The following is a 72,089-nucleotide window of genomic DNA, read 5'->3' on the forward strand; positions in this document are numbered from 1 at the left end:
TTGATTCTTGTGTGCTAAGTTGGCTACTTGGGTTTCCCCGCTAAGACGGCTAATTGGATTTATGCAGCAAGATGGCTGGTTGGATTCAAGCACCAAGCATCTAATTGCTTCAGAGCTGGTTTAAGAGAAGCCAGGCTGCTTCCTATTTCTCTCATTTTATCAAAAACATGACTGCAAAGCACAAGAGGGCACCTGAAAGCGAGCCCTCTGTGAATGGTGGTGAACAGAGTAAAACGGCTAAAAACAAAACATTTGTTTCTGACCATTTGTCCAGGACCCTCCTTTGATTTTAGAAAGTCAGATATGGTCACTAAAAAAAAGAGCAAACTTAACTGTATATTTCCTTTTTCTACATGTGTTACAGTGTTTACTAAGTGCTAATAAGCTGCTAAATAAAAAAGCGCTAAATAAAAAGTGCTAAACAAACAGAACAGCAGTGTTTAATGTGTCATGTTCTGTGTTCAGGAAATGAATACAACTTCCTATGTATAAAATATAGGACAAACTGATTTTGCTCAAATGCTCCATATTAACCCATTCATTTTGAACTTGCTTGGGAGCGCCCTCTAGTGTTTGACAAACTCAGAGGACATTACAGAGTAGTGATTCTCCTCTCTACACATTCTCTGGTTGCATTTACATGCTAAGACACATAGGGTCTGAATGCCAAGATGGCTTGCTAGACTTGTGTGCTAAGACTGACAGTTGGATTTGCGAGCTAGGATGGCTTTTTACTAAGCGCTTGGCACTCAGACAGGTAGTTAGATTCTGGTACCAAGGAAGCTAGTTGCATTCATCTGCTCACAGATAGAAGTGTTTGTGTGTCCAGATGACTTGATGCACTCGTGTACTAAGACTGATAGCTGGATGCGTGAGCTAGGATGGATAGTAGGTTCCGTGTGCAGCTACCTGCATTTGTGTGCTAAGAAGCTACTGTCTTCATGAAGCTGTTGTGCAATAAAGCTATTCTACAGTGGGGAGCTGACTGTGACCAACATTGGAAGAACAAACAAAAACAAAAAAAAACAACACAAACATAATGCCGTAATCTTAAGTTAAAAATATACTTTATTTTGCCCTTAAATAACCAGGTTATTTTCTCCAGTGCTGCCCCAATTGTCAACAAGAAAAAGATGTTTGAGAAGGACCGGACGCTGGGGGGTCCACTTGGAGAGTTACAGTTTTTTCGGCACCTAACTGCAACTGGGGAGGAGACGAAACTGAGAGGAAGAACGGTAATGCCATCACATCAGGAACAGCAGAAGCACAACAGATGCTCCACAACTGCAGGTTTACCAAAAAGCACAGTAAAGGAACATGTGCTTCAGTTCAGTGCTGCACAATTGCTGTTGATGCTCCCTGAGGCAGACATTCCTGATGCAGCTTTGGTCCTCGAGGTTAAAGTGCCTCGAATACCTAATCTGGGCTTAAGGCCATCAGACGGGGCGATAGGGCAAAACCGGTGGAGCTCAGTGTAGTAAGATCAGGGCATCCTGCTTTATCTCCTCTTAAGCACAGGACAAACGTTCAGAAAAGGGATTTTGTGACGACAGGCAAACAAAGCAAAATGCCCGACGTGGCATTGTTCTTGGACACCTTTATTTCTTCTTCTTGTCCTGTGTGGTGGTGAACCAGGTGTCCAGCAGCTTCTTGCTGTAATAGATCTGCCAGCCGTGCACCTGTACAGCCACGACCATCAGCAGGTAGAGGACGGAGACTGCGGAGAAGCCAAAGATGAAGCGGTAAGCCTTGCCATGGCGGTAGAGCTGCTGAGCCACAGGGAACATTTCCATACCGCCGTAAATGATGGGCGCCACACAGAAGAGCCCTGCGCTGATCATGGAGATGACCAGGTAGCTGATGTTGTTCCGCGGCAGCGCCATGAAGCTGATCGCTGTGGGGATGATGCTGAGGAGATAAGGGTACTCCCACTGGTATGGACTGGCCACCACTCTGTGGGAGACCAGGTTCAGCTGGCTGACCAGCACCTGGGCCGCCACCAGCCCCCACACCACAGCATGGACCAGGTTCAGCTTCCTGATCTCTGACTTCAGGGCCACGCTGGAGGGCAGGAGAGGTAGCACAGCTGGGTTAGTACAGGGTTATATGTGAATACAGGTGTTCTCTTAGTCTAAACGTGTCAATCAGCCAAGACAAGTTTGCTGTCTGAAGTTCAGTCATTTAGTTGTGCACTGGAGCCACAAGGCTAATGAGTTAACAAGTCATGGAAGCCAGATTACATTTGCCTCAAACCACATGCCACAAGTTTTGAAGATGTATTTTCGTAAAAGATCTGGGCGACCAGTGACTTAGTGCTTGTTAGCACATAACCTCTAGATATACGGGCTAAAGAAGCTAAATTTGGACATCAAACATGTCTTGGCTGATCGAATGCATCTGTCGTAAGTGGAAAAAACATTCTTTTAGATTTGCTTGCGTGGTTTCTGACACTATATGAAATAAAAAGATATACTGCATAACTAAAACTGTAGCAGTAGCCATCTTGGAGCCTGTATTTTGCCCACATTTCTATTTATTTTTATAAATAACAGGTCATACAGTCTACTTAGGATTACTTAACATGGTTTGAAGCAAATGATGCAATGATTTAGGGATGCAGTTTGCACCATGCTGATTGCTGAGGATGAGCATCCATTACTCGTTAGCTCCAGTACAAAACTAAAGAAGTAAAGCTCAGGACACAACGATGTCTTGGCTGCTCAATCATGTTTGGTTTAAGGGAACACCATGTAAATTTGATTTCTGCCAAACCACATGAATACAAATAAGCATTTTGCTAATTCAGACATGTAGGTTCACAACACGTTTATCTCCATCACTATGCCCTAACGTCTTATCAGTTTTTTGAACCAAAAACATTAGGCTGTGTTACGGTCTTCCACTGAAGTAGTCAAACAATAGTCTATTGTGCCTTTTCCCTATAATTTCAAGTCCACTGTACAATACAAACCAAAAGGTCAATGTTACTTATGTGCCAGTGTTATCAGAAACATTTGCATTGCCATCTTGATTCATGTGATGTTTTGGTTAATAACCTGATTTCCATGCAAGTCACAAGTTGTTCTCCTAATAAGGACAACTAATGCCAAGCTTCATGAAGTAATTATTGTGTGCCACAAAAAGGTTCAGTTTAACTAACATTTATGGGACATGGAAAAATAATCCCAAATCTGTTTCACTAAAAGAATGACCACAATCTCTTTCACAATAACTGAATTATGATTCTTTTGGAAACAATTAGAACAATATGATTTGACTGTTTTAGCATGATTCTTAATTATTTTTGAACACTACAGTAAAGGCACCAATGTGATAGGAAGATTCAATTTTCTTGAATATTTTGGTGATTTTAATTGATAACGTTCTAAAATCAATGCAGTTCAATCACCACCTATAGACACATTATTGCTCCCCTAATACAAACACACCTCATCTGATAGTGTGAAGCGACACGTTCCCGGTGCTGAAAGTCACTCCCGTCTGTCCCAGCAGCTCTTGGTCCGGCTCGTGAAGCCATTGCAGCCCTTCAAAAACACAACAACAGAACATCATGTATTTGTTTACTGAGCTGTGTGTAGCTGCACTGGAGCAAAATTAGTTTTATCTAGTAAGGTACTATAATCCAAGTCATTACCCACACGCCTCAATTCATTTACAATCGTTAAGTATTTGGACAATGACTGTTTCTGTTGTTGCTCATTTGGCTATGTACTTAAGCTTTAAGGTTAAGTCAAAGTCAAGTCAAAGTTTATTTATGTAGCGCTTTTTACAACAGGTGCTGTCACAAAGCAGCTTTACAGAAAAATCCAGGTCCAAGCCCCCATGAGCATCACCAATGGCGACAGTGGCAAGGAAAAACTCCAAGAGCAAGAGGAAGAAACCTTGAGAGGAACCAAGACTCAAAAGGGGAACCCATCCTCCTCTGGTCGACACCGGATAGCAAACAGCATTAGTATAAAATATTACAATACAAAACGTGGAAAAACAGGTGGAGCACTGGTTAATTAGATAGTTTGAGTTATTCAGCAGCAGCAGCAGGAGGGACAGTTCATGCAGGTGAGGTCTGCACAGCTTTGTACAGCATGAAACTCCATGGTGGTCAAAGCTATGCAGATAAGCCAACAGAGATGGAGCATTGGTGACTCTAGCAGCTGTGGTGGCTCCCATGTGGCGACTCAGGCAGACGTCGCTCAGGGGCTCAAATAAAGGAAGGGAGAGCGAGATAGAGAGAGAGCGCGAGAGAGAAACTGATTAACAGGACAGGTCCATTTATGGAGAGATATTAATGAGTTAATAGTGCAACAACTAATATTAGCAAAATGCTTATGCAAACATAAGTTTTGAGTCTAGTTTTAAATTTTAGGTAAAATTGCAGATCGTTAGCTTTAATTTAATAAAGGTCGTTACATTTGTATTGGTTAAGCTTATACAAAATTCATCAGTTGCGTAAAAAAAAAAAAAAGCGCAGATTTAATGACGTCTGATTCATGAAACTTTCATATGACATGGTAACGATCAGATCTGAGCGCAAATGATGAATCAGTTTTGGTGCGCGAAATCAAGCACCAGCCTACCAGGCACCCCATTTACATATCATTTACACAAAGCACTCACTAATGCTTCCCTATTCTGGTAAGGAGCCAATAAAACAACAGCATTCAGCTGCTTGTGAGCCAATAGCTGTGCTCATAGGAGGAGTTTAAGGTCACACCGCTCACCCTACTGGCCAAACTTTATAGGGGTAAAATTACCACCATTACTGACAGTAATAATTATGCAGCGAGTTTAATCCAGTATGAATCTGCAGTTTGTGTTGTTTTCACAGTCTGACAATTATGGAGTGAATAGTCTTCTGTAGTTGGTCGATTCCACCTCACACTAACAGAGCAACAAAACCTGACTCAGCCAGTGTATTGTTGCTCCTATTGAGGCCATCATATGGCATAACGCTGATGTGAAGGTACAGGTTTTGACCTTTTCATCTGGGTTATATGTGAGAATTTGGGGAAATTACTCAGAGAATATTCCCACAGAGAGCATCTGACCAACACACAGATCTCTATGTCTCAAAGTCACATTGTCATTTTGCGAAATATGAGAAAAAGTTAATAGTTATAGATAATCCCCTCCTTCACAGCCTGGGGTAAACAAAAATGTTCCAAACCGGTACCCAGGTGTTGAGTTTGGAACATTTTGACTCATCACAGGACATAATGTAGATAACTTTATGAAGACAGCATTCGTTTTTTTTTCCATTGAGAAAATCTGCTCGGACCTGGAATACCTAAAATGAGCCTGACAAAGACTATGGAAGGTCAAATGCCTGTTACGTCACAGTCTCCAAACCCAATCCTCAGGACCCTCATGCCCCGTATTTTCCATTTCCCAGTACACCTGATGTTCTGCAGCAAGCTAAATCATGGGTTCTACAACAAAGGAAAGTGAGGTTAGGAACGATTACTCATTTCATGAGTCAATGAACTCATGAAATGTTCAGTAAACTCATGAAATGGAGTCGAGGAAGTCAGGATAAAGTCAGCGCTGGAGCGTAGGCCAATACCAGAGTTAGTGCTGCTGTGACGCACATGAAATACAGAAATACAAAAAAGTTATTAAGAACTGTAGAACGTCCCTGCTCGAAAAAACAGTACTGACCAGCATAGCTGGTCCCCAGCAAAACCAGCACGGGTTATGTTTTAGATGCTGGTGTGCTGGTCAGCAGCAATGGTAGCCGTTATGCTGGTCACCACAAAAACCAACATATGTTGTGTTTTTGATGCTGGTATGTTGGTCACCAGCTAAACCATCACCAGTCCAGCTTAAAGTGTTTATTTTCCATCAGGGACTACAACTACAAATTAGCATAATAGACCAGTTTCAAAAAGTAATGCAGCAGCTATCAAGCTGGCATGGACAGTGTTTCTTTTGAGCTTTTGACCACAATTACACCACAAATGTGGCATAACATGTTAGGTTAGTCTAGTTACCTGTAGGTGGACAATATGGTACATTGTACTAAGCTAGCCGGCTAGCTAATCAGTTACTCTGACTGGAAAACTAGTTGAAAAAGCAAAGATAACTGGAAAAACAAAACGTACCACGAATAAATAAACCTTAACCGGTCAAATAAAGAGTATAAAGACTACAATAAGCTGATATAAAGTATTCAAAAAGTCGTACAGACAGAACATCCTGAATGACGAGTACTCCAAATGTTTAACTTGAGCTAACGGAACGTTAACTGACGTTAGCTAGCTAGGTTAGCTTTGTCTTACCTCAGACTTTTCCGCTACAAACACTGGAGAAAAGAAATAATTTGGTTGCGTCTTTGTTGAAATTTTACTCAGAAAGTTAAAGAAGTAAAAGTTTATGCTGACGTTTTCAATGACGAATCAACCCCACGGCGCTCTAAAGTGGACTTCTTGTTTGAATTTTTCAGTTCCACCTTAAACAGCGCGACAGTCGCTATCCTGCGCATAGAGGCGCCAGTATGTAAGCGCCGTAGCATTGAAGCATTTAAGGTGGAACGGAAAATTCGAATATGATACCCGTCGCAGCTCCTCGGTACTTCTGCTTTGAGCGGAAAACAGTAGAAAAGTGTGTAAATAAGTGGATGAGTGAGTTAAACAGTACCAATACACTGCATTATATTATTATTTTTTAATTATTATTATAAGATGTTATGCTGACGTTTCAGCGACGAAAGTGAACTTCTCGCTCGGAAGTTTTTTGGCCACCACCACACGTTAAAAACAAACCGCGTAAAATGCAATGAGGGAGGATAAGCGACAATAAAATCCAGCAGCTGAGAGATTTTAGCCCTCACTGAGGAATTTAACGTTGATAATATTACCTTAAAACTTGGACGAAGCAGAGTGAAACGGTCGGCGGTGTGAAACAGCAAGTCTTCGTCTTGGGTTCACTTCTTCACCGTTTAAATTCATTACCGCCACCCTTGGCCTGGAAAGCACACTAATTCTCCTCTTCCTCTTCCCAGCTCTTTATAGAGAAGATAAATGTGTAGATGATGAAGGTGGGTCAATCCCACACACATTTCAAGCTCCAGAAACACCTACTAGTGCTTCACTGCTCAGGCAGTGCTTTGGAATTAGTGTTGCACATTTAGCCCACTAGACGCCTAAGTGAGATTAGGATTTGGATAAAGAAACTAAGTAGGGACTACACTAAGAGGGCCCGTGTAGGAAGAAGGTATACAAAAGAGTCATATACAGTCAGTCTTTACTTGTGGAATGTAAATCAATAGTCTGTGCCCTGACTCCGAGACTGTGGCCTGGTTGCTTGAACCCAGATTATTAAAGTTAGTAGTGACTAAGTAGACACAAATGTGGAACTGAACTAAGAATAAGGCAATTAGGCAAGCAGACTCAGGCTCAGTTTTCACCCCCAGACTTAATCCACGGACTATCATTAAAGGGCCCTACGTTTTATTGTACTTTATTTCTTCCCTGAGGTCATCTTATAACGTTGGTGTAAAATGAAAGCCTGTTTCTGTCAGGGGAACCAAAAAAAGCTGCTGTTTCTGACAGCATCCATCATCTAAACCGCTTATCCTTCTGGGTCGCAGTGGGGTGCTGGAGCCTATCCCAGCTGTCATTGGGCGGAAGGCAGGATACACCCTGGACAGGTCACCAGTCCATCGCAGGGCAGACAGACAGACATACACATTCACACACACACGGGGAGAACAGGCAAACTCCACACAGAAATGACCCTGGTCACCCGGCCGGGAATTGAACCCAGGCCATTCTTGCTGTGAGGCGACAGCGCTACCCACTGCGCCACCGTGCCGCCTGTTTCTGACAGCAGTATGACGACCAAAAAAAAAACAAACAAAAAAAAACAAAAAATTATCTGATTACCTTGAAATAAGGACTTATTATCTCAAAGATTACGATTTGGATAGAATATCTAGACTTACTATGTCAAAATAATGACTTTTCTCAAAATATTGACTTACTGTGTCAAAACAATGTATTTTCTGAAAATATTAACTTACAATGTCAAAACAATGACTTTTCTCAAAATATTGACTTACTATGTTGAAATAATGCCTAATTAGTGACATTTCTCAAAATAATGATTTACTATGTCTAAATAAGGACTTTTCTCAAAATATTGACTTACTATGTCGAAGTAATGACTTTTCTCAAAAAATTGACTTATTATTGACTATGTTGAAATAATGCCTAATTAATGACTTTTCTCAAAATATTGACTTATGTCGAAATAATGACTTTTCTCAAAATATTGACTTACTATGTTGAAATTGACTTTTATAATGATTTGTATCTCATAATGACTTGCTATGTTTAATTGTTGACATTTTTTCTAAATATTGACGTGTCAAAACATTGATTGTGTCTTGTAATAATTACTTTGAAATAATGTTATTGTTGACATTTAATAACATTATTTTTTACTTGGTATTTTGAAAAGTTGAGATTCTAAGTCAATATTTTATGAAAATGGTTCATTATTTAGAGATACTATGTCCAATTTCAGAGAAATTTAGTCAATATTTCAAAATGCTCAGTACTTTGAGAAGATAAGTCATTATTTTGATATACTCTACATCTGCTGATGACATAAAAGGTTTTGTTTCAACAGTAACAATATGTAGATTAATATTTTTGCTGCGCTGTATTGTGCCTCATTCAAAAAGCTGTCCAGGCTGAAACACTCCACTGTGAATGGATGGAGCTAAACTGCTGTAGGCTGAATAATCGAATATATTTAAATGGTTTTGTGATATCATGAACAAAAAAACAAACAGTGATTTCAAAAAGGGGCTGTTTTTGCAGCTTAGGTTTCATATATATGGACTGTATGGACTGGGGAGTGGACGGTACAGTTGGAAACGTTTATCAGTGCTTACATACTATATTAAGCTATTTTTTCCATTTGATGAGAGAAAGGGTCTCTATAATGAAAAAGCAATTTTTCATGATATGAAATATCCAAAATATGTAATGTGGTGTATAGTGCATTCAGTCTTGTTGAAAGCATTTCTGTACTACATCATACATACATACATCATCTAAACCGCTTATCCTACTGGGTCGCGGTGGGGTGCTGGAGCCTATCCCAGCTGGTATTGGGCGGAAGGCAGGATACACCCTGGACAGGTCGCCAGTCCATCGCAGGGCAGACAAACAGACATACACAGTCACACACACACTCACACCTAGGGGCAATTTAGCGTGTCCAATTGGCCTGACTGCATGTTTTTGGACTGTGGGAGGAAACCAGAGAACCCAGAGGAAACCCACGCAGACACGGGGAGAACAGGCAAACTCCACACAGAAATGACCCTGGTCACCCGGCCGGGAATCGAACCCAGGCCATTCTTGCTGTGAGGCGACAGCGCTACCCACTGCACCACCATGCTGCCCATTTCTGTACTATACACTGCCTAAATATTTAGTAATCAATAAAGTCTTTTTTGCATTGTCATCCTTACATTTACACTTATACTCGACACATTAAACTATTCATTTTATACATACAATGCAAAAATCACACAGATGCATAACTTTAGTCAATTGAATTTTATTTACAAAACAAAATTGACATTCAGAAATTTAATTGTTCATTGTTCAATCGAAGGTTTAGCACCATTGTGAAAATTGGAAAAAACAGAATAAATTCATTCTTTTTATGCCCCATCATCTTTTCTGCACATATACAAATTCAGGCACTCAGTAGTAAAAACTAAAAAACAAAATAAATTACAGAGAAGAAGAACCCCTCAGAAATCCTCTCGGCATCTAACTCTGCTTCGGTGGAACTGTGATTGACGGTGATGGAACAAAAACGATACTACGCTGGTATTTTATCATGTTTCACATCCTTTGCTTACATGTGTTTTTGAATATCTGAGGGACATTTAACAGCATAGCAACATATTATATACACATATACATATTTCAGATGTACCCCAGTTTATATCAGTAAACAACACTAACCTTATTTCCTCATTTTGGCTTCATTAAAAAAAGGAATTTCAGATATATTGAAGATAGTGCATCTACAGTTACGGTAAGGAGGTGTAATAACTGGAAAGGCAGATGTACCATAAACAAATAAACTGTACCATATTTTTTTAAGACTGACAGTATGATTATTTGGTGTATATGGTAATGACAGTCTAGAAATAGTGCATGAAGAAAAACTGAACATCCTTTATTATGAGGACATGAATGTCTAATATGTCTAATGTATTTAGTGAATATTACCCCAGTCATGTACACATATGCAGATAGAGGAAATATGCAAATAAGTGTGTGTCTGCCATTCAAATGCTTAAAGTATGAATTGTAAATGTAGCCTATATGTAACCCATATGTTAAAAGACAGCTTTGAATGAACTATATTCAAAGTTTATGGCTTTTCATTGTCTCTCTTTCATAAACCCACTTCCACCACTTGATTAGGTGCATTTCACTCCCTACTATGTATTTTCTAGTATTTCCTAAATACCACTAACAATGACATTTTTCAAATGCCACCATTGATCAGACATAGACCAGCTCATTTCAACAAATACCAGTGAACTATGCAATGAAGTCTACATCATCAAACTTCTTTCGATTTCTGAGTACTGATGGCACGCACATGCAGTTTATATATAAATATATATATGAAAGTTGCTGTTCTTTCCACCAATGACTTGTGACTCATGGGCAGTTTACATCGGATACAATAAATATCCAGAGAATGATGAGTGGACATATTGACCAGCATAAAGTCCTGCAGCTTGGTCTGATGGTAACTGAATGTGAACAGTGTCTCCAGACTTTAGGGGCAGTACTGCGCTCCCTGATGCTTGATCCAGGAAACCTTTTTTGTACTCATCATATGTGTACATTACTGGCTCGTTGTTCTTCTGCAGAGCCACCCACACGTTGGCTCCTTTGCAGTGGACATGGTATACAAAATAATAAATTCCAGGTATGCTGCAGGTGAAAATGCCTGTTTGAGGGTTGTAGTTCTGGTTGCCATTGTACAAGACCTTGTTGAAGACTACTGGACTGCCAACAGGAGGGAATGGTGTTGTTAGCTGAGCAGTAAATGCAGGCATCTCAAGACCATTCCTGCCAAAGATGTGTCCTCCAGGCTTGCTTTTTTTGTAGGCTGATTTTGCCCCATCCAGACCTGGACCCACCTCAGGAAGAATTTGACCAACACCAGGAGGCTGACCAGGTGGCCCAGGTGGACCAGGAGGGCCGGGTTGGCCAGGCATTCCAGGTTTACCAGGGAGTCCACCAAGCCCTGCTTTCCCTGGTGGGCCCATAGGGCCTGGGAGGCCTGGTTTTCCTTCACCAGGTGGTCCAGGTTTCCCTGGTGGTCCATATTCCCCTTTTGGTCCTGGAAGACCAGGAGGCCCAATTGGCCCACTGGGACCCATTAGTCCAGGAATTCCTATTGGCCCTTGATGACCTCCTTCCCCTGGCAGACCAATTTCACCCTTTTGTCCAGGCTTCCCTGGGGCCCCAGGGAGTCCAGGTAAACCTTTATGTCCATTCTCCCCCTGAGGCCCTAATGGCCCAGGAAAGCCTCTTGGTCCTGGTTGACCACTTTCTCCTAGGAGTCCTGGTTTTCCTGGAAGTCCTGGAGGTCCTGGTTCACCTTTTCTGCCTATAGGCCCTTGTGGCCCAACTGCACCACCTTCTCCTTTTGGTCCAGGAAAGCCAATACCTCCTGGGGGTCCCATTAGACCCGGTGGACCAGGGATACCACCAGGACCAGGTGGGCCAATAATTCCAGGAAGTCCGCCATGACCCTTCTCACCCTTTGGACCCGGAGGGCCAGGTAAACCACCATGTCCTTTGTCACCTTTCGGTCCAGGATATCCAGGCTTCCCAAATCCAGGTAAACCTGGACCCCCTGGAAAGCCAGGTGGACCTGGTTCTCCTTTTCCACCTGGAAGACCAGGTTTTCCTGGCAATCCATCTAAACCAGGTTTGCCAATACCTGGTAGTCCTGGTGGCCCAGGTTGTCCCTCGTCACCAGGAAGTCCTCCCAACCCTGGCTCTCCAGGTGGGCCTTGTTTACCAGGGGCCCCAGGGACCCCAGGAAGCCCATTTAGTCCTGGCTTCCCCACTCCTGGTAACCCTCCTGGACCTGGTGGTCCAGGGGGTCCAGGTGGTCCTTTTACACCTGGTAATCCTGGAAGGCCAATGCCTTTATCACCTTTAAGTCCTGGAATCCCAGAAAAACCTGGAGGCCCCTTTTGTCCAGGCTCTCCACGAATCCCAGGCTGTCCAGGTAGCCCTGGTCTGCCTGGTTTTACCAGACCTGGTAGTCCATGTGGTCCTGGAAGGCCTGGAGGTCCTGGCAGTCCTACTGGTCCTGCACCACCACTTGGTCCCAGCTCTCCTTTCGGCCCTGGCAATCCAATTGCTCCAGGTTTTCCTGGCTGTCCTGGCATGCCAGGTTTTCCAATCCCAGGATACCCTTGAGGGCCGGGTGGGCCAGGTTTCCCAGGCTGTCCTGGAATGCCCTGGCCTGGTAGACCAGGAGGGCCTTGAGGCCCTGGAGGTCCCATAGGGCCTACCTCTCCTGGGGGTCCTTTCTCACCTCTGGGAATAGTTTCACCTGGACAGACAAAGGCAGCATCTTAAAAACAAGTGCTATGCATAAGAATGTAAAAAAAGATAAATGAATGGGGGGATATATTCTGTGGATGGCCCAAATCTGTAGAAATTCTTTAATTCTACCATCAAAAAATCTTAAAAATGCTTATTTGGTCATTGAAAAAGACTAAAACCAATGGCTATAAAATAACAACTGAGCGTTCTCAGCATATCTTTGTTAATAGACATGTAATATGCAATGGTCTTAGCATGCATATATTTCATTTTTCCGTGGCCCCTGGTTCAGATTAATCGATAACCTGCTGCCCAGGTTTAAAGCACAAAGTTTTATTTAATCGTTGCGTGAAACATTTTACCTCTACATTTTGCATAATTGTGTGATTTGTCAGGAATGTAAATTGTTGTGTGGATATCCATGTACAGCTCACACTACTCAATGATTCCTAGATAACATTTGTTTTGGCAAAAGCATGCAAGTGTGTATAGCAGCTGCCTTTGAAATGTGAGTGGTAGTTATGAAGTGTTTTAAATGGCATTAGCTTGTCAGGGAGATGAGAGGTAATTGGCTCTTGTCATTCACACTGATGGAGATCTGGCCAACTCTGATATTTCTTCAGATAGAGTGTTAGCTTTGGCAGCTCTCCCTAATACAGTCTGTTAAATGTTGGAAAATGCTGGCCAAGAATGAAATCTAGGAATATGAGCAGACTCAGCCTTGTACTCCCAACCTTGTACTGCACTCCAGTTGCATATCTGCAATCATGCCATCTATGCAGTTCATGGCAAAGAGTCTGGTCAATTTTAAGTGATCTAGTTAGTGATGTAAATGTATTAACTGTGTTAATAAAGTAATGCCAATAAAACAACTTTTGTTCTCCACTTTTAAAAAATATGCAAGAAAAAGTTCTTAAGGAGATGCCGTAGAGGAACCACTTTGGGTTTTAAAGGTTTAAAGAACCTTCACACATATAAAGGTTCTATATCAATTCAAGGGATCGTCCTAGACTGTTTGCATTGTGTTCATCAATCCCACATATCTTATTTACAAAAATGAAAGGTTCTTAAGGGAACCAGAAGTGTCTCTTCTGTGGCACTGAGCAAAGAAGCATTTTTTGCTGCTTTTTTAAAGAGTGCTGTCCTAAAACAAAAGAGTCAAAACTCAAGGAGAACTTTATTCCGTTCATATGCAAATATAGAGTGAAGTGACACATACAGTTGTATGCAAACAGTTGGACATGTTTTGCACATTTTCTATGTAAAAAAGGTACACTTCTGTGCATTTAACGCACAATGACAGTTTATTTGCTGAATTTATTAAAACATAAAATGGGGTCTGTGCAAAAGTTATGGCACATTTTAGATTTTATGGTTTTGTTATTGTTTATTATGTTAAACTCAGCAAGTAAACAGAAATTGTGCATTAATCATTTGCAAGAAATGCAGTATTTAAGTTGTTCCCTGTAGAGGATGTTTCACCTTAGCTGGTAACATTAGTGAACTGCTTAATGCTGGAGTAAAGTGTTTGAAGATGGTAAACAAGGGATGTAGAGTATTCATACTGTAATGCATGCTAGAGAGGGAGTTTGGGGGGTGGGGTACTTATTTGTAATTGTATCTATGTTATAATTGTACATGTTTTCAGTTTGTTATTAAAATTAAACAAGTTGTTCACAAAAAAAGAAAATCAACAAACATGTAGTTTGACCAGGGGTTTTCAAACACTGATCAGTATATGGGGTGGATCATTCTCAGCACTGCAGTAACACTGACGTGGTGGTGGTGTGTTAGTGTGTGTTGCGCTGGTCTGAGTGGAACAGACACAGCAGTGCTGCTGGAGTTTTTAAACACCTCAGTGTCACTGCTGGACTGAGAATCGTCCGCCAACCAAAAATATCCAGCCAACAGCGTCCTGGGGGCAGCGTCCTGTGACCACTGATGAAGGACTAGAGGATGACCAACACAAACTGTGCAGCAGCAGATGAGCTATCGTCTCTGACTTTACATCTACAAGGTGGACTGACAAGGTTGGAGTGTCTAATAGAGTGGACAGTGAGTGGACACAGTGTTTAAAAACTCCAGCAGCACTGCTGTGTCTGATCCACTCGTACCAGCACAACACACACCAACACACCACCATCACATCAGTGTTACTGCAGTGCTGAGAATGATCCACCACCCAAATAGTACCTGCTCTGTGAGGGTCCATGGAGGTCCTGACCACTGACGAACAGGGTAAAAGGGGGCTAACAAAGTACACAGAGAAACAGATGGACTACAGTCTGTAACTGTAGAACTACAAAGTGCTCCTATATATTAAGCGGAGCTGATAAAATGGACAATGAGCGTAGAAACAAGGAGGTGGTCATAATGTTATGCCTGATTGGTGTATATGGCCCTAAGAAGTCTACCTGCATATACAACAAGGAACACTTCTTTGAAGATAACAGTGTGGACAACAGGTAAAGGTGTGAAGGAGGCCACCGTACTGTTGAACTGATGAAGTCTTTCAGATTATATTTCAGTTTCAGTTGCCTTGACTTACTGGTAGTAGACAAGGCTAATTAACATTACATGAATATCATCAACACATTGAGGCACTATATTCGTGAAATTCATTGACATTTTTGACCATATTCTTACCTTTGCCCAAATTTTGTAGAGGGATCTGTTGCTGTTCCTTTCCGTAGTGTGGTAGCACAGGCATCTCGTTTCCATATGGCAAATGAGGCTTCTTCCCCAGGTACTGCGGCTGGGGTACTCCTTCCTTGCCTAGGGGCATGTGAGGTAACTGCGGCAGTGGTTGGTGTTGCTGGGGCAGTTGTTGGGGCCCTTGTTTGTGCCCGTAGTATGCCCCTGCTTGGGCGTGATGCAGCAGGTAAAGCTGCACCATGAAGGCAAAGCAATGGGCAGAGTGGAGAGGCATGGCTACGTCCTGCAGAATGGAGGAAAAGCAAGAAACCTTGACATTGAAAATATATAAGAACAAAAAGAAAGATCTGAGCAAAAATCTGCACAGTTTCCCCAAATACTCCAAATCTAGCTGATGGGCTAAGACATTACTGGTGTCCAAAGTTTGCTTCTTTAGTTTTGCACTCGAGCCACAAGGCTGATGTAATGCTAACTGGAATTGGAAGCTTATAACTGCCAGAGCTTGAATTATTTGTCTGAACCTGATGGGACCTGTCTGCTCACGCCATTTCCCAAAATATAGGTCAGGTTCTTCTCAGGTTCAAATGTCATGTTCAGCTTCTGACAACTTAAACATGACATTGCATTTCCTGCTTACTTGGTAACACTTTATTTGGAGGGTCCACTGTAGATGCTTTGTAAATGCTCAATATATCTTTAAGTAACATTCAAATGCAACTGAACCTGAAGTTGAGTGTTATTTGGATGGTCCACTGCAGATGCTTTCTAAATGCTCAGTCTGTATTTAAGTAATATTCAACTAAAAACAAGTTCAGTGTGAACGATTTTATTAAATCTAGCCCTAACACTAAAACTAAAGCTAACCCTAACCTCAAGACAAAGCCTAGACCTACCCCTAATCCTAATCCTAACCATAATGGTGTTGATAATCAACTGAACATCACCAGAAGGTTAGTTAATGATTTAAGTATCTGCAGAGCATCTATAGTGGACCATCCAGATAAAGTGTGACCTACATTTGTTATTACTTATTTGTGGACAGATTTTTTTTATTATTATTATAATTTTATTTATCCATGATCTAATGATCGCTGTTATTGTTGCCATACTTTAATTGAACCATTTACATGGCCAGCAGGCCCAAAGTTTTATTACACCCTTCTGTAACCTAAGAATAGCTCAACCAGCTTGCATTGAAGTCCCTGTAGTTACTGAATAATAAGCCTTAGTATGTAAGAATCCTGGGATTTTAAGGGATTAAAGGGATTATTCTGCACTTTGGGTGTTGATGGGCTGATTCAGGTCAATTTCGGACAGTTGGACTTGGGTCAGTTTCAGACTGAAAACTTGATGATGTAGTTTGGGTCAGGCTTGGGTCAGATTCAGACTCAAACCTTGGTGCTGCTGGTCAGGCTTATTCAAGTTTGGACATGTTTTCAGGCTGTATTTGCATTCGTTTCAAATTTTTAGGCCTAATTAAATCTCTAACAGTTGCCAGTTTAGCATCGTGCACACTGCATACCTAAATCATCACACACTTATCTTAAATGCTGTTGAGCTGTTAAGTAATCTCAAATAGATTTGCTCATGTTCTTTCTGACACTGTAAGACATACTGGTTGCTATAAGCTTCCATTACATGGTAGCTACTTTAGCCTTGTTGCTCCAGTGCAAAACATATAATAAAACTTAACACCTATCCTGAACATACAGTACAGTACTGTGACCATGTTTCACTTATTTCCAGTTAAAAAATGGCCTTTAAGTGCAAGAGTACAAGTTATTCATTTTTCAGGAAATATTTCTGAGGAGATTTAGTATACATTTGCATATCGCGGCAAAAAGTCAAAGGAAAATAAGTGAAATAACAGGAGTTTCTAAAACTGGAGTTAAAAAAAATGATTAAAAGCTACAGAGAAATTTGGGCTCCTAACAACCACCTGGAAGACCTAGTAGACACCAAAATGGCCCCCCATCAGACAAACAGCACTTAAAGAAAATCAAGCTGCTTCAGATCTGAAAACATCCACAGGTGTTTCTGTCCATCCTTCCACTGTGAGAAGACAACTCAGCGCTATGGGTCTGAAAGGATGTGTAGCTGTTCAAGAAGAACCTCACTGAGAAAAGGAGACAAACACATCAAACAAAGAAGCTGAACAATGGACTGACCACCCCAGAGTCCAGACCTCAACACCACTGAATGTATTTGGATAACTTCAGAAAATGATCCATCAACTTCTAAGACTTTTAAGATATATCTCTGCAGATTTCTTTGCAAAACTGAAAGAAAACTGAAATTTTGATGATATATTTAGTTGTTGAGGCTTTGTGTAATCTTCTGTTAAATATATGCCAGTTTTGACTGAAAATTAATTCAATAAAGGGTGGTCTTTTAATTTTACACAGTACTATCACACTAACTGATATAAAGCCACAGAGACACTGCTGCTGGAGTTAAGTCAGTGTAGAAGTAATTCAGCAATCACAATTCTGAAGTAATTTGAGACAGTTTTGTTTCTGCATATGCAATTTGTTAGATATCTAATAGAAATGACATAAATTCACACCGCAGAAAACTGATAGCAACTCATTTGAACAGTCACGCTCATGGGATGCATTTGTTGGCCCTTGTTGATCAGGTGGTTTCCTAAAAAGGTACCTTGTCCTTCACTCTCCATATTAAAATGACCCCTATTTGCATCACTGGCACATTTGTATCTTCATTTGGTCACTTGGTGTGGACTTTACATTACTTTAGGCCACAAGGTATTTATAAGAGGCATTAGCTTTCAAACCACCTTGAAATGGGATGTTCGGTTTTATGTAAATGATCAATATTGCAATGTCTGAAATTCCCAACGTGGTGGTTATCCAATATACAAGATGTTTTTCATACTATACCAGTTTTTTGATGATTCCAGACTGAAGATGTTTTAGTTTTAGTAGCACTTCTGACTAATATATTCTGGAATCTGTGTTGGTTTTAACCTCATGAAATAGACACTTAATCAGGCTTTCAGTCTTGTTACCTGAGACATAATGGACTCGACAGTTCTCTTTAGCCTTATAAACAAACATTCTCCAGCAGAACCCATTATGCACTGTAAATTCAGCACTGCTCACACACTGTGTGAGATAATGAATGCACTTCTTCTGCTTCCAGAACCAAGAGTTTTCAAAAAAGTCTCCATAGTTAAATCATTAAGATCATTAAGAAGCCATCCAGAGTGGTGAGATATGAAATGCACCATTCTTGAGAAACTTACTGAGTTAGAATTGTTCACAGTGGTGGTGATAGGAACCAGGCGTCCACCTTTAAAAGCTCCTTCACAGAAAGTTATTACATGAAATATCAATATGCTGCCCAAAGCCTGAGACATGTATGATAGTTTTTAGATACATGCATGATAGTTTATAGGTACTATTTTAGCCTAAACTATAGATTTTTTAAAATACATTCATGGTGGAGGGGTACATGCAGGGTGTTGTAATGCAAAATAGTCCCCAAAGAAAAGTAACTTTTTCAGATTTACCACTATTTTACCATCATCACTCCATATAAAAACTGAAAAACACGTGTAGATTCCCTGGTCATTTTTGGTCGTAAATAAAATGGCTACATTTGTAACCATTGTGACCCCTGGTTCTCGTCACCACCTCTGTAAAGAAATCTCTTTACAGTGAAATATTTCACATCACATTGTTTACATTTTGCAGAATATTTGAAAAATCAGTGGAATTCTCCTTAAATTAAGGTCATTATTATGGACCATTACCACAATAATCACCATGTTCAACACAGAACTGTATATTACCCACATTAGTTCTCTATATTAATGCATTTTGTTTAACATCGTCCAGAGTTACAGTTAGCCTTGAATAACAATAACTAGATATTGTATATGATTGTATGCAAGTCAGATAAAAGATCTCCCTGTAAAACTAAACAAAAATCTCTATCAACAAAAGCATATTTTTTAGTTGCTTTTCCATTAGCAAACCTGCTCAAGAGGCCCCATTGGTCAGGCCCTGGGCTGATGGCCCTAAAGTCGATTGGATTAAAAGGGAATCTCAATTCATAAGAATATCTGCAATATTTAGTGGTTGAGATGTAAACAAAGTCATTCAGAGTAGTTTGACAGAAAATGCTCCATTCTAGAGAAACTCACAGATTCAGATTTTTTACAGTGGTGGTCATAGGAACCAGCGGGTGCGACATCACGCAGCGTATTCACAACCATTTCATGTAATAACTTTCTGTGAGGGAGCTTTTGGAGCCATTAAACTCGTCTCGTTCCCATCACCACCACTGTCAACAATTCTGGCTCTGTACATTTTTTTCTAGAACAGAGCATTTCATACCAAACCACTCTGAATGACTCTGTTTACATCTTAACCATTTAATATGCAGAAACGTTGTAAAATAGGTGGAATTTCCCTTTCATGCAGCCTTAGATGTCATACTGTACTCTCCTCAGAAACGCCTTCCAAATGTATAATGCTAAATGTGTTTTTCATGCCGACTAGGCCTCATTCTTGGAAATGGAAAATGTGAAAACACTGACACTGATAAAGAGCTTTAAAGATGTATATTATCTCCTCCTCATAGGTTTATAGACCAATTCCAGTCTTCACAAGAAGGAAATCATCTTGTAAACTCTGCTCCACAAGTGCATTGTTTTGTGGCAACTGTTTGGTTGGATAAATTTTACAGAACATTCCATTCTACTTCTGTTTTTTTTTTCGTTATTAATTAAATATATTACGTATGCATGAGAAAAGCCACATTATTAAGGTACATCAAGATAGTTGTAGTCATTTTTTGTCCTGTAATAGAGCTAGCATTAGAGCTAGCATTAGCATTGTGACAAATTCAGACTGTTTTGCCAGTTTGCCTGGTTTCTACAGCTACAACAATGTAGTCCTGATTGTTAGCGCAGCCTTTCAAGCTGAAAACTGCACATTATGTAGCAACTCTAAACAAACATTTTAATGATCTGATGTGAATAATTTAGGTATTCTGACAAAAACTTCATAACTCCCATTAGCGAATAGGAACTTTCTGTAAAACCGGTCCAACCAAGCAACGGTTGAAAGAATGCATAGACAAGTGGTCACCAACCCTCTTCTTAGAGATCCAGTCATAATCTAACACAACTGTTTCAGCTATTCAGGGACTTCTGATGGCAGTATTTAAATCAGGCATGTCGAACTGGGACCCTTCTAGGCCAAAGTGCTGCAGAGATTAGCATTTACCCTCATCTAAAGCTCTGAATTTGGGTTCATGAAGGCCTTGCTAATTAGCTAAGTTAGCTGAATTAGCTAAATTGGTGATACTTCAATGCAGACAGGCTGCTATAGAAGGATGTAATAAAACTTTGGGCCCACTGGTGGTCCCTGGCCTTTCAAGGGGTTTTCTCCTGTTTTCTAGCTTTCAAAAGCAGTTATAGCTGCTGTAAGGAAAGCTAAGAATAAGCTTGTCGCTAACATAACATAGCATTTCCTACATCTGCACCAACACAAATTAGCATTAACTGTAGCTCTGTAGCTTCTAGGTAGAAACAGCCAAGCGAGCTCTCCTTTTGGTTTTAGGTGCTGAATAAACCAATTATGTTTTAATTTACAATGAGGGAACGATTTTGTGAGAGAAACATTGCTCTAGCATTTCTGATAGTTCTAGATACATCACCGCATGTAAGCGGTAGAAGACCAGTTTGTTTCAATCAGATTTCAGTGACTGTAAGGACTTTTACCAAAAAAAGTCACTTAAAACTCTTAAAAAGTCACTTAAAACATAACATATATGTTCATATCTTTTACAAGCTTCAAATGTCAGTGTTTAATCTGGGACAGCCAAAAAATGTTAATCACTGTTAGCTTAGTGCTAACATACTACCAGAATCTCAAAGGGTTGCTAGCAGAAATTAGCATTATTGTAGAGATGTATGTATTCTTCAGGCCATAAATGTCAAATCTCGGTTAAAACATAAGAATGCTAAGTTCTGCTAGCATCCCTGTGGGAAACAAATGGTGATTTGCATGAACTTTTTTGCCAATTCTGACTTTTTCCGTCAATTTTTGTCAATTTGTTTATTGGCGTTTTTCCTGAATGCGAGTAAAGTTTTTGCAAGTACAGTGCTGAGAATGTAGAGCAGTTAATTCTGCGTTCTCAGTGGATTTGACTGACAATTCTGTTAATTAATTCTGACACACTGCATTGTGTCATGAATGAATCGGGCACATGGCCGACCTGCAAGCCAGTACATTCGTATTTACATTTGCGGTATTTAGCAGAAACTCTCATCCAGTGCGACTTACAAAAGTGCTTTGACCACTTAAGAGAATGTATCTTAGCTACTACCAATAGGGTAGAGTCCAAACTACGCTAAGACGCTGGAGTGACATGAGTGCAGATTGAAGACGAGCCGCGCTGCTGCATTCTGGATCAGTTGCGAGAGCCTGATGACCCAAATAGGAAGCCCAACCACGAGGAAGTTGCAGTGGTCAAGTCTTGAGATGGTATAACCTTAGACGGCTACCTTAGAGGGTTTCCCTCTGCTAGCAACTGCTAACTGTAGTGTCTTATGACTAGGTTGTTGCTGCAGAATATACAGCTATATCATGGGATAAAAAGACCATTTTCAAGTCCATTTTTTCAAAACAACTACAACGATAACATTGGTGGCTAAAGTAGATACAAGGTCTAAATAGTAGCTTTTACAACTGAAACTATTGCCATCAAAAAAAAGCTCAAAAAAGCAAAAACGAATAGAATTCAGGTGCTTGCATGTGCCGGATTGACTTACATATGTAGTTGTATGAGTCTGACATTGGATATCCTGCTAGGCCTCTGTGACTACTTTAAAGTGAAGGAGTTAAAAAAAACAGTCTTCCTGCTCTCTATCTCTCTCTCTCTCTCTCTCTCTCTCTCTCTCCCTCTCTCTCTAATGGAAACGGAAAGCACGTCATACATAGATATTTTCCAGAAACCTACAAATTCTTTACAGATTATACAGGCGGAGCTGTGGCTGAATGTGTGAGTGAATTCCAGCTTGCTCTGGAGTTATTCATTTAACACACTTTTCAACCTCAAATCCTGGAGGGCAGCAACACTGCACACATCAGTGCTTTCACTGCCCGAACAACTCCAAAATGAACCGAGGTGTGCTGGGACAGGGAAAACAGCACTCGTCTGATCTGTGCTGCGTCCACCTGGAATCAGAGAACGCTGCCCGAACAGACTGGCCAGTGAAATAACCCACAACAACCCTCAAAACATAACCGAAACTTAATTAAAAGGCGCATATTATGAACAACTGAATTTCCCTCACCATTTTGAAAGAAAGTTTGATTTAGAATGTAAGCGTTGTTAAAATTTCACTCCCAAGTCGATACAGTCCATATGTGAAAACTACGCTGCAAGAAATAGTCTTGTATTATAGTCACTGTTTTGGTGATGTCACAAAAACCTATGCATTTACATATATTCAGCCTAGCAATGCATGAGCCCTTTAATGAAATTATTTTATAAGGTGGAAAATGAACCGCAGTGACATCAACATAATAGTACGTGTTAGTGGATCACACACAGCAGTGTTACTGGAGCTTTTAAAACACCATGTCCATTTACTGACCACTCTGTCAGGCCCTGTTCACACGTATCCAGATATTTTTGTAAATTTATTTTACTGCAGTTTGGCCTTCTGTCCAGTTTGGCCTTCTGCCCTCCAGGGTGATTTAAAAAATTCCATAGCCAGTGTTTTGTTTGGATTGGGGCAAAACGCAGCATCATGCCATTAACTTGCATGTCTTTAGCTATTTCCACTTATTAAGCATGCAAAACAGTCAGAAATAAGGCAGACCACTGGGTTGCTTCTGTGTGGTCCTTAATTTGAGGGTGAGTTTGGAGTTAAGATGTTTCTAATTGAATATGGCTTTACTTTTTCATTAAACCATAGAGTGGAGGCCTGAGAATGTGCTGCGCTCAGTTCTTGTAAATGGGGTCGCCTCAGTTGCATATATTAAAAATACCTCAGTGATTTTAAAAGTATGTGACTTGATGGTCACTAACCAGAGTCAGATTTGAAAAAGGAAATCCTGACTCTGCAATACAAATGAAGTGAAAGGTAGCAAAACTCAGTTTAATCAGGCAAGTATGGACGTTTCAGAAATAGTGGTATAGCCATAGCAACATAAAGCTTTTATTTTCTGACAGAAATCAGATTTTTTAAGCCTGCACGTCAAAGCAAACACTTGTAACCTGCTGCCAACACTTGGCATTACTGCTTTAGTGATTTTGCACGATGAGCATGCTCACAATGTTCTTCTTCTTGAGGTGTTTGACATCTAATTTTATGAGGTGTTATGGCCCTCTCCGGGGCTGGAATGATTATGTGAATGTTTTTGAGTCATTTTTGTTTTTTCGTGTGGACAGAGAGACTTTTAAAAATGACGCTGGTGTAGACAAATATTTTTAGGGAACAGAGAAAAAAAAATGTTTTCAAAAATATCCAGATATGTGTGAATGAGGCCTTAGATGGATGGATGCTGCCCACAGGATGCTATTGGCTGGATATTTTTGGTCCCAGCACTGCTGTGTCTGATCCACTCGCACCAGCACAACACACACTAACACACCACCACCACGTCAGTGTTACTGCAGTGCTGAGAATGAGCCACCACCCAAATAGTACCTGCTCTATAGTGGACCTGTGGGGTTCCTGACCGCTAAACAACAGGGTAAAACAAATTATACAGAGAATTGTAGAACAACAATATGCACCTATATGGTAAGAATAAAATGGGCGATGAGTGTAGATAGAAGGTACCTAATAAAGTGGTCAGTGAGTACACCTACAAACTCTAAACTCCAGCTAAACTCTTTGCATTGAGCTTAACCAGCAGTGGAAACTCTGGCCAATCTGGAAAACATTTTGACGCCTCTTTCCGAGAAAAACCAACCGGCCCTTAACTTGACGAGTTACATGTGGAACCACACCATCCTGTTAGTCTTCTCCCATCTACTCATCTTACTCCAGTGTTATTTTCTCTTAAAGTAAGTGACCCTTTTGTCATGAGACAGAACACCTAGAAAGTGGAAAAGAGAAAGCTGCAAAATAAGGCTTTTTTTAGCTTTACATGTTTGCCATGCAAATATGCTCCAACCTCTTGAGGGGTTAAAGGAATACATTGGCAAAAAAGCTCTTTACCCCAAATGTAAGTAGAATTATTAGCATGGTGCTAACTTCATGCTTAAATCGGAACACATTTGCCTCTAAACCTGTTAAGTAATGGTAAGTAAATAGACTTGCTTAGGAAAGGATCTTCCCCAAACTGTTGCCACAAAGTTAAAAGCATATAATTGTCTAAAATTGTCTTTGTAGGCTGTAGCATTAACATCACCCTTCACTGGACCTAAGGGACCCAAACCCTGAAAAACAGCCCCAGCCCATTATCCCTCCTCCACCAAACTGTGGCACTATGCAGTGTGGTAGGTAGCGTTTGGCCATCCACCAAACCACATCTATTAGTCTGTCAGATAGTGAAGCGTGATTCATCACTTGAGAGATCACATTTCCACTGCTCCAGAGTCTGCTGTACTTAACACGCCTCCAGCCGACGCTTGGCATTGCACATTGTGATCTTAGGCCTGTGCGCAGCTGCTGAGCCATGGAAACCCATTTCGTGAAGGCCCAGGCGCACCACTCTTGTGTTCATGTTGCTTCCAGAGGCAGTTTGGAACTCTGTAGAGTGATGCAACAGAAGGTAGGTGATTTGTACACACTTGGCAACCCCACTCTGTGAGTTAGTGTGGTCTACCGCTTCATGGCTGAGCTGTTGTTGCTCCTAGAAGCTTCTATTTCACCATAATAGCACTTACAGTTGTCTTGGGCAGATCTAGCAGGGAAATTTCACAAACTGACTTGTGGCAGAGGGGGCATCCTATAACAGTGCCATGTTTAAAGTCACTGAGCTCTTCAGTACAACTCATTCTACTGCCAGTGTTTGTCTGTGGAGATTGAATGGCTATGTACTTGATTTTAGTGTGAAACACCTAGACTCAGTGAATAGGATTGTCCACATACTTTTGGCCATAAAGTAGTGGAAAACAAACATCTTGGCTTTGATATGTCCTTTTGTCCATTGTTATTTTCTGGTGGGCGTGTCACTGTGAGTGTGTCTTGTAGGTTTGCAGGTCTAGGCTTAGTCCACACTGTGGTGATGTCAATAGGATCCGAAAAATATCAGGTTTCAGGCCAATTTTTCACAATATAACATCAGCCTCAGGTTCGGCTCTGATTTGTTACTGAATGCATGACATTCTCTTAGTCAAGTCAAATGCCCTAAAACAAAGCCAAGCACTGTAAAACCAAGGCAGTGACCATATCTCTCAGTGTGAGCATGCAGGTTTGAGTCGGATTCGTGCTTCAGATTTAGCAGAACAAGTCGGGCCTGGTTGGGAACGGGCCTCTAATTTGCAGGTACTGATTGGGTTCCGCTTTAATTTCATGCCCATCTACCATAAGTGCACCAGTTAGGATGAGGCTTTGGATTGACAAAAGGCCCAAATGGCGAACTTTAAAAAACAGACAATGAACAACTGACCAATCAGAAACACCAACAAAGACACGCATCACCCAACTGCAGGGCTCCGTGAGGGCCTCATGCTCTAAAACCCTGCGGCCGCAATCACCCTAATAAAAGCGCAATCAAAAGCATCAACAAAACTTTACTGCACTTCAGCAGACTGGACCAGCTTGTGGCTGCCAGACATGAGATTTCTGAAAGCCATGTTGTTCATCATGTGATCAGGTTTCTCTCTTTAACGCGGTGAAGACAAACGAGGCGTGTTCACTTTTAGACAGCGAGTTAATCACATTCATTTAATATGGCCTTTAAAAGCAACGTCAACATTATAAATATGAGAACAGGAGAGGAGTTTATTTACAGAGCTGCACATGTGCTGGCCAGTAACTCTACCCAGGAGCTGAAGAAAAGAAGGAACATGTCGAGAGATCAGTCTGAACTGGTTAGGAGCAGTTTATAGGCCGCAGAGTTGACGTTTGCAGCAAGGGTTTAGAGCTGGAGTGGCACAAAAGTATTCCTTGACGAGATTTTGACGAGATTTGAATGGAATGTTACTACAGCTGCAGTCCTACCTGCACTGACCTCTGCCTTTCACTGATTCAGAAAGACGCCACAGTCCATTATAGATTCGATGGTGCTTTGCTGTTCGCACCTGCTGCTTTTTCCTCTATTTAAAAAAGCTTTTTTTAAAGTTCTGTGATAAAATCACAGCATTTTGCTTTTCTTTATTGCGGCCATTTCTTGCTATAAGTGGTATAAGCACTCACTCAGAGCCTCCGAGCCACAAGGGGCCCCCCTGAGTATGTTTTAACCATGATATTTGCAAAACATTTCTTATGAAAATATTGGCGATCACTTTGCAAGATGCATGTCTTAAATGGCCCATGTCATGGAAAACCAAATGTTCCTGCTTTTTTCCAGACTGCCCAGCAGCCCAGCCTACAAGAGTCTTACCGAGTCATTAACTGACTGAGTGACTGACTGATACCATTAGTGGGTGCTATATCTGCTCATCTGGAATACTGATTTAAATTCTTCCTGAGGTCTGAGTTATACAGTTATACGCCCATTTAGTTAAGTGTCTGAGTCAGAGATGTTTCAGTCTTTTTTGCATTGCATCTTAAGTTATTCAATGAACATAAGCACATAAAGGAATAGCCAGTGCTTTTGTGTTAGCCTTAACCTAACATGGACACCAGAGCAATTGTCGCACTTCTGCCGCCTAACTTGGTCAACTGCATTAGGCAACGTCGTGGTCTCAGGGGCCTCGTGTGTTACAAGTCATGAACCAGCTTGTACTGAAGTGTGAATGAGTTTAGTATTTTCTAAGAAATTCGATGAAACATTGGCTTCTTATTCGAATTTCACTTTCCACCTTAAGTGGTGTAACAGTTATGTTTAGGCGCCAGTACAGATGCCAGAATATAACCGCTGCTCAGTTTAAGGTGGACCGGAAAATCCAAACAAAAAAGCTGGCGGATAAGAAGCCAATTAAAGCCTTGTAAAAATTCATACATGAAACATTTAGCATTTTTGCCGGACCTGTGGGGCTAGTGTTAGAAAGCAATACTGGCATAGGTTTGTCCATATATTGTTCGGTTTTGTTTTTACTATTTTTATGCACGATATTTCAGTTTTACTTAAGCTTTTGAACCTCTTAAATGGCCAGGACCCATCGGCAGGTCTAAAGTTTTCTGAACAATAAGCCTTAATATGTAATAAATGTTTCTTATTAAAAAAGTGAAGGGACGTCACAGAATAATAATTACTGTTAACCTATAAAAAATAGCATCTAAAATAGTTTTACTTAAAGTACTTGCTTATGACTGCTGACACTCGATGTTAAAATGCACAAGTGCAAGCATTGCCTGAGACAGACAGTAGGTGGCAGTATACACCTAACACACCAAATGTAGTGACCTCATCATCTGCATGCTCATCCCACATGCAGGGTTAACACACAAATAATGAAAGACAGCAGAAAATACATACATGATCTTTCAAAAACAATAAAGCTCATCCCAATTACAGGTGCAGTAACTCAGCAGTGAGTACCATGTGTTTGTATGTATGTCAGTTGGAAGTTCACCTCACAGTATTATTATTCATGTTTTCACTCTTTCATAAATTCATCAAAGGATAGTACGTGACCACTAAGTGCACTAGAATCTAAACTGCCCAGATAGCAGGGGGATAGCTGGCCACTGTCGGCCCACTGATGGCAAAGCTGGCGGCCCACCAGTGGTTAAGAAGAGTATTATACAAAATGCCACATTTCCATGCTCATTTTCTTTTCCACTCACAGTCCAATTCACTTATTTTTCCTTCATTTCTTTCTTTAACCTTTGTAAATTAGTTTAGTAAATAATTTAACAGCAATATTATAAATAATGCTGGTTATACAGTTGTAACTGATCTAGCAATGACATTTTCAACACAGTCATTTTATATTAGGCCTAGTCATTAATTTTTTTCACAGTTGTTTGTAGTATTTGTCATACTTTATTTTCCAAAATAAAAGTCTGTGCACAATTAAAATCTAGTTGTAAGCAGGACAGCAATCCGGGTGGTCCGAGGGTGGATCAGCAGTGGCATACTGTCAGCAGGGTGCCGACCTTATCATATGTGCTCGATATATGCTCACTAAAAAATACTGTGAATAGTATTTTAATGTCTCGATTGCTATTTTCAGGAAAGAGTAAAAGAGATTATCAATGTAAACTTAGCTAGCTTGTAAACCATAATGCTACCCCTATGCTAGCAGCTAAAGAATGAGTGGTTTTTGCTCATAATTAGACTCTCAAGAGTCTAAATGCAAATGATACATTTGCTTGACTTGAGAACCAACTAGAAGTAAATCAGTCTTTATGGATTTATTCATGATACAGCAGTGGGTACAGCGTGAAACCATCCACAGAGTCCACAGAGATCACAGAATTTAGCCTTTTTAATTTATCATCATGCGTAGTAGTAGTGAGTAAACGTTTTAAATAAAATTAAAAATAAAAAATATTTTGTTGTTAAGTTTGATGTATGTAAGCAAAGATGTCCAGAGAATGGCAGCTCCTTCTCCAGTCTATTCAGTACATATATAGAAACTAAGTTCTAAAAACAGCCTGATTTGAATTCATTGATTTTGTGATGTCATGAAAAACCAACACATTTACATACATCCTATTCAGTCTACAGCAGTTTAGCCCCACCCATATATCAGTCTCTTAAAGGCATGGTTGCAAAAACAGCCTTTCTAATTCTATGGGCTGGAAAATGGTCATATGAAATGAATTATGTGTATATATATATATATACAACCTCAATTCCAAGAAAGTTGGGATACTGTGTAAAATGTAAATAAATGAGGCAAAATGGAAAACTGTTCTGTGGTCAGATGAATCAAATTTTGAAATATCAGTTCAAAAGCCTGCATCTCTGAAGGTATAGGTGTGCATTAGTGCCTATGGCGTGGGCAGCTTACACATCTGGAAAGGCACCATCAATGCTCAACAGTATATAAGGTTTTAGAACAACATATGCTCCCATCCAGACAGCATCTCTTTCAGGGAAGGCCTTGCAAGACAATGCTAAACCACATACTGCATGCATCACAACAGCATGGCATCTCAGAAGAAGAGTCCGGGTGCTGAACTGGCCTGCGTGCAGTCCAGACCTTTCACCAATAGAAAAGATTTGTCGCATCATGAAACGAAAAATCCAGCAAAGATGACCCAGGACTGTTAAGCAGCTAGAATCAGAAAAGAATGGGGCAACATTCCTCTCCCAAAACTCCAATTGGTCTCCTCACTTCCCAGACATTTACAGACTGTTGTTAAAAGAAGATGGGATGCTACACAATGGTAGACACGGCCCTGTCCCAACTTTTTAGAGATACGTTCCTGCCATTAAGTTCAAAATGAGTTAATGTTTTTCATGAAATGGTAAAATATATATAATATTCTTATTTTATATATTCTATTATTTATTTATTTAGATAGATAATTTAGCTGTTTGGAGATCCTGTATATAGTCAAATAAATATGTTGTCATTCTTGAATGCAAAATAATAAAATTAGCTGTGGGGCACCCAAGACTATTACTTATGTGTCTATTTCTTATATTTGAAGAATAATTCATGGAGGAGTTTAGTGCAATATTTTGTTTTTAAGCTATTTTTTTCTTTAATTGCCAAAAACTCAATAATAGAGAAGTTCAAATGACTTTATTCCAAATGCTGCTTAATTTTTGACCTGTTTGTTTTTTCTTCCTTTTTTAAATTCATTCATCCTTTATTTGTTGATTTCATTCGTATTTTAAGCATGAAATAACAGGGTAAATTGAAATAATTATGCTGTGAAGGTCTGTATTACAACTTTTGAAAAAGTTTTTGCCGTCTTTTTCTGATTTGGGCTTTGTACGGGTCAAATACTGCTGGTACATTGTGCTCAGTCATTTAGACTGAGGTTATCTTTGGCAGAGGGCCTGCTGTTTCACTGAATGAGTTTGTACAGTAGGCCTCTCGGCAGCCTGTGAAATTCTCCAGCCGAGGCAGAATGGAGCCTGGAGCTGGTGCTGGATTAGCCGTGTCCAGTAGAGGGCACTGTTGCACTCAGAAGCAGCCAATGCAACACTGGATTTACACGGGTGATTCTATGACTGGGGCGTCACTGACATTACATTTACACATATGCATGAAAATGATAGTGAAAGAGTATTGAAACATGGGTAAAGTCACCTATGTGTCCCATCCTGAGGCATCAGTAGAGATTTATGGTTAGGTGGGCTAAGCCTTTACTAAGGGGGCCTGTTGACATGGTTTTTAATGGTCCTAAAATGTCTGTTAATCATGAACTTTTTAAGTAGCAACAACAGTGGACTGATAAACAGACACAGTAACTAACCTTTCAGTTGATCTGGTGGGACTGCTATGGCACCTGTCCAGTCCAGCTGCTTTTGAGGGTGCCCCTTGCCACAGGGAAAATGGCTAGAGTCCCTCACCACCCCCATCTCTGAAGCACATAGTCTTAGTCGGATGTAATTATGGACTTATAGCGGCCATATAGTAAATAGGTCTGGCCCATATGGGCAGCTTCCAGAGACACACATAAGACACCTAAGGCTCCACAACACTGCACTCACTTCACATACTAGCACACTAGTGTCCCATTCCCTTCAGGCCAATAGGGCCCTGAATCACATTTTTAGGGCTAGACTTAGCTGCCGGTTTCCGTGCCAAGCACCTCCAGGTTCCGCCTTGGCTGGGGTTTTTGTAATGATTCAAAAAAGGTCTAGTGGAGGCTGTAACTGTCCTGGACTAGGAATGTTATGGGTCTGTGGAGAAATGGGCCAACCGTTCAGGGTAAGCATTCATTGCACTTAGGGTCACTATGGAGGACGCTACCTGGCAGCCACCCTAGTCGCTAGATTAGGTGGTAGGTTGCTTGACGGGTGAGCCTAAAACCCCTGGAATCAGAATCTTCACTTTGTCCAGTGCTCCGAATGTCAAAGTGAAGAAATTTGATGAAGCACAGGTAAACGGAGGGACTCTTTTAAAGAGTGTGGGCCATTGCGCTATTGCGCAGGGGACACTTTCTACTTAGAAGTGCACCTTTAGATCACTCGATGACAGGTAGAAGCCAGAGGGGAGGCCTGAAGAAATAAGTCCACCCAAGCCTATGGGGGGTATGGATGCCTGAGCGGTCGATTAATGGGCGATGGTAATGGCCATTTAACCACAAAAGAGAGCTCAACCATGTGCTGGAAAATAGCAATAGGCAGAAAATGTATCAAAAATGCTACTGGTCATGTTGGCACACAGATCTCATACATATTGAGCTTTTACAACTTAAATACCATATCTGCCCACCTACACAGATCACAGATCAAACAAAGGTATTAAAGTCAAGCATGGCTGTCTGTTCTCTCTTAAATAAGCTGCGGGTCCTAAATATATTATTCAAATACAGAGATTACAGATCGGTATAGTCTCAGTTTTTGTAGTTGGACAGAGTGTGAGTCTGTTCTGTAGTTGGGCTGACATGTTTAATAGTCTAGAAGGCATGCTCATAGTGACATTTGACAGCACAAAAATTATATTTTCCAAATTATTTTTTTAATTTAGTCTCAAAAATGAGGATTTATTAAGGGAACAATGCTTCTACAAATTCAGTATTATTTTAACCGAGAGCTTAAAACCCTTATTGTTATGTTCAATATCTGGTAGCTCTCTCGAGGCAGTGGTGGATTAGAGCAGCAGCAGCACCTCCCCTAGTTTGCACCCAGCTATCAGAGTATATTGTGCATTTGGAGACTCAATGGAACAGTTGAATAGATGCAAAATAATGTTGATGTTTGAAATAATAATGTACACTGGGGTTACAGCCCCCCTAAAACTAGCCTAACAACACCCCTGGTCCCACTCCACTGTAAATACACTTTACCTTGAAATACAATCATTCGAACATAATCTTTAAGGGTGCATCCATTGTAGGTTATGAAAAATGGACCTTAATATTCACTCAACCCTGTTATATGAACACATTCACTCATATGAAATATCTGGAATATTCCATAAAGCACATGTCTGGCAGGAATTTACATATATATGTACATATGATGGTCATTGACTGGTGAGGTCATGTTGAAGGTACATGGGGACACTTTTACCCAAATTACAGGTTGAAAGTCAATTATTCATTAGAGAAAACACATTTTAAGTACATTAGGAATGTCCTTAATGTCTTTGTGCCATTAGCATGGATGCTAGTTAACCACGTTTTTGTGTATTTGTTAATTCTATGCTAAAAATCTGTGCTAAGCCATTGTCAGCAAAGAAACCTTGTAAATGATTTGGAGATATCGATCCTGAGATGGGTTGACATACTTTCTGATTGAGAAATACATGTTTTCTTATATTCAGTGTTGAAAAAGGCTAATAAAGATGAACAAAGTCAAACTCTTAAGCATTATAGGGGCTTAACGGCACCCCAGTTGTGCGATCACCCACAGTGTAATGAAGGGTTTGTAGCCTAAATCCACATTTGAGTAAAAGTAATGTTCCTTCCGTAATGACTTTAAAAGTACAGCAACCAAAAAAACAACCTGAGTGAAAAGTACATCCAGCATGTATTAGCATAGGAGCTGAAGTTTGGCTTTTTTGGTCTAAAATAAAATGCTAATGCTAAAAAGTGAGAGGTGAGCAACAACAGCAGTGAAATTAGAGAACTGAAAGCAATTAGAGACTAAAAGTGAAGGGAATTGAGGTGAAAGTACATTCCTTTCCTCACAAATGACTTGAGTAGAAGTATTAGCATCTGTGGAACAGCAACAGCTAATGATAACTAAGCAAGTGGCAGGCTAAGCTAATAACATAGAATGTGTAGTGAGGAGTATAGTTTGTACTTATTTCCGGGTTTGTCAAACACTAGAGGGCGCTCCTGAGCAATGGATTCATATAGCATTAGAACAAAATAATAGTTCAGAAATGCTTATACATTTTTACATATAAATATTATGCTTATATAAATAGAAATGCTTATACATTTTTATACATTTCCTGAACACAGAACAGCATAAAACATTTTAACACTGCTGTTTTACTTTTGAGCGCTTTTAAACTCCAGTTATAGGACTTGTATGTTTATGTATGTACATATGCATGTTTATGTATGTACGTATGTTCATGATGTGGCTGAGCACAAACCGCTTCCAGTCAACATTCAGTAGCAATAATGCTAACCAATCAGCACTAAGTAGCGGTAATGCTAACCAACACTCAGTAGCAGTCATGCTAACCAATCAGCACTAGCAGTAATGCTGATTAATCAGCATTCAGTAGCAGCAATGCTAACCAATCAGCACTCAGTAGCAGTAATGCTGACTAATCAGCACTCAGTAGCAGCAATGCTAACCAATCAGCACTCAGTAGCAGTCATGCTAACCTATCAGCACTGGCAGTAATGATAACTAATCAAAATTCAGTAGCAGTCATGCTAACCAATCGGCACTAGTAGTAATGCTGACTAATCAGCATTCAGTAGCAGCAATGCTAACCAATCAGCACTCAGTAGCAGTCATGCTAACCTATCAGCACTGGCAGTAATGATAACTAATCAAAATTCAGTAGAAGTCATGCTAACCAATCGGCACTAGCAGTAATGCTGACTAATCAACATTCAGTAGCAGCAATGCTAACCAATCAACACTGGCAGTAATGATAATTAATCAACATTCAGTAATGCTAACCAATCAGCACTCAGTAGCAATCATGCTAACCAATCAGCACTCAGTAGCAGTAATGCCAGCACTCAGTAACAGTAATGCCAGCAGTCAGCACTCAGTAACTGTAATGCCAGCAATCAGCACTCAGTAGCATTAATACTAACCAATCAGCACTCAGTAGCATTAATACTAACCAATCAGCACTCAGTAGCAGTAATGCCAGCAATCAGCACTCAGTAACAGTAATGCCAGCAATCAGCACTCAGTAGCATTAATACTAACCAATCAGCACTCAGTAGCATTAATACTAACCAATCAGCACTCAGTAGCAGTAATGTCCTGCAGTGTCCTGCTGCCCAAAACCCACTAGTTGTAGAAAAAAGGACATTTACAGTTAAGTTGTCTTTGCTTTCTTAGTGAAATACATCCTTCTAGTTTCCAAAATTAAAGTTAAAAACTATCTTAACTTTTTGTTTTTTGCTTTTCAGCTCCATTTAGCCTCGTTCATTTAGGACTCACTCGTCAATGCCCTCTGGGGTTTTGCAGTCATATTTTCCTTTAGCGGGAGGAATAGGACGTGGCCAGGCTCCTCTTAAACCGCCTCTGCTAATGACACAGCAGTACCTGTTTGTGAGTATCACATGATTCAATATACTCTACCTGTAATTTGCACTGATCAAGCTCTCTACATATCACCCACACCACATCTGATAAACCGGATCGAATAATAGCTGGAACTGCTCATCGTGGTTCAGAACACTGTGTTCCAGATAAAAAAACAAACAGTCTCTCATCTGCTGTTGCGAAGTTTTTCACACAGACTCCACGGCAGCAGATTACAGGAATAAAGCCAGTGACTAATATTTACATAACAGGCCAGAATAGGATTTTTGATGTCCATAGAGATACTGTTTATTCTGAAATTTAACAGACAAAATCTTATCCTAGATTGGGTGATATATAATAACCATATATGAACCACCTAACAATGTTTTATGCTGTTTAAATGCATTAGAATCAACCTTTTCTTTTTTATGGCCTTATCTTATTAGATTATGATTCTTTAAGAATTGATTAATTGACTCCTTGTGTCTATCAGCTCCACTTACTATATAGGTGCACTTTGTAGTTCTACAGTTACAGACTGTAGTCCATCTGTTTCTCTGCATACTTTGTTAGCCCCCTTTTACCCTGTTCTTCAGTGGTCAGGACCCCCATGGACCCTCACAGAGCAGGTACTATTTGGGTGGTGGATCATTCTCAGCACTGCAGTAACACTGATGTGGTGGTGGTGTGTTAGTGTGTGTTGTGCTGGTGTGAGTGGATCAGACACAGCAGTGCTGCTGGAGTTTTTAAACACTGTGTCCACTCACTGTCCACTCTATTAGACACTCCTACCTTGTCAGTCCACCTTATAGTAAAGTCAGAGACAACAGCTCATCTGCTGATCTGACTACAGTCTGTAACTGTAGAACTACAAAGTGCACCTATATAGTAAGTGGAGCTGATAAAATGGACAATGAGCACAGAAACAAGGAGGTGGTCATAATGTTAGGCCTGATCGGAGTATATGGGTCATTTTAACCTTGCATTGGTAAAATGGGAGGAACGTTGTTGTAATTCAAATGTAAAAAGTAGTCTATTATATTAAACAACCAAAGTTGTAAAACCACTGACAAAATTACTCAAATCTGAGCTTTTCTAAAATATACTCTATACTCCCCCTGCTATTTAAGATTTAGTTGCATTGTATGTAGAAAATGACATTTAGTTATTTTATTTTAATTTCTAAATCTCTGAATATTTAATGAGTAACACCACTGACAATCTTCTCAGAGTTGGTCTTTTTTTTCTATAAGATACCTATGGAAGAAGTAATTTGAAAAGACCTTTCTAAAAAACATTTTATGTTTCTGTAACACCACTGACAAAAATCATTAGACAAAATGAAATTATACTTGTATATTTAAAATAATTCTCGCATACAACAATCATTCAAATGCATTTTTACAATTTAAAATAAAAAAAAAACAAGCATCAAAACTATTTCACATAAAAATAACGCTTTATCACCTGTGGAGTCATTAGTGTGGCCTGCTGTTTTTTTCATACACATGAGGAAAAATCACTAAAATAAAAACTGATCATAGTTGTTTAAGGAATAAAACAAAGAATACACTGACCTCATCTTTCTGTGGCTTATTCCTATCTTGGGACACCATTTGTCACCACAATGATAGAATGGCCCATGTAAAAAAAACACTACAGCAAGCTTTTGTTAATATAAAATAGCTTTCTGACCAAAAGAATGAACACATACTTCATCAAAATAAACATAACAGATTGTAGTTGATTCTAACATCTTAAATCCAATGCAGTACGACCCACTGATGCATTTTAACACCTCTAGTAGAAAACAGTGCGCAAGACATAAACCAGGTCCAGAGGAAAGAAGAAAAAGCTTTGGCCTAACAACACCACAATCCAATCCCTCAGTGAATTCACTCACCCTGAATTTGTTGTAAACTGCCGGTCTGACTCAGATGTGTGTTCTGTGTAACATTCCCTCTCTGGTCAACCGCAGTGCGAGCCGGACACTCTCCCAGCCAGATGCCTCTACGCTGCCTGAGGTGGTGATGGATGAGAGACTGGCTGCACGTTACTTTTCTCAATGCTCTGGTGTTTTTACACCAAGCCAACAGCTACCAGACCAGTCTGAACTTAGACCTGAGGTCAGGTCCATACAGAGCATAGAGGTCATCCTGCTGGAGCCATAGTTTGGTGAAAAATAGATCTTACACAGTTGCCTTTTTTTACCCTAAATGTAGCCAATTAGTTAAGACATGTGGTGTCTGAGGTTGGCTTCTTTAGTTTTGCACTGGAGCTAGGAGGCTAATGTAGCAAGTAATGGTAGCTTACTTGTTAGCAATGTACGAGCTGCATGCCTAAATCATCACCTACTTGGATTAAACCATGTTCAGTTGTTATCGGTAGTTGTTAACACTGCTGTTTTACTTTTGAGCACTTTTAAACTCCGGTTATAGGACTTTATAATGATGCCTCATGTATGTTTATGACATAAGTGAGCACGAACCGCTTCACTCAACCAATGAGCGTCTCAGCTCGCCAACCAGTCAACATTCAGTAGCAGTAATGCTAACCAATCAGCACTGGCAGTAATGCCAACCAATCAGTACTTAGTAGAAGTAATGCTAACCAATTAGCACTCAGTAGCAGTAAAACTAACCAAATCAGAATTCAGTAACAGTAATGCTAACCAAATCAGCATTCAGTAACAGTAATGCTAACCAATCAGCACCCAGTAACAGTAATGCTAACCAAATCAGCATTCAGTAGCAGTAATGCTAACCAAATCAGCACTCAGTAACAGTAATGCTAACCAATCAGCACTCAGTAACAGTAATGCTAACCAAATCAGCATTCAGTAGCAGTAATGCTAACCAAATCAGCATTCAGTAGCAGTAATGCTAACATAATCACAATAGTTTGGTGAAAAATAGATCTTACACAGTTGCCTTTTTTACCCCAAATGTAGCTGATTAGCTAAGACGAGTATTGTCTGAAGTTGGCCTGTATAGTTTTGCACTGGAGCTAGGAGGCTAATGTAGCAACTAATGGTAGCTTACCTGTTAGCAATGTACGAGCTACATGCCTAAATCATCACCTACTTGCATCAAACCATGTAGAGTTGTTCAGTAATCTCAAATAGACTTGCTTATGTGGTGTCTGACACTACGATGTATTGTAATCTATAGAAAATAGACACAAATATGGACAAAATCCTTCAAGATGGCGCCTGCTGTTACACTGTTGGGATGATTGTGCTTTTGAGAAACCAGAATGCTCTCTTTCACCTACTAACTCAAGAACCAGCACATCTGAAATGTGTTACTTGATTCAAATACTGACCGTATTGAAGATAAAAGCTAAAGCCTGAGCTACACTGTTACTACTCTATTGCTGTGAATCATTCCTGCATTAGAAGGTATTAGAAGGAGTATGTGTGGATTTAGGCCTGTTATTCGTGGTTCTAGGGTATCAGGAAAGAGGTACTGACAGTTTTAAGGGCTTGTAGATACATTTTTGGGACAGGTATGACGCAGGGAAGGAGTAAACCGCAGACAAGCAGCTTTTAACTGCAAACTGTGACATTGCAATGGCCTAATGGTACAGAATTTCTTTGACCCCCTGCCACCGAAGTGTGTCTCCACATACCACTCCACCATTTATCTGCGAGAGACGACACTTCTCAAACAGCTCTCAGACTTTCAGGGGACGAAGAGGGCTTCTTCTCAAGAGAAACAAAACAGGCCATGCATACTTGGCTTCAAATGGAACGTAGCTTGGAATGTTGCTAGTTTGGACAATGTTGTCAGAATTTGATCTTTTTCATAGACCCATACCTGTGGCTACAGTAGTTAGTTTTGAAACATATCACATGCTCATATCTAGTTCTACATTGTAGTTCCACTTTTTGAGAATAACCTACCTTATAGATCCATTATGTAGTTGTACAGTTACAGACTGTAGCCCGTCTGTTGTCATGCACAGGCACCTTCTGATGGTTTAGAGGGTCTTACAACCAACCCAGGCTCGGCTGGGCCCGACAAAAATATCAGGCCAAATTTGGACCAACTCAAGTGTTTTCTTAAAAAGTTCAATAGTACATCAGCCCGTATCAGACCATGGAGTATGAGAGGGATATGCTGGGTTGATGAAAGGTCACAGCAAATCTTTTCCCTTGCTTGTTAAGCTCACCCAAAGCAAGCTAGTAGCAAGATTAATTGATCAGAGCAGGGCGGAGGCTGTTCTCTGACAAGTATGCTGTTCTCTGACAGGAATTCCAGAAAAAATACACTGATGATAATAATACTGTTAGTGCCTTACAGACAGGGCTAGGCAAAACACTTTCGAAATGTATTCAGTAATGCATTCCGTTAAAATATATTATAAAATAATGTATTCAGAATATATTTGGAATCCGTCTTGGTAAGACATAGGGGAATTTGTTTTTTTACTTCAGTCATGTAATTATTTTGTTAATTTGTTTTATGAAAAAATCACTTATCTTAAGTTGCAAAAATTCACCTCCAAAAATTATTTATTTTCTCTCTCATCAGCTGCTTAGGCTACTGCTGCTACCACAATCCCTCAAAGAGTACAGTACAACATTTATGCTAAATTTATCACTCATGTCCACGTCTGGGGAGATTATTAGTTTGATCATCCCTCAAAAGAGCTCAGTAACAGTGAGATAAATAAGTGGCTTATCACATTGGTTTATCAGTCTACTCAGGCTTTAGTAGGAACAGCAGTGTTTAAAGTAGTTGTTACTTGAGCTGCTCTTTAGAATTCGTTTAATGATTATGTTTACTGTATGCCACAGTTAATAGTTAAACATGCATTGATGGGGTTTCTTTTGAATATTGTAAGTTTTTTTTATTTTATGAGTAAGGATTCTAAAAGTATTCTCCTGAAAGTCCGATATTTTACATGTACATATCTTTACATCTTGGGCAAGCTGCCTTCTGTAAAGCCACTGCACATGTGCCGCGTCGCACAGCATCCAAAAATTCGAAACCATTATTTTTAGTGGAGGTCTTCACCGGTGCTCAATCAAGCACCGTTCAATTCCTCAGCATGTCACAGTGCGCCACTTTTCTACATTAAATTAAAGCCATATCGAGACCTTAGAAAACCACAGTAGATCACATGTGGCTTGAAATTCAAACATAGAAAAGCAGCCAGTCTTTTAGGTAAACAGACAAATGCTAATGTTAAGTTAGCTCAGCTAACGTTACTATCCAAGCCTTTTTTAGTTTGTATCTAGTAACCTGATACCTAACATGATAAGTGATGCTGAAAGCTATTTCATTTGATTTATACAAGTAGAGTGTAGAAATGACCCTAGTATTTATCAGCTTTCCCTGCCGATGTCTCAGGCGCCAGAATGTACTGGCTGCGTCATTTGTAACAGGAAATTAAGAACAACAAGTTGGCGAATAAGAATCCAGCTTCAGCTTTGTAGTTTTAATGCTGGTAGTGTTTTTTTTTATATAAGGAGATTTAGGATTTATTATCAGAACATCCTACCTAGAGTTTTATGCATGGAGATACCTACCTGAGTAGCTGCAGTTTTTGCCTGAGTGCAAGATGCTGTGGTGTTGCCTAAAGGTTAACAGTGCTCCTCCACCATACATGCTTCATCAAATATCGGTCTCAAATATCGTTGAAATCTAAGCATCAAACCCAATGCCAATGATTTGTAGAATAGCGAATATCAGCCAGTACTGATATGATTATGAGATCATTGTGCATCCCTAGTCTCAACGACATGGGTACAAGTTGGGTGCAGGCTTCTATTTTATGCCCTTGCAGACCAATTTGATAGTTCCATCCTTGATCCTGCAATATCCCACTCTTGCACATTTTGTCTTCTGTTATCCAGCTAATCAGCTAATTAGCAAGCTATTGTTGAGATTAAGTGGGGTGAGATGTAAAAAGAAAAAAGTTAGAGCACTAAAGGACCACTGAAATGTGCAGAACAGGGGTATGCTGGGATCAGGGTTGGGAACCATTGTTCTACCCTAGTCAACATTAGTCAGTTTCTGTTGACCAGGAATTGTTTGGGTGGTGGATCATTGTAGGCACAGCGGTATACTGAGGTTTTTACACTTCTAGAAGTGTCAGTTCTAGAACTGGCTTGGTTTTCAGAGCAGGATGTACAAGCCCTCCTCAACCTGTAACTGTGTTTTCTCTGCTACTATATTGCCAATCCAATCACTTTTCTGAAATAGCTGACTTATTATTATTGGCTATATAGCAGAGAAAAGTATTAGCGAGGAGATGTCAACTATTTAGCTAACTAATTTGCTTTAAAATCTGGTCCTTTTATCTTCTGTTCTGCTAAATCTTATTTACTTTCTATTCAACTGTTAGTTGTCTTTGTCTGTCCTCATGTGATCCACATTACGTTGTTCATCAAAAACCAATGCCCACTGTACCTTGGTGTCAGCCAGCTCCAGATTCATACTGCACAGCTGGTGCAGAATTGAAACAGGCAAATTTAAACGGGGCTACACTACTCAAACAGGGGGCTGCCAATTTACCTCCCTAACTAACTACAAAAATTTAGACTTGTGGGCTCCTGAGTGGCACAACCATCTAAGCCAGGGGGCGGCAACATGCAGCTCTTCTATTGCCCTGTTGCGGCTCCACAGCAGAATTACATTTTTAGGTAAAAATAAAATAATCCTACTTTGGAGTAAAATAAAGCTCTGCTGATCGTTTAACAAAGTTTTAACAATAAATGGCCTTGAACACTGGAGTTAATGTAGAACTGCTAATTCACCCTTTTACCACGCACAGTTCGCGCACAGACTACTGGTCACTATAGCAATGACAACAGTCTCACCTAGCTAGTAGCTAACGAACAGGCAAAGAGAAAGATTTAAGACAAACGTCGATAATTTGGAGACAAATGGACTTTTTTTGTTTATAATCACTCCAGCTGGTTTCCTGATACGTTTAATCTGCAAACAGAAACTGTCAAATACTAAAAAGTCACGAAGCCAAACTCAGTTTTTCATTCACCAGCTTCTTGTTCAAATTCTCCTGTTCCACTTTAAATGGTGCAAGAAGGTACAAGAAGGTGGCAAATAAGGAGCTGACTTCAGCCTGGTAAAAAGTCAAACGTTGAGAGACATTTTACAAGAACCTGTTTTAATTTTTGCGGAAAAGTTTCCTGCCAGAGATGTGAGAAAAGTGGCTATAGTCAGTGTTTTCATTTCTATTATATTTTTTGCCTATATCAGTACATTACCACACATTGAAACATGTTTACAGCCGAGATAGTAAAATGGACATAAAAAAATGGCTTTTCTTAACATTTTGAATGCTGACCCCTTGGGCTAAGCATTGACCCTATCATCAGGAGATCGTGAGTTCCATCCCTGGTGATGTTACAGCCGTCTGTGGCCGGGAGTCCAAGAGAGCACAGTTGCCCTCGCTCTCTCTGAGTGGGTAGGATGGCCCCCTGTCTCCCTTAACCCTCAGCCTGATGCTAGCCTGCGCAGGCATCTGTTAGCTGACGTATCAGAACTGGCAGTTGGCGCTTTCCTCAGAGCGCGTTCGGCTATACAATGACATTGCGTTAGTGGCAGTTTGAAAAGATGCGGTGGCGCTTTACAGGTCTTGGAGGAAGCCTGTGCTAGCCTTCACCCTCCAAGCGCTGGTGGTATTGTGTGATTGGGGGAGTCTAACTAGTGGGTGGAATTGGATACAACTAAATTAGGGAGAAAATTGGGGAAAAAATTTGGACTTGCTTTTGGTGTTTACTGTTGGTTAATGTGTTCATGTGTTTACTGGTGGTTCAGCCACAATAAGACATGCCAGATACTCCAGATTAGCCTTTCCAGCATTTGTCACTGCTAGGTTGAGAGTTGAGCACCACCCAAATCTACCCAGCCAAGAGCGGCTCTGTATGACAACAGACGGACTATAGTAGCCATGCTCCTGTTGATCTACTCATCCTGCAGAGTTCAGTTCCAGCCCTAATCTAAAAACACCTGATCACCATGCTGATACAGAACTGTTGAGATGTGAGATTGTTTGGAAGAGAGAGAGGAGCCCCACCTGAGGTTCATTCCTTTGGCTACTCTAATTTATTACCCCTTTCACATATTTGTTTTCAGAGATTCTTGTGTGATTCTACTTAGCATTGACCACCTTTAGCCAAGACCCAGAGCTGGAAAAACAGGATTTGGGCGGAACCCCTGGCCAGAGTCTCTCTCCATCTCCCTCTCTTTCTCTCAGAGTGAGCGATTTGTGCAATTTTCTTCGTTGAAAGAAGCAGAGAAAACGAAAACCTCTAAAAACACAGTCATCCCATGACATCCACCCTCATCCTCAGTGTCTGTTATACGCCCTGAACTATTAAACACGACACCGTAATAGCTTGAAGGAAACGGCTCAAAGTGCTGACGCCAAGGGCCCAGAGTTCACATGGACCATCAAACAGCGTAAAACCATACAGTAGGACCGCTTGTGTGTATGAGAGAGAGAAAGTATCCATATCTGCCTCTTGAGAAGCACTCATCAAACGGACGTGAGAGGCAGGCGAAGGCCCAGCAGCAGTTCGCTAGAGGTTATGGGAGAAAATGGGGGCCAGGAACCGACATGGACTTTGGTTCTTCAGATCCTTCCAAACCCAAAACACTTGGCTGTTTTTGACCTGCTCCCTATCCCAGTCCCCCCGTTCGACGATCAGATTCACACAGCTGAAATTCGAACCTAATTACCTCACAGACTAGCATAGTATTCTAAATATCGAAAGTTTTGGTGTGTTGCAGCCAAAAGCTGGAAGGCACTGCTCTGTCTAAGGTAAAAACACAGGCAAGAAAGTGGTGCCAGTCATAGATGCCAAACCTGTGTGGTTCAGCCACGTTCCTTCAATTGTAGTCTATTTAGGTCGCTAGCTAGCCAGCATAGCTAACTTGGCTGACTGGGGTCCACTTCGGCTTTCAGTCTTTTTAAACTGAACTGTGTAACTACCAGCAACTAGCAAGTGGAGACTGTACGAGTTCAACATCATTCCTTGTGGTCTATGCGATGTTCCATCTCACTATAAATGCTAATAAAGGGGGGAAATACATTAATAACAGTCCTACTGTTGTTGACCGTTGATATGACTAATGTCTGTAATGGTCTTTACAAATTTATAAGGCCTTGAAAAAGCTTACCCAAGTCATAAATGACAATAAAATGCTTGACCATTAGGTGCAGATGATGCTTTTGGTCATTAAAAAGGCTACTAATCTTGCAGTGCTTTGGTGTAGCTGTCAGATTTTTGGGGGGGTTGTCTGTTTTTAGCTAGCTTTTCATTTTATTTAGACAAAAAAAGCTTTTGATTGGTTTGTGCTTGGTAATTGATTCCCACAAATCACTTAAAAGTCATTCAAATAGAGGGTTTCGTTCACAAAACGCTCATCAGTAGTAAGAACTACAGTGACAAGCGTGGAAACGCACAAACACAGTCGAAACCACAATGACAGACGCGGAAAACATGCAAACACTCACACATGCTTACAGCAGTCAAAACCGCATTCGCAGGCACTGAGCAGGGACAGTGTTTCAGCACCCGGCCAGCTCTCTCTCCGTCCCCGCCTGGGCCAAAACGTACAACCGCAGCACTCTGGCCGCCTGGGCCCCGTCCACATCTCTGTTAGCACCCGGCCGCTGCTGCTACAACCACGAGATTTCCACCTCGTCTCCCGAGCCCGAGCCCTCTGACTGCTTCCAGATGTTCCGCTCCCATTCGAGGTAAACAAACGAGACGGCTAGAAGGGACACATTAAACACTCACCGCACGGTTCATTACAAGACGCGCTTTGTTTTTTGGAGTCTTGTTATCGCTGTTGTCCTCGGTGTTGACTTTAATGAAGTCTCTTGTGCAAGAATGTGAAAAAAATTTTAATGACAAAAACAGGAAATAAAAGTGTGAAAACTCACTGGGAGAAAAATAGAAATTTGAGGGACCTGTAAAAAATTCTGGACTGTGTTATTGCAGTAAAAGCCCACTTTATAATTTTAATTATACATTTTTTAAGTAAAAAAAATTATATTATTTTTCAAGTTATTTTTAATATTATATATTAGCAGTTTAGATGATGTATGTATGTATGTATATGACAAAATCTACTCACAAATTCATGTATATGCATTTTTATACATTTTAATGATATATGTATATAGTATTATATTCTATTTATATTATATATATAATTTAATTAAAAATTAAATAAATAAATTAGATATTTATATAAGTATATATATAATATGAGAAAAATAATATAAAATTATTTTATCTAATATTAAATAATACATACATATTTTTACCATATTTTATCATATTTTTCACATTTTTTAAAAATACATATATATGACAAAATGTACACACAAATCCATCTATATTCCTTTTTACACATTTTTAAAATAATTTTTATTATATTTAAATTCTGAAAAATAATTCAAAATATTCTTATATATAAATATATATAAAAGTCTATTTAAATTATATATATATAATTTAATAATAATTAAAAATAAAACTATATATATATATATATATATATATACAATTTTATATCTAGTAATATTTTATATTCATTTATAGATTTTAACTACAGATTTAATATTTTAAAAATGTATAAAAATGCATATATGTGTATTTGTGTGTACATTTTGTCATATATATGTATTTTTATAATTGTCATATGTATATCATTTTTAATATGAGAAAATAATATAAATTTATTTTTGAATAAAAATTCTAATATTAAAATTATACATTTTGACAATATTTTATAACATTTTCACATTTTATTTTTAGAAGAAATTATGTTTCTATGACAAAATACATGTATATGCATTTTTATACATTTTTAAGTTATTTTTCATTTTATTTATTCTATTTAATTTATTAAATAATAATGTACAAATATTTTTACATATATGTGGGTGTTTTTATACAAATGTTATGTATTTTCAAAAAAGTAACAAATGTGTTTTTTAAATGATCAGAAATGTTTTTATTGAGCATGTATACTAACCATAAGACCACTAACCCTGAGGTGTTGACCTCTAGTGTGTCCATGTTGTCCTGTATGAATGTAACTGCTGCTGTGCTTTTATTACAGTATAATACATATACATTCACTTTCAGAACAGAAAGGTACATAACTGTGGACACTGGGGTGGTCAAAGGTACATCTACAGTACTTTTTCATTAGGGAACATTGTACCATATTCCATTATATTCCATGTAATTATAATTCAGTTTCATTGACTCAGTACACCCAGGCTTTTCCTTTATTTTACTATGTTAAAATGTTAGGTTATGAAAAGGTACAAATAAGCACCTTAGAATATAGTTTACCTTCAGAGCTTATTTAAGGTACACAACTGAACAATAAGACCATGATAAGCCTTTAATGGTACATTTGCATTGTTTGTACCTTGATGGACGAATATATATAGGGTACAGAGTGTGAAAGCTGTGAAAGTGAAACAATGCATCTTGTCCTGATTCAGAGCAGCCAAATGTCCCCACAATCACTAAATGTTCATGTTTTCATCATCCTAGAAGGATCTGGTCCCAACAAAGAGCTAAATACAAACCCAGACATGCGCAGAAGCAGTTAAAGTGTGACTGAGTCTGTAATAAATCTACGTTCTGATGGACGTCTCACCTCTATAAGCTCCTGTAGCTGCACACACATCACTGCAATTCATCTGCTCACATCTGAGGAGGAAAATAATGAGGCAAAACATGCTCTCCAACTCTGAGGGATTACTGTCTCTATCCTTCTTTCCAAAAGCCTCATCCCTCTCTCTTCTTTCCTAAATCCCTCTCCCTCATTTCCTCGCTCCGCTAATTTATAACCACCCTGAGTAACAGGTGACAGTGTTTGGATTTTTTGCGCTCAAAGAAGCGCCTACGTGTGTGTCTGTGTGTGTGTGTCTGTGTGTGTGTGTCTGTGTGTGTCTGTGTGTGTGTGTCTGTGTCTGTGTGTGTGTGTGTGTCTGTGTGTGTGTGTGTCTGTGTCTGTGTGTGTGTGTGTGTCTGTCTGTGTGTGTGTCTGTGTGTGTGTGTGTCTGTGTGTGTGTCTGTGTGTGTGTGTGTGTCTGTGTGTGTGTCTATGTGTGTGTGTCTGTGTGTGTGTGTCTGTGTGTGTGTCTGTGTGTGTCTGTCTGTGTCACCTCATATCCATGTTTTAATTCTGTGAACTTCCCATTGTAGAAACAAGAACATATGAATAAAGATCAAAGGGGGGGACAGAGAGAGAATAAAAGGAAGAGAGTTAAAGAGATAGAGAGAGAGAGAGAGAGAGAGAGAGAGAGAGAGAGAGAGACATCAAGAAACACACATAGAGAGAGGACAAAAGGGAGAGAGTTAGAAAGATAGAAAGAAAGAGAGAGAGGCCAGGAGGGAGAAAGTGAGAGAGGGAAAAGTGCGAGAAAGAGAAAGAGAGAGAAAGCGAGAGAGAGGGAAGCCAAGAGGAAAAGAGAGGAAAAGTGAGTGAAAGAGAGAAAGAGAGGGAGAGAGAGGCCAAGAGGGAGGGAGAGAGAGAGAGAGAGAGAGGAGAGAGAGAGAGAGAGAGACAGAGAGAACAAAAGGGAGAGAGTTAGAAAGATAAAAGAGAGAGAGATATAGATAGAGAGATCAAGAAATATACATAGAGAGAGAACAAAAGGGAGAAACTTAGAAAGATCGAGAGAGAGAGGGAAAGTGAGTGAGAGAGAAAGAGAGAGAGAGGAGGGAAGTGAGTGAGAGAAAGAATGAGGGAGAGAGATCAAGAAATACACATAGAGCGAGAACAAAAGGGAGAGAGTTAGAAAGACAGAGAGAGGGGAGAAAGACAGAGAGATGAAGGAATATATACTGAGAGAGAATTTAAGAGTGAGAGAGAATAAGAGAGAGAGTTGGAAAGAGGGGTGAGCGAGAAATAGAGGAGTGAAGGAGAAGGAGAGAGAGCTGGGGAGAGAGAGAGAGAGAGAGAGAGAGAGAGAGAGAGAGAGGGAGAGAAATATATAAGGAGAACGGTATATGTGTATATGTATTAAGTGAAATCATAATTCATAGAGTATGGAAGTAATCATTAGAGAGAAAGATGAATATAGAAAACAGAGAAAAATAAGAGAGCAAGAGTGCCAGAGGAGTATACGTAGAGAGAGAATGAATAGGGGGAGAGAGAGAGAGAGAGAGAGAGAGAGAGGGAGAGAGAGAGAGAGAGAGAGAGAATGTGTTTTACAGCAGTTTGTGCTGTTGGCTCGTGGTCAGTTCTGTCAGCTGATTCTGCATTCCTCTGTCTTGAGGAACAACTGTGTGCTCCACTTCAGGACCAACACGCACACACACTAACATACACACAGACTCGCGCTGAGCAGCTCAAATGTATGTGTGTATATGTATAAGAACTTTTATGTCATAATATGTCCCATATGTACTGTATACATACAAGCAAATATATCACTGTTGTGGGAAGAAAACCTCATATCTCTATTTTTGTTGTTTTTCAGTTTTTGACATAATTTGAAAATAGCTGTCACTCTTTACATTGTTTGTAAATTTCATGATGAATGGACCAAAAGAAACGGCCCAAAATTACTTTGAAAGGTGTCTGGTTCCATTGACTTACATTAAAAATAAATTGGGATACATCACCATTATTACATATTGATATGTACACATATATAATACATATGAGCATATTATTATTACATGCTGCTGTTGTTGGGAGAAAACCTCATATCTCCAAATTGGTGACTTTACAGGAGAAGGAAAAACATAATTATATGTAATAATGGTGATGTATCCCAATTGATGTAAATGATGAAACCCCTTAAAATCTAAGGGCTCATATTATCAATATACTTGTGTAACTACACAACTTACACATTCGTTTTAAAATAGTAATTAATAGTCATGATTATGATTGGGTAACACTTTATTTGGATAGTCCACTTTAGATGCGCTGTAGATACTAAATTTACTTTCAAGTAACATTCAACCAAATATCTACTAAATTGACCAGAATTTTCTTTAAACCTGGCTCTAATCCTAACCCTAACCTTAACCTCAACTCAAAACCTAAATCCAACCCTCATCCTGGTCCTAGCCCTAACCCTGGTCCAAATCCTAACCCTCTGTTTAGAATCAGCTGAGTTTCAACAGATTGAGTTTGTTAACAATTTGAGCATCTATAGATAATCTATAGGAGACTATAGTGGACTATCCTAATAAAGTGAGACCTATGATCATAATGGGCATGAATGTATACATAAATGTAGTAACAGAGCTTTTTTGATTAAACGCCTCTCTTCTCCTGTGGATTCTATAAGAGCGAGGATTATGTAGAGCTCTGTGCTGTATGAGCACTGAGGTGAACTGAGAGGATCTGCCTCTCCGTTTCTCTCTCTAAAATGATTTATCTCATCACAAACACAGGCTGAATACCTGTTAGGCGGAGGCCAAAGGTGTGTGTGTGTGTGTGTGTGTGTGTTACACACAGAGACTGTGTGTAAAACTCTCAGCCAACATTCCCATCTCTCAGCTCCTGCTCGGAAGAGTGTCGTCCCCAGCCGTCTCCCTCTCAATCCGTCCCTATCCACCTCCCTGCATTCTTTGCTCTACAAGCAGTGATGGACTTACTGATCTAATGTACTGACTGGCTGCTGACTTGATGAGTATGGGTTATCAAAACAACTGAGTTCAAACAGTCCATAGGCCTACGGTGGACAAAAAAACAGTACAAAATGTGTTAAAATACCTTAAATAAAACTGTAGAGTAACTGTAATTAGAGATTGACGTTAGAGTACTCAATCACATCAAATTTACAGCTTCACTTTACCTGAAATATAATCAATACATCTAAACATCTTTAGTTTTGCACTGGAGCTACGAGGCTAACCAGTAATGGAAGCTTAGATCCCACCAGTTAGCACTGCGCTACCTGCATGGCTCAATTATTGCACACTTGCCTAAACCTGCATTGAGTTGTTGAGTAATCTCAATCTCAATAGTATAGTATTGTATTGTAATAATACTCTCATTTCATTGTAAATTTTAGTTAGAATCAAAAGGGTTAAAATCTTGGAATAGACAATGGAAAATTGTCTGGATATTTTTTAACTGGTATCTATGTGGGCACAGTCAAGCCTTCTTCCCCATTGGTTAGGCCTTCAGGAGCTGGACTGAAGCTATTACACATTCGATTAACTAATAACATAATTTGGAACTGACATTAGAATCAACCAATCACGTTTTCATTTACAATGGATGGGTCCAACTATGCGAGAAAAAAATCTCAGAAAATGTCTTTTACAAGCTTCAAATGTCCACGTTTAATCTGGACCAGCCGTAAATATTGTTACATGCACCAACATTAGTTTAGCACTAACATATAATTAGAAGTCCCATAGGGGTGCTAGTAGAAACTCCCATTGTTGAAGTGTTTTCTTTTTCATTTTTGACCTTTTTGACATTTATGCGCCAAACTAACATTTTGCACAATGCTAATTGGTGGGGCCTCGCTTGCGTCTTCGTAGCTCTATTGCAAAACTAAAGAAGCTAACTTGAGACACCATATATGTCTTGGCTAACTGACTACAGAAGACTTTGAGTAATCAATGTGTTTAGCTTATGCAGACCTAGCATGCCTGGCACTTTCTGGATTGGAAACTTGTTCATGATTAGGCGTACTCTGTTGGATGCACTCTGTATAAATACTTTGCGGGGGTAGCCTTGAAAACAAAGGATGCTAATGGGTTTTTACAGATGCAGCTGCATTCAGGCATTGATGGTATTCAACACTGATTGCAGGAAACGCATTCAAAATGATGCTGGATCAATTCTGACTGAAACGGTCTTGGGGAAATGCGAGTTTAGCGTGTGTGCAAGACGAAGATAATTTCAACCGGCTGCATTAGAGCACATGCGCATTACCACAGCTATGTGTCTACATCCCATCAAATCTATTTACCTCATTTGTTAGCGGATGCACACCCAGTTAGAGTGCAAGGCCAGGCCAAAAATAGTCTGGAAAACCTTTGGAAATTTTAAAGACTAAAATATTTTTCTTTGCATGAAAATCAAAGAAATAAAGGCACTGCCAGACTACCCCTCCACTTTTGCCATTGGGGGATTCCCCACCACCATCTTAAAAGGCGTTCAGGTTCAAGGGAAATTCGTATTAGCAATCGTTCAAACCATCAGTTTGATTTGGGAAAGGGAATCTACAAAACTAGACGTCTTACAGTGCCAAATTTTTTAATCACAACCCTTTGGAGAAGAGCTACCTGTACTTTTAGGTTAGCTAAAGTTAGCTAGACACATGAGATCATTTTTATCTTTGTACGTTCATTAAACTTCAGTTATTTAAAGCTAAAATGATTGTTAGCTAATGTTAGCTTACCCACCCTTATGACAGTGGTCTGCTAGGTAGCTAAGTGTAATCTGGGTACCATCAAGCCGAGTTGAGTTAGCTACCTAGCATGCAAAGCTCTACATCAGGCCTCTTTGCTACTGTGAAACTGCTACACAGACAGTAAAATCTGTTAATGCTTCAAACAAAACATATAGAATATCTTTACAAGCTTCAAATATCCCTGTTTAATGTAGATTGGATGTTCGTGTGCACCAGCGTTAGCTTAGCGCTGACCTACTACTAGAAATCCTATAAGGACGCTATGAGAAAAAGCATTATCTGTTGTTTTATGGCCCAAACTAGCTCAAAATAGTCATGGTTGACCACTGGTTTGAGGGGGTTAGTCCATTCCATTTTTAAATCTTACCTAAAACATCCTTGAGAAAGTGAGCACTCATATAAGATGAATCTAATAGGTTCATGTAGATGCTTCATTCCATCCTTCTGTCCATTTTTTCCCCAAGACTGGGAATATTTTGAATTTACATTGGAAATTCATTGACAAGTGCTCACTCATAAATGTTTCATTCATTCATGTGTATTCATTAAGCTCAGGCATGAGAAGGGAACTGCAAGACAGGCAGGATTTTTTGATTAGCTCCAAGAGCCGTGCCAGGAGAATCGCTGAGGATTCAGAAACCAGGTCCATCCATGGGAGCAGCCAAAGCTGTGTCTAGAACATAAAGGGAGCCTCCTTTCACTTCACCTCACTTTTTCCTTTGGCCCCAGCAAATGTAGGGGCCATTCATTTGCGTGCCACCAGTGCCAAATAGGAACTGTCACCCGAGGCTGAGTGGCCGACATGAAGGTCCATTGTAATGTGCATACCTAAGAAGATGGGAACTCATTCTGGGGAAGTCAGAAATGGCTGATTTTTAGGTTATAAATAAAACCGTATGTGTAGTGAGAACCCCTGCCCAGGCTTATAATTGTCATTTAAAACATTACTACATGTTTAGCATTTGCTTATCTATCATATCTGGATCTGGTTTGAATGTAAAAGGAAGTCAAAACTGATAAGGGCTTGACATTGTAGGCCTTAATCTAATAAAAGGCAACAAAAAAAGGTAACATTCAAATTTGAAAAAGTCTTAAGTGAATTAAAATTTGATGATAGGTAAAAACAGTGCAGATTGCAAATTACTGATTGCCAAACATGATAGACAAGATTTCGAACTCATTCCAGCAACCTGTGCCAAAGCCAGCGGTCCCGTCACCCCCATCCCACCCGTAACAAAAACATCTCGCCCATTGTTCTCATGCCTGGAGTTCTGCTTGGAGGTAAATTCATGCTCTAGCGCTGTTCGCAGTTTCAAAACATAAGATTTTGAATGAAGACGTAGATTATAAAACAGTGAAGGCCATTGCAATGTGAGGTTGCAGTGGCCACTTTACTAGAAACCCCTACTTTGCACTTAGACTGTAGACATTCCCTCTACTGTTTATCATTGGTCAGTTTCATTGGTGGCCTGATATTATTTGAGTAGTGGACCAAGCAGGGCAGTATTATGGGGTTTTTCTACAGTGTCTACAGGTGGAGAGTGGTTCATTACCCAAAACATCCAGCTGAGAGCAGCTTTCCATTTAGAAACTGACCACTGATGAAGGACCAGAGGGTGGCCAACACTGATGATGCATCAGCAAATGCTGTACAGTCTCCAGGAAGATGGAGCTACAAAGGTTGGGGTTCTAATAAAGTGGCCAGTGAGTGTAAATCTTAAGTTATATAAAAAGGACCATCGAATTTATGACCAAGTGGAGCATGGACAAGGGTAGCCCTATATGTCAGAACTGAAGTGCTTTTTAACGGTTGAGGACAGCCTGATAAAGTCCCTAACGTTTTTACGGATTTCGAAGAAGCAGTAGATTTTTTCTGGCGTTTCCGCTGGCTTGGTGGATCAGAGAGTGAGCGCACTGGCTTAGCAATGCCTGCTATATATTATACACTTCCAACAGTGTAGCCACATTTTAGGACTTGTAATGTAATTCCTTCAGGCTATTTGTCATAATTCACCATTCGCACTCACGTCCGCCAACATTAGGCGACCAGATGAGCTTGTGCAGGGAGATTTAAGGAACACGGCAGCTGTGCAATCCCACAGGCGAAGTCCCTTATGACTACTTAAAGAAGAATTCCAGTATTTTTAACTTCTGTCAAATTACATAATTAAGATGTAAACAAAGATATTGAGAGTGCTTTGATATGAAATGCGCCAAATGTACAGAGTCAGAAGTGTTTACAGTGGTAGCGATAGGAACCAGACGTCCGAAGAGTTTAAAGCCTCTAAAAGCTCCCTCACACAAAGTTATTTAATGAAGTGGTTGCAAGTACATTGCCAGGTGCCTGAGATTATGTGTAATGATAGTTTTGAGAGAAGATTTTGGCATAAAAAGATTTTGTCGAGGGTACATGCAGGGCAGTGTGAGGCAAAATAGTACTGAATTTTTTTTCTTTTTCAGATTGATCACTATTTTACCATCAACGTTACTTATAAAATATTAAAAAACTCAAGGACTACGTTCACTGGTTATTTTGGATTGTAAATAAAATGGTTATATTTAGGTTTTTGTCATGGCGACCCCTGGTTCCTATCAGCACCACTGTAAGGAAATCTCTACAATTAACCATTTCACAGCAAACCACTCTAAATTGCTTTGTTTCTCAACGGTTGAATTATGCAAAGATTTTGAAAAATTCCCCTTCAAGATCTTAAATTCAAGCAGCTCAGGAATTATAACCAGAAGCACAGCTCATAGTCCCTTGTGTGTCTCACTGCCCAGATCTCCAAAACACCATGGGTTATGGGTCCTCAGGAGATCTTTCCTGCTACATATTTATCATAAACAAATCACTTAAGTGCATGCGTTTGCTGTAGACGAACAGCAAAATACACAATGTTGAATTAAGATGTACAATGTTCACTCTTACTGTACACCAGCGTTTGGGATGTATTATAAAAAAAACAAATAATTTCATTTATTCCACAGTCCATATGGTCCATATGTGGAAACCAAGCTGCAAAAGCAGTCATTGGTTTTTTTCTTAAATTTGTTCTTGAAAAAGGTCCTAATAAAAAGTCTAAGAACTGTTCACACCTTTGTGCTCTTGAGTGTGTGTAGATTCTGTTCTTACCTAAGAAAAAACACTGGTGAATGTCAGAATCTTTGTGAAAACTGCTTAAGTTGGTCTTAAGAAGAAATTCCTTCCTAAGAACAGTTGGTGAATAAGGCCCAGAGTTTTTGTGATGTCACAAAATCCAACAGCCAATCAGAACAGAGGTCATTTACATATGCATTTTTAAATGCATAGTAACATATCTACTGCCTGTTTAATTTGGAAAATGGTCATGTAAAAAAGAATTATGACCGGTTGCGGTGCATAAAAACTGGTGGTGCATATGGTGAGCCCATAAGTCAAACCCAAAACTGATGAAATCCTTCACCTGTATTGCTGAGGGAAAAATTACAGTGCTTACTATCTTAAACTAACACCTACACTATTTAGAGAAGTCCAACTGGAGACATTGTCAAGTGTTAATTCAACATTGGGAATTTTGGCTTTGGACAAGGCCATAAAATGCGACACAACAACAATGGTGACTTCGAAACTAAAATTTTATGACTTTAACTTCCATACAGTGATAAGCTTCTGAGATCAAATCACCAGCACTAAATTATCTCATTGTCCAGTTGAACCAGATGGACACTCTCAGTTAACCGTACACTGTAAAGGACTGAACTGTGCAGGACATTCTGAGCACACCTGGATCTCCATAACCTGTTTGCTAGCGAAGCAACATGAAGTGAGACAGAAAGGCAGCCAAACATCTCCTCCCGTCCCATCCTCTCTCTCCCCTCTCTACTAGGGCTGTGTGCAGGAAAGCTTCTTAGAAACCCCAGAGAGCAAACACTGTAAATTACTGCTGATCCCAGCAGGAAGGTCTAGCAGGAGTGTACAGCTGCCTGCTGGGGCAACGAGCCAGGATGGGTCAGCGAGACTGGGGTGACAGTAGCTTCAGTGCCACAGCGAGATCTTAAATTTGGAATGAAAAGGCTGGATCTGTGAAAAGCTTGTATCAAGTCTGTGAGTCTCAGGGCCAGTCAATACATCATGCAGGTACTGGTATTTCAATTACCAAATAAACCACTTCTAGAGATCTGCTACCTGACCCCCACAGGGCCCGACAGAATATCACGTTTTGGGCCAGGTTTGGGTTTTCACACAAAATATCGGCCTTGGGTTTGTTTGCTAATGAGCACTTTTTATGTTGTTGATTTGTTTTTACTTAAAGGAATATGCCAATGTAAATCTCTCTTTAGTAGACTGTTCGGTTAAGGTCCCTGGTCGAGACAGGTTGGGTCTCAAAGTCGCTTCAAATTCATGCGCATGCAGACCTCGAATCATTTCCATTGTTCCTTGATTCTGCTTTTCATATTGCTCTGTCATGTTGCCATTATGTTCTACAACAGTGGTTCCCAGCCTTGATCCTAGAGTACCTTTGCTTTGCACATGTTAATGTTTCCCTGCTCCAGTACACCTACTATAACTCAGGATGGACTTTTTAGTTAGCTGATTAGTTAGATCAGGTGTGAAAGAGTAGGAAAGACCCAAAATATGCCGGAGCAGGGACACTCCAGGACGACTGTTTGAGAAAATGCCTTCAAGGTGCCAGATCTTCAAAGGAAAGACAGCATTACCAGCACTGCCCAAATAAACCTGTCAAAAGTGGATTTGCCACAGTCTGATCAATAATTCAGTCAAGAAATACTGCAAGTCTACCATGCAAAGCATTCGGAGCATCTTTGGCTGCCTGCTGCTTTGTCCATGTTACACAACGTTTCACAGAAGCTAGGGAAGCCAAAGAAGCCAGAGAAGCCAAAGAAGCCAAACCCAGACCAGCTGAATCATCCCATGCAGGAACACTTAACAACATGTGGGAAAGTGTGGCATCGTTTCTCACATTCTCTAGTCATGCATGCATCAGGTCGCGCTTACCTCTCTCCCTCTCTTCCTCGCCCTCCCTCTTTCCTTCTGTCTCTGTCTTTCTCTCAGGGAAGTAAGGAGAGTGGTGGGACTGCAATAGGAAGATGCAGGGCAGAAAGACAGAAAGCAAACTGCGGTTAAAAATTTCAGGCAGCATGCTGGAGACTTTTATGGGCAGGTGGGAGGGGTCTGGCCAGTTTACAGAGGAGGTGGGTAGAGAGAGGGAAAGAGAAGCAGTGAAAGGCCAAAGTAAAAAGTAGGGAGACAGAGAAACACAGTGAAAGGGAGAGAGAGGCTTTTATCGGTATAAGACGGGAGGAAAAAATGAGTGAAGAAGTGAAAGACTGACAGATAAAGGTATAAAGAGATATGGAGATTGAGCAAGAGAAAGCATTGACAAAGGTACCCAGGACAGTGGCACAGGGATATCCATAAAACTCTCAACCTAGCGACCTTGAGCATTACACCATATGAGCAAGTGATATCAGCTGCTGACATCCATGACAAGTATAGCTTAACTTAGGAATCAAAGAATCTGAAGGACAAATGTAAAGATCATATCATTCTGTGCTGACCAGTATGGGCAAGCAGAGAGAGAGAGAGAGAGCGAAAGAGGGAATCTGAGGGATCTAGGTCCGGCAGCTGGTTCCCATTTGGGTCAGTGTTGAAAATATGTTTTTGTTTGTGTTGTAATGTTGCCGCCCGCCGTGTTGCTCCCAGCGTTGGGCCTGTTTATGGGGGAAACATTATCACAGCACTGGACCATCTCGCCCCTAGCTCACACCATGTAACTCTGCACCAGCTGCAATTCCCTGCTTCTTCAAATCAGTCATGTCTAATGTAAACACTTGGTCGCTCACCCCCTGCTGGCATCTCTTATCCTACCCAACACCTGCTGGCACAACCCTCAACGTCTTCCAATTCTATTCCAAACACCTGCAGACACAACCCTCAACACCTTCCAGTCTTACCACAATACCTGCTGACAGAACACACAACACCTTCCAATTCTACCACAACACCTGCAGGCGTAATCACCACCACCTTTCAATCTTTCCCCAGGACCTGCAGACACAACCCTCAACACCTCCTAACCCAGCACAGTCCCTGCTGACACAACCCTCAGCACTTTTCAATCTTACCTTAAGGCCTGCAGACAGAACCTTCAAGACTTTTCAGTCTTTCCCCAGCACCTGCTTACATAGCTTTTAACACCTTTTAACCTTACCCCAAAACTTCGGAATTGTCCCCAGCACCAGTTGACATTGTCCTTAACACCTCCCAAGCCTACCCAAACCTCTGCTGACATCAACACCTTACCCCAACACTTTTGAACTGTATGCAAGCACCGAGTGACATTGCCCTTAATATGTCCCAAGTCCACCCAAACACCAGCTATTACCCTCAACACCTTACCCCAACAGTATACAACTGTACCCAAGCACCAACTGACAATGTCCTCAACACCCTCCCATGCCTACACAAACACTTGCTAACATTACCCTCAACACCCTACTAGGGATGGACAAAGATATCATAACCATATTGGTATTGGCAGATATTTGCTTGAAAATGTCTGACTTATATTTCAAACTGATATTTGGTGACGTATGTAAAGGAGATGCTGGGGTCCTATGCTATCGTATGCATTTTATTAATTTCACTGCATTTATATGCCAATACCAATGTTATTTTTCTGTGTAATGCTAATCCAAGTGGCCTCCTGTTTCCATCCTAACGCTTCCTAAATCTAGCTCTCATCTCAGCACCATTCTTCTCAAACCCAACACATTCCATCCCATCATCTCTCAACCCTTACTCCAACTCTTTCCAAGTGTGCAACACTTCCTGCCCCTACAGTTCCCAGTACCATTCCTGACACAAGCACCTCTTAACCACACCCCTGGCCCAACACCTCCAATCTTCCATCACTCTTACAACTTCAAAATGTGACCCACCAAACAAAGCTTAGTGACAGAGTTCATGCTTTATGAGTATGATGTCCAGGGTTTGATCTCCCGCACCCCCTCCAATCAAAACACACACATGGATTTACCAAAAACTACAATGGCACAACATTTGTTGGTGTGTGGAGGCCTACTTTGGACCTTTGCTTTTGATTCAAGAGACCAAGTACTGGTTCTGTGCTCTAGTTTACAATACATTAACTATACTTTGGAAGCATACCATTAATCAAGCACTTGATGCTAATAACTCATAATTAACTATATGACAGGAAAGAATTCTCTGTGTTGTCTCAATTCCTCCTGCCATACATCTGAAGGCCGTGCTGCGGCTATCTCAAGAGGTTCGGAAATTGCGGTGTTATTAATGTACTGTTTCCTGTTGTTTGATCCGAAAGCTTTAATCTAGCAACATTGGCAGGTAGCACCGGTGACTCATGCTAGCAGCCGGATGCATAGGCAGCCGTCTTCCTCTTCTGCGTAAGAGCCACTGAAACCAGAGTCGCCCTTTCTCCCTTCCAACCTGAGCTCTGGCACGAGGGGGACCAAGATGGCAATCGTTTGAGAATGTAGGAACAATTTGTGGAGCAATCAAGATCTCTCATGTGAGCATGGAGAAGGCTAATGTTTAATGGGACATTTATTGGGAAAGCAAGAGCTAACATTCATTTTATAAATATACTGCAATCATTTTAGTGGTTTCAGCAAGTACAGTCAGAAATTTCCACCACAGCAGGAAGGGATTCAAACCGTGTGCTTCAAACAGGGTGGCCAAAACTCTTCAGCGCATTCAAAACACAATGTGAAACTGGCAGAAAGGAAACATTCTCTCTGGGAGGCTAAAGATAACATTAGACTGCTGAGTCTATGCTAATGGTACCAATTCATCTAACTCTTAGATTACATACCTATAAGCCACATAATACCACAGCTGTGAATGAACAGCCCTGGCATTTTCCATATCTGATTATATTTGAATATTTGTCTTATACACCTCACAGTAAAATGATCAATCCTTTGTGAACATCACATTAATGCGCTAACACGCAAGCAGCAGCCGGAAATGTTTACACTCGGGCGTAGCTCATTGTAGGGGCTTGTGGAGTGTTCCTAATAAATATGGGTGCTCACCTGCCGCAGCCTGCATTTAGACCTCTTAAGAACACGAAAAACAGACGTGAGGTCATTGGGTTTACGGGAGAGGTCAGCTCGCCAGGGTCAGCAATTTCCAGCAATTACACTCATTCAGTTCCATTCATTTCATTAAGTGGACGCAAGCACAAACTAAAAAGACTACAGTTTTAAAAAGGGGCACAGTTGTCCAAAACTGCAAAGAATTCAGGCTTATCGAACCTTGAAGTCTAAGGGTTGTCTGGGGGCCAGTCTGAAGGAATTTACAGTCTGGTCGTTTTTCACATGATTTCATTATGACTTTTGATTGATCTAATGTCAGCAATTTGGAGCACTTGGATCTGGTCTCTTTCTCTCTCCCTCTCTCTCTCACTTTTGCCCACTCTAACTCTACTACAATACATTAGGGACTAGGGAGCCCCCTGCGGCCCACAGCTGGTAGTGCAGTTGTTGAATTTGGCCGGGCTACAGGCACGTCCATGCTTGCCTGTGAGAATGTTTCATAAACGGCATCACATGACTCCCCTCAAAAATTCAGACGCTGCCATTTTCCAAAACCTCCACTCTGCATCCTTGATCAAACAGAAAGCTTCAGCATTAGCCAGAACCAGCTCAGGCCAGCCCCAGACACATTATGAACGGGCTCGCTTTCCCTTAACCCTGACGACTGCAGACTCAAAAGGCAGAGGTCCAGCCCTGTCACACTGAACCATTCACATTTCAACACCTAGTCATAGCCACTGCAGACAGTACAAAATGGTCAAGAAAGTGGACATTACACAGCCTGTATATAATACATGCTGGTCACTGGATGGTGCCATTTATCACAGGACCATCCATTTCATAGTTCATGCAATCCGTCACATTGACATTTAAGGATCGCTCATCACACTGCTGCTTATCTAGCCTGGCTGAAATGGAAAATGCAGCCATCGCTACATCTGCTAAAACATGCCTTTTCCCCTCCTACAGTGATGCGCAGTGGCCTCTAAAGTGAGATTTTCTGGTTGAAAGACCAGGAAGATCCCCTTCTGATGATCTTGAGCCACATGCCCACATTCATTACAATAGGAAGAATGAAATACTTGAACACCACCAATGACTTGTCAGCTAAAGCTAATGTTAGCAATTTAGCTACCTGGATATCTACCTCAGGCTACTTTTTCCCAAACATTCTTCAATACACTTGTGGCCATAAAGAAAAAAGCTATCGACAACCAAGGTAAGAGTTACACTAATGCTAGCTTGGTTGCATTTATTAGCCTATAGCTCAGCAGCTAGCTTAGCGGACAAGATTGCTTGAGCAACACAGGGATAATGCATCTGTGCTGGATATTGTAGTTTGTGAACATTAAATGCTAGTTTTAGGCCCGTGCATTAAATGCACATGTACACAGAACCACGTACACAATGTGAAGTACAAACTTTGGGGAATTGCGTCCCACAGTCTTAGTCTAGCCGCAGTGTCCGTCAGCTCAACCTTCACTTTGATTCATCTACCTGCAGTCACCCTAAATTAACCTTGAAGATTTGCTCACTAAAAGTTGAATCCAGTAGGATATCCATCAGCTGCTTCGAGCTCCAAGATGTCCTGTCCATGGTGCGTGTAATGTGCTCGGTAGAAGAAAAAAGTCCAGTGTGAGTCACTTTCTGGGTTTGGCTAGAAATGCAGACAACCCTGAAAGAATTAGCTGTGCAGACAACAGCTGGCCTAAAAAGCCAACATTTGTTCACTTTTGTACATTTGTTTTTCATCTGCGCATGTGAACCAAAGTATTATTGATATGGCTAAACAATGCTGTAGCCTTTTCTTGTCTCCAGGCTCTTTCATTCTCCAGCGTCAGACGGAGAAAGCTTTTTGCTGTCGGCTGGGTTTCTGCTTCTGTGATCCCTTCGCGTTGTTTCCATTATGCTGTTGCTGGATGGATTTAGAAGACAAAACATTTTTTACACCCTTTTCTTTCTGTGCCAGAGGTAATGTCTCTGTACTCCTTCATTTTCACACAGACAGGTGAGACTGGGTGCAGAATGTAAAATGAGGTATCTTGGGAAAGATGATTGGGAACATGGCCTTACACTCATATTGAACTCCTTACTCCCTGTGTTCTCATGTCCAACAACCTGTAACAACCTGGGGTTTTTTGGTAGACCATCAAATCTTTTGCTCACAGATTTATGACTGACTTTTAATGTTGATCACTGGCTTATCTCACTGTTCTCTCCCCCAAATCCAAGCACCAAATGGCTTCATATTTATACAATTTTACCCCTATAGTGGTCAGTCAGCCAAGACATGTCTAAGGTTTGCTTCTTTGGTTTTGACTGGAGCTCATGTATTTATTTAGCTAATGTAGTTAACAAGTAATGGAACATTATTTCCCATCAAAATGGACAAGACAAAATGCAGGCTTCAAGAATGTTGCTGCTACTATGCATAGCACTATGCTATGCCATACAGTGTTACAACGTGCACTTATTGCCAACAACCGAAGTTTAACCATGCATTCGTGCCTGTATAATCTCCATAGAAAAGCACAGCCCATAGAATATGACACTTTGGAGCAGCCATACATGGGCCTATGGTGACCATGTCCAATGACAAGCACTGGCTAAATGGATATAGAGACCCCCAGCATTGGGCTTTGGAGCAGTGGAACTGTGTTCTCTGGAGTGATGGAGATCCAATACCTTTGGGATGAGATGGAGAGATGTTTGTGATCCAGAACTAATCATCCAACATCAGAAACTGACCTCACTAATGCTCTCATGGCTGAATGCAATCTAGTGTAAAGGCTTCACAGAAGAGTACAAGCTGTTACTGCAACAAACGGGGGGGCAGACCCACTATGAATACCCTTGATTTCAGAAGAAATGCTGGATGAGCAGGAGTCTACAACCTTTTGGATACACAATATTTGGTGTGGCTGGCTGCGGTACTTGTATACTAAGTTTTTTTAGGTAGCTTCTCTTTGTGCGTCTCGGTCGCTCTTAATGGTTCTTCATGCTCTAATGGAGGTTTCTTTTTGAATCCTGGTTCTTCTCAGTGTTTCTACCACATGTTCTTAGGGAGATTTCCCTTTTGAGTCTTCGTTCTTCTCGGTGGTTCTTCCTCATTCTCTTACAAACAGTTTCCTTTCAAGTCTTGGTTTCTCTCCATGTTTCTCATGCTCTTAGGGAGTTTTAGAGACCACCATCACCATATAAATACAGGGTCTGGAAGACATCCTTCTCCCTACCAGTCAATCCTGTCACCAGCTCATATTAGGGGGCCAGCTACTTTTATCATCACTCCTTTTATTGGACCCATTTTCACGTGGGATTGTTTGAATAAATACATGTTTCAGTGGTGCTTGAGGACAAAAACATTATTCTGAAGTATTCTTACAGAAAAACATCAATACCGACTGCATGAAACAAAGGGTTGACCACAGAACAAAGGCCAGTTTTTAGGCTTACCATCAAGCCGAACTGCCGCACTAAAACGGTCCATTTGCTGTCAGTGGCGTTTGCTAGCACAACCAGATGCTGGGTTTATATCCCATCTGTGAGCAAGTCATGTGGAAGACATGCAAGGGTTGTCTCAGTTCAAAATGGACAGGTCATCAGCTTGTCCAACATGACACACATTACGAACTTATGATGTCATTTTACCAAACATCAGTTGAACTATGAGCTCTGCAGAGTTTTTGAACAGAGCGGACGACTCCAAGAACCTAGTAGGAAAAATATGTACAAAAGACCTCATCTGTTGGCAACTTTAAGTTCCATGTGTTCTCTGAACTGTTCTGAACGAAACCAGCCTCAGTTGTTGTGAACTGTCTTGACTGGAGGAACCATCTTGGATATTTCCGTGGCAGGGCCGCAACTAGGAACACAATTGTAGTGAGGTCCATTTTGCAGAAATGTGACCTACATGTCATAATGAATAAACTAACTGCCTAATATGAGTATTACACCAACCATAAGTTACTCCTTTAGGTTTTTTTGCCTCTTTTTACCCATAACTATTATGCACCCTTTCTTTTCATTTGTTCCTAGTTAACAGTGAACTTTCTTATGCTTGTTGTTGAATGTTATGAGTAGGTAACACAGTACAGCTTTAATTTCTCATCTAATCGCTAATATAGCTTCTTTCAGGAGCTTGTAGCCTAAACTGAGCAGCTACTGGAACTAGATTAAAGCATGCTGACTTAGCTAGCAATGTTACGAGTGAGGCAAATAAAAAAAATATATATTGGGTTTGCATTTTAAAAGCATAATCCGTTAATTACGCTCATAAACTCTTGCCTTTTCACCAAACATGCTATATATTAGCCTATAGCATGTGTGCTGCATACCTGAATATCTCAAGAGGCCAAAATTACTGGGCTGTGTAGCATCTCGCGCAGAGAGAAACAGAGCGGTCAGTTTAGTCTAGGGCTCAACCACAGCTGTTCTGAGTTCAGCTGAGAACCTGTCATTGCTCACTTTGTAGTTTTGTCGCTTTTCCCGCATTGAATCTCATAAAACCCTACGAAACTCCTGAGGACCTTGGTGTCCTGATGCTAGAGGCTATAAAAGCCTTCTGAAACTGTATACCGTTGGAAAGGTCTCTTTGGCCCACTTCCAAATGCCCGATGTCAACCTACCACCGGTTCCAAGATACAGGGCCAAAGTTCCCGGAGCCGACAACCGAACCTTTGCCCCAGTGCTGCTCCTCAGCGCTTGCTCCGGACACATTTTAAAATATACTTTGCCCCGAAACAGCCACCTGGGCGAATACTAGTCATTTTTCTAAACTGGCATTTCCCCCAAAAAACAAAAAAAAAATTTTGAGGTCATTTTTCATCCTTTCTCGGCCTTGGGGTGCACAGGGGGTCCTGGGCCGGGCCAGGCTGGGGGCGGGGGGGGTTGTCCCTGCCGGGCCCACGGAGCAAAATCTTCCCGTCGACTTCAAACCCTTATTTCTCCACCAAGCACCTATCCCCACAGGCTGGTATTGTTCGAAAGGGCCAGGTCTGACCTTTCTAATGACACCAGCCCCAACCTCCTAACCTCCAGGGAACCAGAGTTATAAGCTGCGGAACCTGGGGAACCGCATGTTCCCGACTTCCGGGGCTAATAATTCGGTGTCCTCATAGCTAGTTGTAGCCATGAGAGTGAGGAGCTAAGTAACGCTTGAGTGTAAAGCCTCAACTTAAGAATGTCTCGAAAAAAGCCTAACACATTCATGACTTTTTAAGGACTTTCACCTTAAAATGAAGTACTGCTGAAAATCTGATCTTGACCACACTTCTTATTCTGATTCGAACCAATGTAAAGTTGAACCAAGTACTGTGTCCAGTACTTTATGGTTCTTTAAGGGTTCTTTAGTAAAGAAAATGGTTCTTTATAGAACCATGAACACTCTTTGTGTGATTAAATGGTTCTTTGCATGGTTTAAATGGTTAAATTGACTGTGGTATGGATGTTTCTATATATAATAATTTTGAAAAGGGTTCTATTGCTATAATGTCAAGCCTGTAACAATAGCAGAACCCTTTTCTAAAAAGTTCAATAAAGAACCATAGAACACACTCTCCATCAATCTGAAAAACGCTTCCACGATGCAGAACCCTACAGAACAGTGTTAAATTGGACTAAGTTTAAAGTGAGCTGGCTAAGCAAGCAATCCTGCTTTTTGCGGCAGTGACCACCTTATTTAAAAGGCTATGGCTCTCCAGGCCTTGGGTCCCACAACCCTGCTCTGCAAGGACCACACTTCTTTTTCTGATTCGAACCAACGTGAAGATGAACCAACTACTGTGTCCACCCACTTTCTGATCCACTGAGAGTTTTCACTTCCACTTTCATTAATCTTAGCCCTGATTATTGGGCCCTTACAGTAGATCCAGCAGAATGCTGGGGCCTGCTCACAAACACTTGTCAGTTCCTGAGTAAGTTTTAGCTTCACAGAACCAAATAAATGTAACAGTTGATGCATTTTAGGGACTTTCTCTTTTAAACTAAGGTTTGGATACTTAAATTATAATTCATCGCTGCGCGCATAAGCATGAAACGTGACATTCACAACGAACAGCCAGTCATGTGAGCAAGAAATCATACTACGTAAATATGCAGAAATGATACAACAGTTAGTTCCGGCCACGCAAGCTGATTGGTTGAGAAGCGTCTAACCGCGCTGTTATTTCACCATAACATAACATTTTTTTTACAAACATTGTATCACTCCGCTGAGACGCCGTTGCTAAGCAAAGAGTTCGACAGCTGTAGGAGACGCTCAAACCATTTGAACGTTTTTACTTCTTACTTTGCCACAAACAGAAAATGGACACTTTTAAGATCACATTTGACCGACAGCCGATTTGGTCAGACTCTGAAGATGAGACGACACTAAATTCCCAAACTGTCATCACCACTGAGCAGCTTTTCAGTCGGCAGCTGAGACAGAAGAACAGCTGAACAACCTGGAATCAGCCAGAAATGAACCCAACACTGATCCAAAAAGGATTCTATTGTTATGATGTCAAGCCTGTAACAATAGAAGAACGCTTTTTGGTGCTATATAGAACCATTTTCAAATAAGTTCAATAGAGAACCATATGAAACACACTGTTCATCAATCTGAAAGATGCTTTCATGATGCAAAGAACCCTTTAATCATGCAAAAGGTTCTTTTAGTGTTCATGGTTCTATAGAGAATCTTTTTTTTTTTTACTAAAAAACCCTTATATAGCACCAAAAAAGGGCTCTGCTACTGTTATGATGTCAAGCTTGTAACAATAGAAGAACCTTTTTGTGCTTATATAGAACCGCTTTGAAAAACAATGTGCTCCACGAATCTGAAGAACAATTTCACCATGCAAAGAACCGTTTAAGCACGAAATGCTTCTACATAGAACTTTTGCTTCTAAATAGAACCAATGGGTCTTGAAAATGCTTCTACACTCCTAAAATGATGGTTCTTTAAGGGTTCTTTATTAAAGAAAATGGTTCTATATAGAAGCATGAACACTCGAAGAACTCTTTTAGTGATTAAAGGGTTCTTTGCATGGTTAAATGGACTGTGCTATAGTCGCTTCTATATATAACCATTTTGAAAAGGGTTCTATTGTTAGAATGTCAAGCCTATAACAATAGAAGAACCCTTTTTGGTGCCATATAGAACCCTTTTTGAAAAAGTTTAATATAGAAGCACACAACACACTCTCCATCAATCTGAAAAACAATTCCACGATGCAGAACCCTACAGAACAGTGTTAGATTGGACTGAGTTTAAGGCTTAGCTGGCTAAGCAAGAAAGCCTGCTTTTTGCGGCAGGACCCTGATGTGACCACCTCGTTTAAATGGCTAAGGCTGTCCAGGCCTTGGGTCCCACAACCCTGTTCTGCAAGGATATTCATTAAGGGGGAATTCCACCAGTTTTTCAGGATGTCTGCATAAACTCAGTGATTGAGATGTAAACAAAGCCATTTAGAGTGGTTTGATGTGAAATAGTGCATTGTACTCGGATTTCCTTACAGTGGTGGTGATTGGAAACAGGGCTCACGATGCCTGCAAAGCAAGTATAGTTATTTTATTTACCATCCAAAACCACCACTGACCCTACAGGTTTTATATGAAACGTTGACAAAGCTAGAATAGTACTAAATCTGAAAAAAAGTTTAGTATGGGTACTATATTTGCCTTACAACGCCCTGCGTGTACCTCTTTACCGTTTATGTATGCTAAAATATATGTTTTAGGGAAAATCTTTATCTCAAATTATTGTAAAGTGATCAGGCTGTAATACTGTACTGTGAGGCATTAAACCCGTCAGACATCTGGTTCCTCTCACCACCACTGTGAACAATTTTGACTCTAAGTTTCTTTACAACACCAAAACATTCCGAATTACTTTGTTTACATTCAAAAGTGTCGGACCACCAATGATGGACCTCACTATTGATGGCCCTTCCTGAATGGGGGCCCCCCAGCCTTGGAAATAAATAGATTTTGGTTTCTTATTGTGATGACTACATTTTCCATGAGCATCTTTTATCTGCTTATCCACCTGCTGTTTCCATTATATCCCCACCCCACCTCAAAATAAAAGTGGTTTGATCCTCTGTTGCGCACATCTATCGTAAGTTCTACGTTGTTGGCCATAGATGGCAGGTAGTTGCTGTTCAGCAGTTCAGACCTGGGTAAAATAAACAAATGAAGGGATTTCACAAACAGAAGCAGTGGAGAGAGACAGAAACCAGGTTTCCATTCAAACGTTTCACAAATGTTATTCACATTTACCAATTTTTAGCAGAAAAAAATGCAAATTAAGTCGTGTTTCCATCCACTAAAGTTATGCAAAGAAATTTTAGATGACATAGGTCATCGTGATTAGGGACTGCATCAAAATGAGCAAGATGGAGAGATTAAATTTGGTTTTTGCTTTGAGTAGAATTATCTTTACAGTCATGTGACATCTGTCTATGGCCGAGCTGTTTGCAGCTCAGAAACGCCAGGCAGCACGAGCAATGGCCCACCTAATTAGGGGCTGAAATCTCTGTGCCATCTAGATGACCACCTTGCATCTGGGAAACTAATTTACCAAACAAGTTTTGAAGTAGGAATTTCAGAATGTTGAACGCAACCTTCGAAAAGCTATGCGCCATGATCGGACCACCTGTAAGGCCAGTCGTTTTTTCTTTCGTTTCCAACTTTTCTACCTCGTCTTAGCATAAAACTCTTTTTGCAATATTTGGGTGTTTTTTTTAATTGGGGGCTTTTCAATTCATTTTTCTTTTTGGCACATTTTCAAAATGTACATTTACATTTATTGGTGGATGGAAAATCCACTAGAGAGAAGGCAAAAGAGGGCAAGCAAATTCTGACCTGTTTCTTTCAGAAAAGAGGTGAGCCTAAAGTGCCAGGCTGTAAATATGTTGTAGTAACGTGAATTAGCTAGGTTAGCTGACTAGCGATTAGCTACATTTACAGTTATTTCCTGCAGAAAAAAAAAACACAGCACAGACCAGCACACTGGAACACCAGTATTAGGAATACATATTCTGAATACAGAAACTAAATATCTGTATTCAGTCCACGTTACATTTTGTAAAGGTAGAATTCAGAATACAGTGACTTTTACATTTTTAAGAGAATTCTTTTAGAAAATATACTCACTAAATAAAAAACTCAGTGTTACTGAGCTCTTTTGATGGAAGATCAAACTGTTGAGTCGTGGACATGTTTGTGAGTATTAAGCTTCAGTGCTGTATTGCACTCCTGCATGGGGGATTATGGGAGCAGCAGTGGACTGAAGTAGGCGGTGAAAAAAAAAAGTGAATTTTTGGAACTTCTTTTAAATTATAAGCCATTTTTTTTTCAATGATATTAGCAGAATAACTACCTGAAGCTATTCTGCCAACCAGTAGCAGCGTGGAACAGTGAATTAAGTAAAAAAAAAAAAAATGTTCCCATGTGCCAAGGTCTTTCATGAATATATTCCAAATATATTCTGAATACAGCCGTCATTACTTTTCAAAGTATTTTGTCCATCACTGTTAGCTGTTTGACCCTTAAACGCATACCAACCCACCACATCAAGAAATACAGCATAATAAATACATAATATATTTTTCCTTTTCTTTATTTTCTTGAGAGGTGGAGGGGAGGCCTTGGCAAACTGGGCCCAAAATGTTGTGCTACGCCCTCGTTTACATCCTAACTGTTTCATTATGGAGAGATATTGAAATATCGCTGGAATTCTGGAAGGCATGAATGGCAAAAAGTGGCCCTCTTCTTCAGAGAAACGTTACAGCACATTCACAAACAAGCGCTCCAAGAACACGGCCTGGGAGCAGCTCTGCTACGGGATGCTAGAAGTATGTCTAATCTCATCAGTGTTTCACAAACTGAATTATCCTTTCGCTGAGGGCAGAGTTCAGCGAAACGGAAAAAGGTCTGCAGTTATGAATTTTGGCCAGGGGAGAAGTAACCGTGATTGTTCTCGCTAATTTACAGAGCAACACTGCATGAGTCACTGGTTACTGACAGCAGTGCAGCTGTCCCGGCACGCAGGTTCACTGCACTAACGCACGATGGGGATAAACATGATTCTTAATGTGGCAGGACTGAGAGCCAGGGGTACGTCCATCTTTAAGGGAACAGTTTGCAGCCTAACCCTATTTTAACCCCTAAAATCCCAGACTTATTACAGACTAAGGCTTATTATTCAGTAACAAACTGATTGAGCTATTCTTAGGTTATAGAAGTGTGTAGTGATACAATTGATACTTTGGTGTTAAGGACAAAAGTACTGCCAACAATTCGATGGCTGCTACTATCATTTTTAGCATTGCAATGTAATTTTGTCCACATTTATAGACAACATTGGTCATTTATTATCAGAAACCACATAATCAAGTCTATTAAAGATCACTGACCAACCCCACACGGTTTGAGGCGAGTGTGTGATGATTTAGGCATGCAGACGTGGCGGGTATAAGCTTTCATTGACTTTTAGTTACATTGTCTGATCACTCATATTTGCAGAAAGGGAGGACAATTGTGTGTTTGATTTTGCCGTCTTCAAATGAGGCACAGTACCAGCTGCTCTGAGTTTGCAAACGGAGAGTGTAGTTATCACACAAATTGCATGCTTTAGTTATTGCACAGCTGGAACTCAAAAGGCCTGTTGAAGTGCTAAAACTGGGCCACATATCACAGCAATTAGCACCTCTACTGGAGCTTTGACAGGTGCAGCAGTGGGTTTTGTGCATCCATCACCGACTATTCAGCAAAGCCTCTATAAAATAAATATATGAATACATTTCTGAACACTTTCTGTACATTTTTCATCGATTTGCTCCTTGAAAAGTGGGACCACATCGGCCATCCTACTCATTCTCAATGCGCCTAAGTGCATTCTATGCTCTGTGTAGACTAAATGGTCCAGGAACAGGGTTTTAACAGCAGGGTTCAAACTGGGAGGGGTTCTGGACCTCTCATAAGAGTAAAGCCCTATATGTGTGGATCTATAGTACCAAAAACGGTTCTTCTACTGTTACAAGCTTGACATTATAACAATAGCAGAACCCATTTTGGTGCTGAATAGAACCATATACAATAAATTCTCCATCAATCTGAAGAACCATTTCACCATCCTGAGAACCATTTAAGCATGCAAATGGTTCTGAGTGTTCATGGTATTATTGCATCATATTTGCAGTCTATTACTGTACTATTGATATTTGCAGTTACTGTACATGTTTTACTCTGCATACTTATCCTTTTACAATGTGCTGCTCTCACAGTACATTCAACCAACATTTGCATTTTCTTTGTATATATGTATATGATGGCCACGAGAGCCAGCAGGAAGGTGGGGCCCGAACTCCAAGCGAGGACGACTCCCGGAGTTTGGGCTCCACCTTCCTTCTGGTTAGATGCTAACTGCATTTCATTGGCTCTGTACTTGTACTCTGCACAATGTCAACAAAGTTGAATCTAATCTAATCTAAAATGGCTTATGGTTTTTGGTATAGAACCACTGTCTTTACTAAAGAACCCATGAAGAACCATCTTTCAGTGTAGAGGTTTTAAAGGCTTACATACTGACGATTTCCATGATTTGCTCAGAAAAAGTATACTGTGATGTAATATGATGTAATTGATCATAATAAAAAAGATAATGATAGATGACATCATTTTGCACACCATAAAAGAGGTGAGAGAGGTGCACAGCTGGGTGAGCTACCTCAAAAACACTCAATAGCTTAGCTAGGAGTCTATCACAACAGCAAGTTAGCTAGCTAGCTAACCTTTAAGATTAGAGAAAATTCAGGTAAATGCAGTTTGACAGTAACATGGAATTTTACTGCGCTTAGTGTTTCAGTTCTTTAGGCCTCCACTTTCTGTAGGTCCTCTCCTGATTAGCACATTTTTAATAACATCTAATTTTTAGCTACTCGTCTGAAACGATAATTCCAGTTTTCTGCATAAATGAATGTAAACAGAGTCATTCACAGTGGTTTGGTGTGAAATGGTTCAGATTTCTTTACAGTGGTGGTGATAGAAACCAGGGGTTGCCATGACTACAACACAAATATTCAGATTCAGAACAACCCGTGAACCAGAGGTGGGCGATATGGCGAAGCGTAATATCACAATACTTCTGGAAGGTTTTTTACGATACATCATGTTTCGTGATCTGATAGGTTGAACAGACCAAATAGTGCTATGTTTTAAAAATGCTATCAAAAGCTATAAATGTTACTTGTATTCTTATAACTTTAAAGACTTTGCTGCACTAAATCCAATTCAACAGGACTATTTATGCTCTTTTTAATGAATCATGCTATTGGGATCTGATTTTTAAGTACTGATGATATCTATGAGATGCTCAGAAAAGCCTATTGTGACATGTTGTGAAGTAATTTATCACAATAATGATAAATAATGCCAGATTGCCCAGCTCTACATGTGTCTTCTGAGTTTTATATGCAATACTGATAGAGGTAAAGTTTTCCATGGGAACAATTTTGTCTTATAACGCCCTGCATGTGCCTTTCGACCATTAATGGACTTAAAATATAGATAATTTAAGGCCAAATCTTCTCAAAACTATCATAAAACAATGAGTGTGTATACATGCACTCAATAATCCAATCATAATCTGATTTCTGCAGTTATCCCGATTATTTAAACGGTCATGTAAACACCATACTCCGATTAAGAAATTGGATTTTAGCTCAGTAAGCAGATTTCTCAGTGCAGGTGAACTCTTACTCTGATTTCTTTCGGATTTCTCAGTCTGCGCATGTGTGAGAACAGACTGTGGATGTCGCGAGACGCAGCAAAACACTTTTGGAGTGACGCTGAAACCAAACATGAAATAAAAGATTTAAATATTCTTCATCTTCTAAATGATGTATGTTCATATTTTCAGGTAAAGTGG

At 40.3% G+C, this 72,089-nt stretch overlaps 2 protein-coding genes across 4 annotated transcripts; both read right to left on the minus strand.

The window, feature by feature from the left end:
• Window positions 1-1,045: 1,045 nt before the first annotated feature.
• Window positions 1,046-7,000, minus strand: jagn1b (jagunal homolog 1b). Its single transcript, XM_036565219.1, has 3 exons — window positions 6,875-7,000; window positions 3,450-3,545; window positions 1,046-2,061 (listed from the first exon to the last, which is right to left on the minus strand). The coding sequence occupies exons 2-3, from the start codon at window positions 3,536-3,538 to the stop codon at window positions 1,599-1,601; spliced, it is 552 nt and encodes a 183-aa protein (XP_036421112.1). The 5' UTR covers window positions 3,539-3,545; window positions 6,875-7,000; the 3' UTR covers window positions 1,046-1,598.
• Window positions 7,001-10,622: 3,622 nt separating this feature from the next.
• col8a1b (collagen, type VIII, alpha 1b) lies at window positions 10,623-56,216 on the minus strand. Of its 3 annotated transcripts, XM_036565197.1 has the most exons (4): window positions 56,091-56,216; window positions 36,597-36,712; window positions 15,279-15,570; window positions 10,623-12,639 (listed from the first exon to the last, which is right to left on the minus strand). In XM_036565197.1, the coding sequence occupies exons 3-4, from the start codon at window positions 15,559-15,561 to the stop codon at window positions 10,730-10,732; spliced, it is 2,193 nt and encodes a 730-aa protein (XP_036421090.1). In that variant the 5' UTR covers window positions 15,562-15,570; window positions 36,597-36,712; window positions 56,091-56,216; the 3' UTR covers window positions 10,623-10,729. The 3 variants fall into 3 exon arrangements, with proteins under 3 accessions (XP_036421090.1, XP_036421089.1, XP_036421091.1); XM_036565196.1 differs by lacking the exon at window positions 36,597-36,712; XM_036565198.1 differs by lacking the exons at window positions 36,597-36,712; window positions 56,091-56,216 and adding an exon at window positions 22,093-22,201.
• Window positions 56,217-72,089: the final 15,873 nt, after the last annotated feature.

This window comes from Colossoma macropomum, unplaced genomic scaffold (assembly GCF_904425465.1).
Source record: "Colossoma macropomum unplaced genomic scaffold, Colossoma_macropomum, whole genome shotgun sequence".
Taxonomy (NCBI): domain Eukaryota; kingdom Metazoa; phylum Chordata; class Actinopteri; order Characiformes; family Serrasalmidae; genus Colossoma; species Colossoma macropomum.

What these genes read in the sequence shown, in the direction of transcription:
- jagn1b (XM_036565219.1), bottom strand. Translation starts at nt 3,538, where the DNA reads ATGGCTTCACGAGCCGGACCAAGAGCTGCTGGGACAGACGGGAGTGAC. An exon ending in GCTTCACACTATCAGATGAG is followed by an intron (nt 2,062 to 3,449) that starts GTGTGTTTGTAT and finishes CCTGCCCTCCAG; the next exon opens with CGTGGCCCTGAAGTCAGAGA.
- col8a1b (XM_036565196.1), bottom strand. Translation starts at nt 15,561, where the DNA reads ATGCCTCTCCACTCTGCCCATTGCTTTGCCTTCATGGTGCAGCTTTAC. An exon ending in TCTACAAAATTTGGGCAAAG is followed by an intron (nt 12,640 to 15,278) that starts GTAAGAATATGG and finishes TTGTCTGTCCAG; the next exon opens with GTGAAACTATTCCCAGAGGT.